At 41.0% G+C, this 64357-nt stretch overlaps 2 protein-coding genes across 5 annotated transcripts; both read left to right on the top strand.

The window, feature by feature from the left end:
- The first annotated feature begins 3728 nt into the window (after nucleotides 1–3728).
- LOC117967232 (leukotriene B4 receptor 1-like) lies at nucleotides 3729–12612 on the top strand. Its single transcript, XM_059017556.1, has 4 exons — nucleotides 3729–5015; nucleotides 6431–6540; nucleotides 9813–10343; nucleotides 11483–12612. Exons 2-4 carry the CDS (start codon nucleotides 6437–6439, stop codon nucleotides 11952–11954), a joined length of 1107 nt encoding a protein of 368 aa, XP_058873539.1. The 5' UTR covers nucleotides 3729–5015; nucleotides 6431–6436; the 3' UTR covers nucleotides 11955–12612.
- A 5419-nt stretch (nucleotides 12613–18031) lies between these two features.
- Nucleotides 18032–45823, top strand: LOC131724793 (leukotriene B4 receptor 1-like). Of its 4 annotated transcripts, none has more exons than XM_059017555.1 (4): nucleotides 18032–18185; nucleotides 25630–25742; nucleotides 32661–33191; nucleotides 41038–45823. In XM_059017555.1, the coding sequence occupies exons 3-4, from the start codon at nucleotides 32695–32697 to the stop codon at nucleotides 41507–41509; spliced, it is 969 nt and encodes a 322-aa protein (XP_058873538.1). In that variant the 5' UTR covers nucleotides 18032–18185; nucleotides 25630–25742; nucleotides 32661–32694; the 3' UTR covers nucleotides 41510–45823. The 4 variants fall into 4 exon arrangements, with proteins under 4 accessions (XP_058873538.1, XP_058873535.1, XP_058873536.1 ...); XM_059017552.1 differs by lacking the exon at nucleotides 18032–18185 and adding an exon at nucleotides 19788–20029 and having other exon boundaries at nucleotides 25634–25742; XM_059017553.1 differs by lacking the exon at nucleotides 18032–18185 and adding an exon at nucleotides 19788–20029.
- Nucleotides 45824–64357: the final 18534 nt, after the last annotated feature.

Below are 64357 nucleotides of genomic sequence, written 5' to 3'. Positions count from 1 at the left end.
ACTGTGATGCTTCCGTAGAGATCCATTTCTTTACTCAAACCTCTTGGTGTAAAAAGGTTGCTATATCCTTCTAATCATTATCTGTCTGTTAATGTCACTACTGTATGTCTAATTCACTTTTATAAAACTGTAAATAATATATTGTTAATACATTATATATATATATATATATATATATATATATATATATATATATATATATATATATATATATATATATATATATATATATATATGTGTGTGTGTGTGTGTGTGCAGGCATCACTTGGTCCATGGAATGGGAATCACAAGCATTCACAAACAAGTTCCTTGTGACAAACCCCACTAGTCGACCTGCCAGCTTTGAACTGCCACAGCGAGAGCCGTCCCTGCTAAACTAGCTCAAGACAGACCAAGACCCCTGTGCAGCCATCCAGCAGCACTGAGACCTCAGTGCAAACCCCTTGTGCACTTGTGGAGAGACACAAATGATGTTGCACATCATCGAGGAGTGCCCCCTTTACAAACTAAGAGGTGGATTCATAACTTTGAACTCAGCAAACCAGGAGGCAATTACTTGGCTTTGCGGATCTGCAGTCGCTAAATAAATAAAGTACATATTACAAAAATATAAAAGGATTAATATTGTTAAATGCTTATGTAACCCCCCTGCCAACTCTTTGTTCCTACTGGCCATGGGAACTGGGGGTTGACGGCGCAAATTATTTTCCCTGGATCCGTCGGACAGCTATGTTTATAAAAAAAATAAAAAATAAATTGCTAAATGAAGTTCTTCGAGTATTTATGGAACTATCGGGACCGAACTGCGTTTCCGGGGGAACCTTTTAGGCAGGAGGACGAAAACAAGTAGGAGAGCACATGAAGCGAAAGAGAGGGAGAGATAGCTGCGAGCAGAACAGTGAAGAAAATAAATGAACAGTAATACAAGTTAAAATAATAATTCTCGGTTTGAGAAATATTACTCGAAAGCATTCTGGTTTGGAAGGTGACACATATATCTGAGGAAACGAAGGATGTTCTAAAAGAAACAAGAAACAAGAAAATGTCCAAGACTAAAAAAAAGAAAATCCTCGTGTGAGTACTACACCTACCGCATATTTTAGTTGTTCAGGGAATTTCATTTTTTTTTATAAATACGACTCCAGTGGATTGCTTTGGACTGAGTTAAAAATACACTTCATCGCAACAGAGGACGAATATATATGTTTGTTTGTTTTTTATTTTATCACACGCATTGGATTAAATATAACGAACTGTGTATTGTTTTGCGACCATGAAGGATTGAACTGTTACTTTAGAAAACTACACAAAAGGGAGATTATTTTTTAAACAAAACCAACGGACATTTTCAATATAAAAAGAAATTAAACGAGACATTCTAAGATATTTTATTTTGGGGATCCCTAGTTGATATTGTAATAGATTAACACCGTGGTACCACATACATATATGTAAAAGAAAAAACGTATTTATGTTGTTGAATATTGTAATGTTATTTTTGAATAAGAAATGCATATGAGTGTTTACAACTTTTATTTTTGAACTGGGAGTCATTTTCATTTAAGTAAGCACCTGTGTAATAAAATACATTATTGTTTGCATTGCTATTTCTGTTTATAATTCAGAGTATAGTGTGTTGGGTACTGGACAATAGTACTAAAAGCTGTTTAAATTGTTTATATTTCCTAGTAAAGGATCCACTATACTTAGTGGTGCAGCTGGAGTTAGGTGGAGGCATCGCGCTGTATGTATTTTGGGTTATGCAAATCAGACACTCACTTAACCATTAAATTAACAGTAACACACAATCTTTGCAGGTGTCGTAGAACTTGCGTGTTTATTGCATACAGTCCTACACACCAAGGTCTCTAATATTATTTTAAAAAAAATAGTGAACCGAACCCAGGCCCCATATCTCTCCCTTAGTATTGTGAGGCGCCTTGAATCGTACTGAGCGGAGAAGTGGGGCCTCACTTAATAATGCAATACTACAAATTCCTTCCTCACCATACCCAAATGCAGGGGTGGCCAACCCTGGTCCTGGAGAGCCTCAGGGATTCATGTCCAAAGTTACCATTTGTTCCAGCTACTCAGCAGTTAGTGATTTAGAAATAGCTATAAAACCCATCCCTACCATATCACTGTTCACTGATATCTGTGCTTGCTGACATGTGTTTTTAGTGTGGGTTGCTCTTGTTGTTTTTATTATGACTGTTTTATGTTTGCTGTAATGATGCTGCCTCTTGACCAGGTCGCTATTGTAAATGAGAATTGGTTCTCAATTGACTAACCTGGTAAATAAAGGTCTAATGAATAAAATCATTTATATCAATACAACTTTATAATCTGTAGTATTTTGTTATTCACCTGCTTTATTCCAGTGCACTTGTATATTATCCTGATGTAGCTATCATTGACACTGTTATCTGCTCTAATGAACTGCCCTGATACTGAATCATGTGGGCTGTGTTTTGTATCTGCTCTTATTAGGACTGAAGTCATTGTATTCTGTATCTTGCTCTTGCATTGTAAAGAGATTCTTGAGTAAGGGGATTTTCTGCTAATAAATAAATAATAATATCAATTTGAACTGCCTTTGAACTCTATGAGCCCCCTCATCCCCCTCCCCCACCATCCCCCTCATTTTAAGGTGGTCTCTTGTTAAGTTCTGCACACAGCCATGCATAAATGAAGCTAGCAGGCTGCAAAACTGATTACATGGAAACTTTCTTGTGGTTTCAAATGTTCTTTTAGATGAAGACGTCTCATTATATTTTACGACACATGATATTATTATTTTTTGTCAGCAGATTTCTTTACCAGAGTGAATTACAGTTGTCATAATTACATATTAAAAAAAAAAAAAAGTTATCAATGAGACACAACATGATCTTTGCATGCAATTACCTTTCTCTCTTTTTTATTATTATTTCTTAGCAGATGGCCTGATCCAGGGTGACTTACAATTTACATCCATTATCATAACTGCTTAATCCTTTAGAGGGTCGCGATGAGCCGGAGCCTAACCCGGCAGACACAGGGCACAAGGCAGGACTACACCCTGGACAGGACGCCAGTCCATCGCAGGACACCACACACACACACAGAGGGCATTTTAGAGTGATCAAAAGCATGTCTTCGGACTGTGGGAGGAAACCGGAGTACCTGGAGAAAACCCACGCGTACATGAGGAGAAAATACAAACGGACCTCTAGGTCGGAATCAAACCTAGGATCCTGCCGCTGTGAGGCAGCAGCGCTAACCACCATGCCACCGTGCCGTCCTACAATATTATCTTTTCATGCAAGTACCTTTCCGTCTTATTTATTCTTTATTATTATTTCTTAGCAGATGCACTTATCCAGGGTGACTTACAATTAACATACAGTTACCCATTTATACAGCTGGGGTGTTTACTGCAGCAATCTAGGAGGTAAAGGTACCTGCCTGCTTGCTCAAGGATGTAACTAGCTAGCTATCTATCAGTCTAGGAGGTTAAGTACCTGCCTGCTTGCTCAAGGGTACAGCAGCAGTGTGTCCCTCTGTGGCGGAGTGGCCCGCCCCTATTATTATTATTTGTATTATTGTTTGCGGCGCGGATAACAGCGCCGCGTATTTCTTATTATTTAAGAAATTTATTATTTAAGAAATACGCGGCGCTGTTCTCCGTGCCGCAAGCAATAATACAAATAATAATAATACGGGCGGGACACTCCGCCACCCCCCCCCCCCCCACCTGGGATTGAACCACTACTCTATACTGCTTAAATTAGAAATAATTTGGAGCCTATTGCATTTTGTAAGATACATCTATACTGTAAAAGGGAAATCAAGTTGTTTTTTGTGTTAATGTTACGTGTGGAAAAATCAATACACACACACACACACCTTACTTAAACAGTTGTCACAGCATATGGGATCCTGATCTTAAACACAAAGGGCAGCAGTGTGGAGTACTGGTTACGGGGGCTCTGGACTCCTGACCGGAGGGTCTTGTGTGGGGGTTCAATCCCAGGTGGGGCGCACACTGCTGCTGTACCCTTGAGCAAGCAGGCAGGTGCTTTACCTCCTAGATTGATAGATGGATTTTTACTTGAGCAATCTAGGAGGTAAAGCATCTGCCTGCTTGCTAAAGGGTCTAACTGTCTAAATTGTAAATCACCCTGGAAAAGGGTGTCTGATAAGAAATCATCCATCCATTATCATAACCGCTTTAACACACAGTGCAATACATACATACACACATGTAGACTCTATATAGAGAGACAAGGAGTCAATACATCGATCCATTATCATAACTGCTTAATCCTTTAGAGGGGTAAACTGGAGCCTAACTCGGCAGACAGAGAGCGCAAGGCAGGACTACACCCTGGATGGGATGCCAGCCTATTGCAGGGCACCGAACACATACACACACACACACAGAGGACAATTTAGAGTGACCAATCAATCTGAACAGCAGGTCTTTGGACCGTGGGTGGAAACCAAAACCAGAGTACCCGGATAAAACCCACAATGCGAACACATTGGGGAGAACATGCAAACTCCACACAGACAGACCCCTGAGGCCTGAATTGAACCTAGGACCATGGAGCTGTGCCACCCTTAAGGAGAAATAATAATAAAAAAACATGAAAAGGTCAAATAAAAAGAAAATTTGAAGCCACAAACCACAAGAAAGTGTATTTGTATGACAACTATAATTCACTCTAGTACAGCTATCTGCTAAGAAATAATAATAATATCATGTGTTGCAAAATATAATGAGATGTCTTCATCAAAAAGAACATTTGAAACCACAAGAAAGTTTCCATGTAGTCCGAGTCCTGTGCAGAACTTAACAAGAGACCGCCTTCTTGACTAGCTAAGTGCAAAATGAACAGGTTCCATGTAGCCAGTTTTGCAGCCTGCTAGCTTTATTGACGCATGGCTGTGTGCACAACTTAACAAAAGATCACCTTCCTGTTGACTAGCTAAGTGCAAGATGAACAGACTCCAAACCACAAAACCAGAAGGTGAGTTTACCTCCTTCATTCTCACAGCATGTTCAAAACTATTCAGCTAACCACATGAAACAGAACGTCTGGCCATCTAAAAACAAAGGTAAAAGAAACTGCAGTGCTGCTCATCTTGAAGGTAGAATACGAGTGAGAGAATGAGAGGTGTTAGGACTAAAATAAAAAGAGCAAGCAAAAACACATCGAAATGAAACAATGGAAAAATAATATCCGTCAGTCAAACCTGATTATATGATCCCTTCTGTTATTGTCTCACTCTGGTTGAGAACATCAATTAAATTCAACAGCCATATCATTTATTTCACTAAAACTTTAGAATCTGTAGTATTTTGTACTGCACCTAGCTTATTCCACTGCCCTGGTATATTATCCTGATGTAACTGTTATTTGCTCTAATGAACTGCCTCAATATTAGCATTTAATTTCTTAGCAGACCTCCTTATCCACGGTGACTTACAATTGTTACAATTATATCACATTATTTTATTTATATACAATTACCCATTTATACTGTTGGAGCAATCAAGGTAAAGTACTTGCTTGCTCAAGTGTACAACAGCAGTGTGTCCCCCACCTGGGATTGAACCCACAACCCTCCAGTCAAGAGTCCAGAGCCCTAACCAGTACTCCACACTGCTATGGACTGTGTTTTGTATCCGTTTTTCTCTATGTATTTTTTCTTTACAAATATATGTCACTCTGGGTAAGGGGGGCATCTAAGAAATAATTAATAGCCTTCAAACTGTCAATCTATTACCAAACTGTATTTAAAGAAAATATAAATATATAAAAACAATACACACACCTTACTTCAACACTTGTTGCAACATATGGGATTCTGATCTTGAACACAAAGAGCAGCAGTGTGGAGCACTGGTTAGGGGGGCTCTGGACTCCTGACCTTGAGTGGGGGTTCAATCCCAGTTAGGATTGATACAGACAGAGCTAGCTACTGTAGATAGACCCTTGAGCAAGCAGGCAGGTACTTTACCTCTTATATTGCTCTAGTAAAAATCCAACTGTATAAAAGGGTAATTGTAGGTGCAGAGCACCACACACACACACACAGGTGGGCACATGCACACACAAGCAGGCACACACACACACACACACACACACACAGGTGGGCACACACACACACAGGCAGGTGGGCACATGTACACACAGGCAGGCACACACAAACAGGGAGGCACACACACACACAGGTGGGCACATGTACACACAGGCAGGCACACGCACACGGAGGAACAAAAACACAGACACTCACACACACACACACAAAATAAAGGTTTGTATGACCCTCTCATTGAGATTGGTGTATTGAAACTCCTTGATTTCGCCTTTAACACAGGTAGAAAGTAAAAACAAAAAAGTGGTTTCATTGCTTAACTCACCATTTCCTGTTGAGACAGATTGAAATGTCACAAAGCCAGTGTAAGCCACACCTACACCCGAGGAAACATTTAAAGGTGGCTGCTACTAGAGAAAGACACATCATTTTTGAAACCCAAAACTCAAAAAGGTAGGCTCATTTCTACTTTTATTCTGTTTACTGAAAGCCAAAGTTTTTTTTTTTTTATCTTGGCGTGAGACGTTAATATTCATATTAAGTTGCTGTATTTCTGCTGTACTATGTTCAGAAATGGTCTGATTGTTTTTCACTGGGCAGCAGTGTGGAGGAGTGGTTAGGGGGGCTTTGGACTCCTGACTCGAGGGTTTTTTGTGGGTTCAGTCGCAGGTGGGGGACACACTACTGCTGTACCCTGAGCAAGCAGGAAGGTATTTTAACCTCCTAGAAAACCCAACTGTATAAATGGGTAATGTAGGTAAAAAAAAAAAAAAAGTGATATAATTGTAACAATTGTAAGTTTGCTATGAAATAAAATAATAAAAATAATAATATTCTAGGGAATATGGATAATGGCATCTGTTAAGAAATCTAAACACATAATAAATGTATATACAGTGCCCTCTGGATTTATTCACACCATTCATAGACTATAATGGGATGTAGCAAAATAAATGCAAGTGTAGATTCAGTATTTGTTGCATAAATGAACGAAAACATGAATATTTTCAGACATTCAGCATTGGACTTCGCAAAAATATATTTGTCCAACATATTTGCATGTTTTTTCAAAAACTGAACGTTCAAAATTATTCACACCCTAAACATTAAAATGCAATTAACTTTGGACAGAAATGTTTTGATGATATCTAACACTGATAGTCTTACAGTGTTTCATGTTTGCATGGATTTATGCAAAGAAAACATAAAACACTTGTTTTATTTTGCTAAAAACAACTTTTTGTTACACTGAATCAAGGGTATGAATAAATCCAGAGGCAGCTGTATACACAGGCATTATTGGTTATGATTTGAACATAATGACTGTATTTATTATTGTTATGATTATATTACTTAGCAGACTTCCTTATCCAGGGCGACTTACAATTGTTACAAGATGATGATATCACATTATTTGTACACACAATTAACCATTGATATGTTTTTTTTTTAATACAATAATTATTATAGATATTGCCAAATAGAAAAGGCAGAGTTTGGTTATGGAAGCACCCTTTCTGCTTAACTACAGAAAGACTAAATAATCAGTTCACACTTGAGAACAAAAACACAGTTTTCTATATACCAAACTATACCAAAAAGACAACACTATTGATTATATTCTGTTGACATACCACTTCACTTCAAAATCATACTGAAATCTTTCATGAAATATGGAACCCCTTTCTTAGTGCACTTAATGGATAGATTAACTAATTTAAATACCAATAAATCTCTAATAATGCATGTCTTAGTTACTATAATCAAGCTCAAAACTAAATTAAATACACTTAATATTATATCTCTGGGGCAGCTTCAGAGTCCTGGGTTCGATTCTGGCCTCAGGGGTCTGTCTGTGTGGAGTTTACATGTTCTCCCCATGTTTTCATTGTGGATTTTCTCTGGGTACTCTGGTTTCCTCCCACAGTCCAAAGACATTGCCCTCTGAGCGTGTCTGTGTATGTGAGTGGTGCCCTGTGATGGACTGGCGTGCCATCCATGTGTCTGCCAGGTTTGGCTCCAGCTCACCGCAACCCTCTAAAGGATTAAGCGATTATGGTAATGGATGGATGGATGAGATCTGGTGGAACAACTGGATAATACATTTCTAATCTTATTGTGATTTCCCCCCATCTTATTTTTGATATTGTTGCCTTTCCTCCCCTCTCTGTATCAATGTATAATACAGTAGTGTTTCTTTGTTTCTTGTTTAATTGTAAGTCTGTAAGTTGTCTTTTTGTTTGTTTATGTATTTATTTTTATTATTATTTATTATTCCTCTCCCCCCACTTCATTTCTAAAAAAATAATAGTTTTTGTTTATAACCAAATATTTGTCATATTTCATTTGAATACAAACTTTTTTTTTTGGACTTCCTGAGAGATCAGTTTTGCACACACTCGCCCGCACCCAAAATGTACGAACATTTCCTGTGTACTAACCTCTATGGGCTTTCAAATGCGTGTGGTTTAAAATAGAATCTGTACACGTATCCTGTATTCACACATCCTGTATCTGAAACCAACACCGCATTTAACTGTGAATATATTTGAGCTCATACCTTAAACACATATAGGGTATAAATGCAAATGAAACTAAGACTTATATTATTATTGTTTTCTTAGCAGATGCCTCCCTTATCCAGGGTGACTGACAATTGTCACATTATTTCTCACATACAATTACCCATTCATACAGTGTTTTTAAATGTAGCAATCTAGGAGGTGAAGTACCTGCCTCCTTGCTCAAGGGTCAAACTAACATACAATGCTGTATTATGGTAATACTGCATTATCATACTTACATTATAATACAGCATTGTACATTAAGGGTATAGGATATATATTAAACAGTAATATAGTACAACATTATATATATATATATAGCAATGTAGTATTATTATTCATTTCTTAGCAGACACCCTTATCCAGGGCAACTTACATTTCTTACATTATCTTAATTTTTTCATTACATTATTAATATTTTTTATATACAATTACCCATTTATGCAGTTTTTACTTTTTACTGGAGCAATTTAGGTAAAGTACCTTGCTCAAGGGTACAGCAGCAGTGTGTTCCCCACCGGGGATTGAACCCACGACCCTCAAGTCAAGAGTCCAGAGCCCTAACCACTACTCCGCACTGCTGCCCTATAGTAACGTTATACAGCACTGTACATTGATGGTATAGAATATATAACTACATTATACAGTAACGGGCAGCACGGTGGTGTGGTGGTTAGCACTGCTGCCTCCTCACAGCTCCAGAGTCCTGGGTTCGATTCTGGCTTCAGGGGTCTGTCTGTGTGGAGTTTGCATGTTCTCCCCGTGTTCACATTGGGGGTTTTCTCTGGGTACTCCGATTTCCTCCCACAGTCCAAAGACATGCTGTTCAGGTTGATTGGTCAATCTAAATTGCCCTCTGTGTGAGTGTGTGTGTGAGTGTGTGTGTGTGTTTGTGGTGCCCTGCGATGGACTGGCATCTCATCCAGGGTGTAGTCCCGCCTTGTGCCCTGTGTCTGCCCGGTTAGGCTCCGGCTCACCGCAAACCTGTAAAGGATTAAGCAGTTATGACAATGAATGGATGGATTATACAATACCATTGTACTGATCACACTGATATATCATACCATACCTTGTTCCAAAATCCAATGTTACAAGTACCGTGGCACATTTTATAGAGGATTGTAACACTGAAGTAACATTCTCTTCTTTATCCCTTTGCAGGATTTCCAGCCTCATTCCAGATCGCCATCAAACCATGAACATCTCCTCTTCTCCCTTCCCCTCCCTCACCTCTCGCCCTCCCTCCTCCCCCTCCTCCCTGGGCTCCTCTGAGATAGTGGGCACTCTCTTCTTGGGCTTGGCGTTTGTTCTGGGTTTCCCAGGGAACCTGTTTGTAGTGTGGACGGTGCTGTGCCGTGTGGCTCGTCGCTCAGTCACCTGCCTGCTGGTGTTGAATCTGGCCGCAGCCGACGCCCTGGTTCTGCTCAGCGCTCCCTTCTTCATACGCTACTTGGTCGGGGGACGGGGATGGGAGTTTGGCTCGTCCTTCTGCAAGCTGGTTCATTACCTCTGCAGCGTCAACATGTACGCCTCCATCTTCCTCATCGCCGCCATGAGCCTCGACCGCTTCCTGGCTGTGTCCCGTCCCTTCCTGTCTCAGCAGCTTCGCACCAAGAGGGCCCTGCTGAAGATCCTGCTGCTCATCTGGAGCCTGGCCTTCCTCTTTGCCATCCCCATGCCCTTCTACCGCAGGTTAGTGTTTCGACCAAGGTTAAGGCTGTCTTGAGCTCTTTATAAAAAAATAATTCCCCTTAACTATCTTAGAGTGCTGCATCCAGCTAAGTCACTTCATCGAAATGCTATAGCCCTATAGCCTTAAAGGTGATCAGTGCTGGTTCCAATCCAGGGCCATTAACGACTATGGCCAGGAGTTCCCAGGGGGTTCTCAGGAGGTTCCCAGGGGGTTCCTGGGAACTCCCCAAGGTAATTGGTTTGGTACCATGCTATCAGTGTTTCTCAAAGTGGGTATCAGGGCCGTGAGTTCTCAGGGGGTCGTACACAATTGGCTGAGCTTGAGCCGCCCGTGTGGGGAGGGTTCTACTCAGCTGGTTAATCCTTGTCTCACCACTGCGCACCAGTGAATCCTGTGGTTGGTTAGGCACCTACCTGCAGGCCTGCTGCACTGTCATCTGATCTGTGCTGTCCGACATCACGATAGATCTGGTGACTTAGCTGTGGGTTTGCAGTGTGAAAAAATATTTTAAAAAATAGGTCATCTTGAAGCATGTTTCGGGGTAATGTCCTGCTCGTTTTTGTTCCAAATTAGCTCTCAGTTACATAACGGAACCCTTAACTAAAGTAATAATTTGCTTAATTTGACTTTTTAAATTGGAGAATTCAAGGTCCTTACACAATCCATCCATCCATTATCAGTAACCGTTTATTCATTTAGAGGGTCGTGGTGAGCCGGAGCCTAACCCAGCAGACACAGGGCGCAAGGCAGGACTACTCTGTGGATGGGACGCCAGTCCATTGCAGGGCACCACAGACACACACACACTCACACACACACATGCACACAGACACTCACACAGAGGGCAATTTAGAGTGACCAATCAACCTGAAAAGCATGTCTTTGGAATTGGTGGAAAACCCACGCAAACACAGATTAAGCAAATTAAGTAATTAAGAGCAGGTTGGTTGGAACAAAAAAACAACAGGATATGTGGTCCTCTAAGACCAGGGTTGAGAACCACTGTTTTAGAGCATAATAGACTAAATCTATGATAGAACTATCTAGCCTCGAACACAGTATAGAAGTCAGCACAGACAGTTTCTTAATGGATGGCTGTGTTACTGATACATTTCTTTTCCCTCTATTTTGCATACAGAGTTTCCCTGAAAGGTGGGCTGGAATACTGCATACCATTCCACAGTGATCCAAAGCACATGGTTTTCCAATACCTGATGGAGATCTTAAGTTTCCTGGTTCCGTTTTCCATTATCCTCTTCTCGTCTCTTTACATTTTCAGGAAATTAAGAAACACCGTGTTTGAGAATAAAAGCAAACAGATAATCCTTCCCGTTGTGGTCGCTTTCTCTGTCTTTTGGATGCCCTACCACATCGTGAACCTGATCCAGGTTTCAGGAGCCTTAGCTGGGGAAAAATCAATGAACAACTCCCTCCTTGGAGCTGCCGAAACTGCCAGGCCCTACGTGACGGCTTTTGCTTTCTTCAGCAGCAGCGTCAACCCAGTTCTCTACGCCTTCATTGGGAGGTCCTACATCCGCTCGGACGGCATCAATTTCATAGCTATCATGCTGGAACAAACTAATTCTGAATTGCAGGGCTCAAGGTTATAACCAACCAAGTGGAGAAAGACTGAAGGGCTCACACAGTCTTCAGAAATTCAGCAGAGACACAAACACTTAAAGGAACCTTATGTATAGATTGTATGGGTGGAGCATCTGATGGTTGAATGTGCTAAATGCGAGAAGCTTTGTGGAAGGATATTTGGGCTTTTAATATTTCAGATAGGCACGCACGGTGGCATGGTGGTTAGCACTGCTGCCTTACAGCTCCAGGGTCCTGGGTTCAATTCTGACCTTCAAGGGTCTGTCTGCGTGGAGTTTGCATGTTCGTCCTATGTTCATGTAGATTTTCTTCAGGTACTCCGGTTTCCTCTCACAGTCCATAGAGATGATGTTCATGTTGATCGGTCACTCTGAATTGCCCTCTGTTTGTGTGTGTGTGTGTTTGTGGTACCCTGCGATGGACTGGCGTCCCGTCCAGGGTGTAGTCCCACCTTGCGCTGTGTCTGCCGGGTAGGCTCTGGCTCACATCGACCCTCTAAGGGATTACATGGTTATGATAATGGATGTGTGGATATTTCAAATAATTTCTGCAAGGATAGCATAGGTCATGAAAATAAAATTGATAATAATTTTGTATTGTATGACATTGAAGCAACTGGTACAAATTTTCCACAGTTAAAAAAAAAGAAATAAAAAGTTTATTTTATGACTTGGTTGCATGTTTTTCCTGAATGGATGTATTGGGAAATATGAGAAACAGGAAGATTGTATAATATTAACATTTAGAGAGTGAAGAAATAAATGTTGTCTTGCACTGAATTAAACTACAAGACTTTAAACAGCTGTGAAGCTACATATTTTTAATTCTTTACAACAAATTGCTAGGGTACCAGTAGGTCTTATATTTTTGTATTGCTGTGTGCGCATGTGCGCAGTACATTTTCCACTGTGAAAGAAACATCATGTAAATGCAGTGGAATACATCTGGAATAGCTATTCCTACACTCATATCATTATAATATATGTGTATTGATTTAATTATTATCATCCACCACTTTTTTTACACTAAATTACAGTCTACACAGTGCTCTGTTTCCAACATGGCATCACATGTACCCTCCAAATGTATGACAATGGTGACATACAAGATTTAATCACATGGTGTGTTTGAATCAACTTTATTAGTTGTTGAGTTATTCTGAGACATTAACAGGACACAGAAATAGGTGAGACAGAATTCTATTCATGAAAACAAACAGTAGTACAATGTTTTTGTGCCTGCAGCTTCACCTAGTGGCCATAACTAAAACCTACAACTGGTCTAAAGTTCAACGTAGATGGGAGACGTTTTTTGTGTTTATTTCTTACTTCTCTACCTCCCTTTAAAATTATTGGAAGAAAACACCATAATGTCAACATCAAATTTTACCTTTCTTTAACTATCTCTAGAAATAAAGAATGTCTATCATAAGGACTGTAATTCCTATAAAAATCGTTACTATTTATTTTATTCAAAAACTAAATAGATAAAACTGTCTATTAAAACACTCCAAGACCGAGTGTTTAATTTTAAAACAGTTTCCCACTGTTTCCCACTTTCCAAACACGTCACTGCGTTTATAATTCTAAATGCGTTTAGAACCTTATGCTGTTTATTTTATAAACTCTTGGACACGTTTATGATTTGTAACACTTTTTAAACGAGAAAAACAGTATGACTACCAATCCTTTTATCTATTGGTCACACAAAGTGACCGAACTGAAATCACAAACTGCATTGAGTAAAGTGAGAACGTAATTAAGACACAACTCCTCGGTAAACTTTGAGCCAGGAGGGTGTAACTAACACATTTACCACATTTCCTGACACTGTGTTGCATTGCGGGATGGTTAAGTGACAGCTACGGAAGATCCCTAGGCCCATGTGAGAGAAAAGAAAAACTTAGAAATGTCGTCTTTTAAAGTCGACATTTCGCCTTTACATTAAAAGACGAAATTCTGACTTTTAAATGTCGGAATTTGTAGGTTTTTTTTTTTTTTTTTTTTTCTCTCACATGGCCATAGGGCTCTTCCGTAGACAGCAGATAAGTCAAAGTGGTTGAAAAAAACAGTAAAAGAAACCTGGTCACACTTTATTTTAAGAGGTGCTTATTGACTATTAACAAACTAGTAGTAAATATATTAACTCTACTGGACCCAGGACATTTTCCTTGTTGTTGCCTGTTGTTACATTTGTGCTCATAACTCTGTAGGTATACATCCATCCATTATCATAACCGCGTAATCCTTGTAAGGCAGGACTACACCCTGGACGGGACGCCAGCCCCACAGGGCACCACACACACAGCCAGGCGCGGACTGGCCATCGGGAAGTGCGGGAGAATCCCCGGCGGGCCGGTCTGTTTGGACCTGCGTGGGCTGCTGGTCTACGTTTGATTTATAATTATTATTATTTTTTCCCCCCATTACATGCTGAGAATGACGCTGTTATTAACTTGGCGGTCTCGCTCTCTCGCGCGCACACATCACCTCACCACTCATCTCTTGGGTAAATCCAATATCTAAGGGGGGGGGGGGGGGGGGGCGAGGAGTGGCCACTCGCTGATTGGACTTGCCCGGATTTTCTTAGAACGGGATTGGTCAGCGAGATTTCGTCTTTCGTTTGAACCTCTTGTATTGATAGTGGATGAGTGTCAGTGTAGAAAATGGAGAGAAAAACAAAAGGTGGGGCAGAAAAGATTAGAGACAAACGGCGACGGTCTCTCGAGGCAGATGTCGCAAAGTGCACAAAAATAACGGACATGTTCAGCTGGTAGTAGGGAGAGCGTGGGAGGTCAGGATGCCAGTGTTAATCAGCCAGCCTAGGGAGCCCACTGAAGAAGATGACGCTGTGGCAGGGTCGAGCACCGCAGGTACAAGCAGTAGAGTTTATGGCTGCATTAAAATATATTAAAGACTCGGCTGCGCCTTGTACTTAATAACGCCTTGGCTTTATTTAAATTGGTTGCTGTTGTTCTTTTATGCATTTTAAAACAGTTGCAGCTGAGCTTGAGGAGCGAGAGAGGGACAGAATGGATGCTGTTGCAGGGTCCAGTGCAGAGAGAACAACAGCTGAGGAAAGAGAAGGAGAGAGAGACAAGATGCAGATATATGAAGTGAATGCAGGGGTGGGGGTCAGCTGGTAGCTATGAATACTTCACACGCCCTCAGAGCTGGACATATTATGTAATTGGCTTGAGCTACAAATTCCTCCTGACTTTGTCAGTAACGCAAGTAGCATGTGAAAGGTGTTTCTCCACTCTGAAGTTTGTCAAAAATAGACTGAGAAGCACTATGTCCCAAGAGCACTTGGAAGGGTTCGTGCTAATGTCTACAGAGAAAGAGATACTGATGGCCCTAGACAGTGATGGAGTTATTGACAGGATTGCAGAGAAGAGTGCACTGCTGCGACCTCTGCTGGCGACATAAGGTAGGACAGTCTCGTTTACTTTGGATTTGGGTGAAGTAGTTGACTGTATTTTGAGATATAATTAGGGGTTCTGAAACCCTATTGTAATTTTTGGGATGGTATTGGCGCTGAGTGCTGCTAATGGTTTCTAGAATTGCTAAATATGAGCCGATGTGTTTAAAATTTACAGGGTTTTTTAGGCCTATTGAGAGACCGCAATCTGTGTGAGGTCGGTGATGGTTTCTAGAATTGATAAGTAAGATATGTGTTTATACTTTACAGTTTACTATTAGGACTACTGAGGTTGGTATTGGTGTGCGGAGAATGGCTTCTTTCTACATGATAAATGGGCTACCCATGTTTATTATTTGCTTACAGTAAATATCAGTACTAAATAATAGCCTACCAACTGAGGGCAATCTTGTGTTTAAAATAATCTGATATGCAATTAGATTTTAGACCACCGATTACTGTAAACAGAAAATTATAATTGCATAGAGCAGAGCCATCAGTGAAATAATCCGTGGTGCGTAAACTGGACACATTGGCGAAAGAATTTAGCTCTGATACAATGTTGCATTCACTGACCTCAAAGCGGTGGCAGACAGAGACGTGCGGAGACCAATAATAATAATAATAATAATAATAATAATAATTATTATTATTATTATTATTATTATTATTATTATTATTATTATTATTATTATTATTATTATTATTATTGTTATTATTGTTATTATTATTATTGTTATTGTTATTATTATTATTATTTATTTCTTAGCAGATGCCCTTATCCAGGGCGACTTACAATTGTTACAAGATATCACATTATTTTTTACATACAATTACCCATAATGAATAGAAAAATATTTCGTAGACGGAAAAATCTATGATATTTTCAATATGATATTATTTGTGACACCTCGATCATGAAGCCATGGTATGGCAGCTGTCATGGCCTATACTTTGCCATACCTAAATCGCCCCTATTATGTTTGAAAGCCTGGTAGAAGCGATAGCCTACAATGTATAAAGAAGTTTTACCCCAACAATTTAAAACTTTTTTTTTTATTTTTTTACCGATACTACATGACGGTGTGCTGACTTCATTATTATTTCGGTATGTTGATTTTGACATAAATGTGGGCCGGTGGACCCGAACTTCCCGGGCCGATTTTTGGTCCCAGTCCGCCCCTGCACACAGCAATTTAGAGTGACCAATTAAACTGAACAGCATGTCTTTGGACTGGGAGGAAGCAAGAGAAAACCCTCAATGCGAACACATTGGGGAGAACATGGGAACTTTTTTTTAACTAAATCGTTTAAAAAGTCAAATTAAGCAAATTATTATTTCAACTGAAGGCTCCACGAAGTAATTGAGAGCTCAATTGGAACAAAACCCAGCAGACACGGGGAGACCCCAGGATCAGGATTGAGGACCACTGTTTCAGTTCAGTTCCAACTAACACAGGCACCCCAAAACCCCGTCAGCGATAGACATAGAAACCTTATGACAACACCAACACTTCTGACAAAAACAGATTTCTGATGTTTTACGTACTTGCACACACCACCTTACAATTAAGCTGGGTTGTGCTGTGCAATATGTAACAGGGTCAAGAATGCCATGTTCAAATTTATTTTACACTTGTGTGTTATTATTTTTATAAAATGATTTTATGATTTGATTAGTGCACGCTTTGTGTTGTCTGACACTTTTTGATAATTGATTTCTATCACGTTATGTTGGCTTCTCCACCCACTTCCCTGTGTTTGCCCTGTTGAGCATCTAGTAATTGAATTATTGATCAATTTACACACCTGAATATAAATAGCACATGATTTCACAAATGGGATGGCCATCCTGGAGTGAGTGAGTGAGTGAGTGAGTGAGTGAGTGAGTGAGTGAGTGAGTGAGTGAGTGAGTGAGTGAGTGAGTGACCGAGTGACCGACCGGTAAATGGAGCATCCCGACAATAAGTATTGGGCTGATGGTATGCCGGTGTGGAATAATGAGTGTTCGAGTGTTCTTAGCCTATTTGGTAGTCGATTGGAGTTTAAGATGTGCACAGAATAGGCTATATTGCGTTTCTGGTTTCTCTCTCGCTCTCTCTGTGTGTGTTCCCTCCCCTGCACGGTCATTGTGTGTGTGTGTGTGTGTGTGTGTGGTGTGGGTATTTGCACTTTTGTACCGTGGTATTGTTTTTATTATGACAGTTTTACCGTGTTTTGGAATGTGTATCTCCAATGTATTGCTGGGTAGCAGCGTTGTTGTATTTGCAGCTTAATCCATGACCTCATTCATGTGAACCTTGTTTAACTGCTTGAAATCTTGCTACCTGTTAACAGGTGAATGGAATTGTTTTATAATCGGTACCGTTTGAAACTAGGTGTTGCTATTGTAAGTTTACAATAAACAAATGCTTGTTAAAATGTATCTGTGATTTTCTTGGTGAACTTGTTCCTACATTCTTAGATCTGTTATCTGAATAAAAAGAACCTAAAGGATCTTCTGTAATCTGTTCGGTGCCTTATCGCACTGAACTGGCGTAGTCAGGCTACATTAGTACTTTTAAATTCAACAATTGCTGCATCTTGTGATATTTTGTAATTAAAGGCAGGTTTGTGGTGCGTTTTTACGCTTCCGTAACCGGGGAGGTGTTACAAACAGAAAACAAAATTAGGCTCTTCTATATGGGCGTTTAGACTAAATTGCTACATTGAAATTAAACTGTTAACAAATTTTATCAAACCAGGATGGCCGAGTGGTTAAGGCTTTGCACTTAAGATCCAATAGACATATGTCCGCATGGTTTCGAGCCCCACTTCTGGTAAGCTGTTTCCCTTTGTTAATTACATTTTGATTAAGAAAGAAAGCCAATCGGCTCAAAATGTTTAGGATCACAGAGTAATCAAAAATAAAACCAAAAACAAAGGAGCTTGGTTATAGACAAGTTAAGTTATGTATTGGGGTGTGGAAGTCAGAATGGCCGAGCGGATAGCGCCGCGTTCAGGTCGCAGTGGCGTCCAGGGTGAAGTCCCGTCTAGCGCCCTGTGTCTGCCGGGTCCGGCTCACCACGACCCTGTAAAGGAATAAGCAGTTAATGGATGGATGGATAAATAAACCATTAAAATACATGTTTAAATAAAAACAATGAAGTTAAAAACTGAAATATTTAATTTATTTCATTTTTTTATTTATTTTGTTATTTATTCATTCATTTTTCAATTTTGGCGCGGACTATCCTCCATATTTTATACGTAATTCTAGGAGAAAAAGAAACGGAGTATTCCATTTCTCACTGAGCTGTTCAGTGTTTTTGATTGCCTGACCTGCACCGTCAGAGCAGCCAATTCGATATACAAAAACACAGCTAAACAGACTACAGATATTTGGCAGTGACAGTATTGGGTACAGAAGATGCTCGTGCCACTTTGCCAAATAGTGTAACTTTGTTATTTAGCTTAATGTTTTCAATACTTACGTTCCAAAGTGAACTTCTCGGAGTACCGCCTTATACTTCTTTGCAAGTTCTTAGTACTTGCAGTAGGGAATGTACCCTCAGAGAAAAAAAAGTGTTCCAGATCAACAAGTTCAAAGGCATTCATTTGTATTGACTGCAGACACTATTTGGCAATGAAAATAAACAAGGTTTACAGCAGGTATGCACAGAAGAATTCGCATGCGCACAAACGACAAAAAAATGACTCATTTTTTCTGCCGAGGACAGTTTTTGGCATAACACCTGTAGGACCTATTTATTTTTTCATATAGACTCGTCCACACGCAGTTTAATTCAGTTAAAAAAGAACAGTACGTTTTAGTTAAAAGTAGGTAGTGGAAAACACACCATTTTAAAATACAGCAAAAAGAGAGGTTATCGACTAGAAGTGGTGAAAAACAGATAAGCAGTCATGTTGAAAGTAAAAAAAGCTGAAGTTACTATGATTAAAAAGATCTGTAAAAAAAAGTGTGTGTTTTTACAGAATAACTGTTTCCTAACGCATTTCATTGTATTACAATATTCATTCATCACACCATACACTTCCTCTCTGTGTAGCCACATAACCAGTGTCAATGAACGTCTTTTCAATACAGAGATAGTTTACATGGCATTTCGACAAAATGAAGCCAATGACCTCTTGCTACGCAGCAAAAAAGTCTTGCAAAGCTACAGTATATTCTTACTTGCAGCGTATAGAAATTACTCTGAATACTTGAAAATGCACAAACTAGGCTTTCAAATAAAAACAAATTACCCGTGTGACTTTTAAAATAATTTAATATGGAATTGAATGGGGTGGGTAATTGTTTTATTGATGTGTCCGCGGGAGAGAGACGCTCTCCAATTGACTTGTTGAATTAGAACAGCGCTTGGCTATTGCGTACAGGTGCGTTATTACGTGTTAAGTATTGTCTGTATTTGATTTTTCTATGACCCCTGTGTTCTATGACTGATTGAGCGCTAATTATATAGAATGTGAATAGGTGTTACAGTGATTTTTCAGGGATTAATGGGGAGAATAAAAAGGACAGGTGACGGAGAACGAGAGAGAGGTAGAATGGAAATGAAGCTGGTGCGTAGGTGGAGAAGGGATCGGATGGAACAGAAAATAGAGATTGAAACAGCAAAAGAACAGCGGACAAGCAAAACAGAGAGCGGTCAGGATGCAGGTGCAGTGTCTGAGAGTTAACGCATGAGGGAGGAGTGCTGTTGCTTATATTTTGTGATTGTCTTTTGTTTATAAGCAACGCTGACAGTTTCGACCGTGTGTGTGGATAGAGAAAGAATAGGACGGGACAGATTGAGCAGTGGGGGTAAAAGACACCTGACTACAGGGAACAAGCTGGGTATTGCGAAAAGATGACCAGCATATAAAGAAGCAGGTTTGGGATATAAACACAATACAGTCTGATTGCGCTGCAGGTAGAATTGAGCTGGGAAGTGTTCATTAAGGCGGCGAGGCTGGGGCGCTGTTTTTATTGCAGCTGAACTGGTTTTCCTCTATTATCGAAATTGTTATACTCTCTATTTTGGAGTACCCTTTTCTTTGTTTTGTGTGATTTTGTTTGGACTGAGACTTGTTTTATTTGCTGAGACGCATTACCGCCAGGGAAGCACTGGAGATCGTTTGACTATCATTTTGTTGTCTGTGGCGTCCTCTGGTGTTCTCTGCGTCTCGGTGACATTTCACTTGGATATTTTTTTGGAGGGTTTGTTCTTGTACAGTGGGACTGGTTGTTTTTTTTAAGTTTTGCCTTGGATTACTTGTCTGACTGCCTGCTGCTCTGTGGTGATCTGCAACTGCACCGCACCCCATAGAATATAAAAGGAACAAGTTTACTGGGGACGGAGGTTCCAGATTCCACGGCGAGACGTGGCTTGGATGCGCCAACTCTCCAGTAGTAGGAAGTGCATTCCTATACTGCGACACTCGGCTTAGTGGTGTGAAAAGTGAAGCCTCTTGAACCACTGAACCCTCTGAACCATTTGCTTCATAAGATTCAATGAGCCGAATCACTTGAAGCGCTTCGTGCTCCATAGTGACATCTATTGGTAGAGCCGCGTCATTGAACATACTTGAAGAGTTACACACAGGCTGCTATTGCCTGGAACTTGGCATTTAGAAAGAATGATCTGTAGCCTAATGTACACGAGAGACACCGTAAAGCATGTGTTTTACAGGCTCTTTCAGTGTCATTTGTGACTTACAAAATGGAGTTACATTTTATAATTTCTCTGTTATCTGGTTATATATCAACCACACATGTGATTACCCAACAAAAAAGCCAGTCACGCATTCGCATTATCATACTTGAAATGTAAAATTGTTGTACAATCGAAAACACGATAATGTTGCTTTAGAAATAGGCATATCTGACCTCAGGAAATGTACTCGGCTGGGAAGTTAGTGTTGAAACAAGTAAGATTTCAGCTGTTAAACAGTTTCCCGGTGGCGCAACAAGTTAGTAAGTCGTGTAAATAGAAATGCTTGTTAAGCGCAGGATCGAATTCCTGCTCCTCCGAGGAAGTGTGCGTGTAGAGAGCTTGTTTTAGATTAATAATTACATTTTCCAAAATGCAAAGCCTAAATTAACCATTTTCTGATATTTTTTAAATAAACTAATTGAAAAAAGAGAAATAATAAATGCTTCCTTCCAGGAATAATCTAGGCTAAATTTCAACGAAGCCTTATTAAGCCGTATGAATTCTGGTTCAGTCAAATCACGTGATGTTTCGCGTGAAGCAACACACTGTTTGCTTCAGATGGTTCGAGGCGGGTTACGTCATTTGTTTGCTTCACATGAAGCAGTGTTCATTTGAATCACCTGAAGCAGTGAATCACTGAATCATGTGACTGATCCGAAGCCTCAATGAACCCCGTGTATGATTTGAAGCCTCAAAGAAGCAATGAACCTTGTGAATGATTTGAAGCTCCGAACTAATGTAGTTGAATCACTTGAAGCCTCTCTCCAAAACGCATGGGCATTCTAGTATTAGGCATAGCATTAATGGGTCATTAGTTCAGTGTCTCTCGGATGGCTAGATTATTACAGATTTATTTTTAAGCATACAACATACTTGAAGTGTAACCCCAAGTCAATTAAAGCTTATTGGACATTTTAAAAAGTGTTTTTAAAGTGCATAATATATAGAAACATAACATCATAATAATGTTTATTTTATTACATTTCAGTAAAAAATACTTGAATGCAAAGATTTCTACATAAACATCCATATATATATTTATTTTTTAAAAAAAAGCATATTAATATATGATTTGGCGGATACGAACCCTGATCTCTGGGTTGAGGTTGTGGTGGTTTAAGGTGTAATGGTGTGTTTTTCAATAGTATAGCAATTTGATATTTATAAATTATATTTATTTTGTTGATGTATCACAATGAAATAATATTGAATTCAAGACTTCTTTGACAAAGGTTTGAAAACACATTTTATTAACAATTATTTCTGGAAAACATTTCAAATAATCATTACATTTATTATGTAATGTGGGCTTTGTTACAACCCAAAGAGAAATGGTTATTTACATCCTGAAGCGACGCTAAACAGTAACCCAAAAGAATAAACTCTAATCCTGTTTATGTTTTGAAAAGACAGTGAAACAGTAACCTGGAAAAAAAATGAACTCTGAGACGAGAAGTATCAGACGCTCTTTATTGTAACACTGAACACAGGACACTCGTATTGAGGAGGAATACAGTGTGCTTGTGTGGACGACCGGGAGTTGGCTGCCGGAGGTCCATCTCCACAGCCTGGATATAACTGGTGCTATCTCTGTTTTCTCCTTGGTACGTCTGGGCTGTTGCAATTGTATTTCTGGTGCTCCTCTTGAAGGCGGATTCCATCCGTGCTTACCTGTATTTACTGGTCTACCCCAACCAAGGGAACCGGTCTTGTGTTTACTGCTGTTATTGATTTACTCCCACAAAGGGAGTCTGTCTTGGTTCTACCTGTGGTACCGAACAACTCCAACAAAGGGAGCTGGTTTTATACTTACCTGTGTTACAGGTCTACCCCAGCAGATGGAGCCTGTCTGGGACTTACCTGTGTTACCAATCGACTCCAACAGAGGGAGCTGGTTTGGACGTTACTGTGTTCCAGGTTTTCGATAGCGCACCTACAACACTGTCAGCAAGATTTTACTCCATGAGCGTGCGTGACTGAACACCCCGAGCATTGTGTGGGAGAAGCGAGGCAGAGAGAACACCAGGCGAGCAGCGGAGTACTGGATGAGCTGGAGCGGACGGGTGGCGGACGCAGGGAGGCCAGCCAGGAGGGAGTTGCAGTAGTCTAGGTGGGAGAGTACCAGGGCCTGGACCAGGAGCTAGGTGGCACAGTTGGTGAGGAAGGGTCGGGTTCTTTGTATGTTGCTCAGGAAGAATCGGCAAGTGCATGCCAGAGTGGCGATGTGCTGGGAATGAGAGGCAGGGGTCCAGGGTGACTCCGAGGTTATTAGCTGAGGAGGAGGGAGAGAGTGTGGTAGATTCCAGAGGAATGGAGATGGAGATCAAAGGAGGGAGAGGAGGAGGGAAAGAAAAGGAGGTCAAATTTAGAGAGGTTGAGTTTGAGGTGATGCGAGTGCATCCAGGAGGAGATAGCAGACAAACAGGTAGAGATACGGGAGGAGATGGTGGAGTCAGAAGTGGGGAAGGAGAGGAAAATCTGAGCATGATCAGCATAGAAATGGTATGAGAAACCATAGGATGCGATGAGGGGGCCCAGGGAGCGGGTGTAGAGAGAGAACAGGAGAGAACCCAAGACTGAGACTTGGGGGACTCTTGTTGAGAGGGCAAGATGTGGAGGTTTCTCCACACCAGGTTACTTGGTAAGTACGGTTGGAGAGGTAGGAGGAGAACCAGGCTAGAGCAGTGCCAGAGATTCCCAAGTCAGTGAGAGATGATAGTAGAATAGAGTGATCAACAGTGTCAAAGGCAGTAGAGAGGTCGAGGAGAGAGAGGCAGCTCGGGCAGTGTTTAGTGAGTTGGTGACAGACAGGAGGGCGGTTTCAGTGGAGTGAGCAGAGCGGAAGCCAGATTGGAAAGGATAGGAAAGAGGTGTTGAGAAGGGAGGAGATGAAGGGAAGTAGAGAAGGAGCAGCAGCTTGAAAGAGGTGAGTGGGGAGGGGGTCCAGGGCACACGTGGTGGGTTTGTGACCCTGGAGCAGGGAGGAGAGGTCAGAGTCTGAGAGGGGAGAGAAGGTGGAGAAGGAGGGTGAGTTAGTAGGGGATGCAGTGGGTGTAGGGGCTGTGTGAAAATATATTTTTAATGAACTGTGGCAATGTGCCCCGCCCCTGTGTGCATTTGTGTGTTATGTGTTGTATGTTGCGTGTGTTAATGTTGGTGTATAGTCATTGGTACACGGGATATAAACGGGTCTGTGTTTCACGTGTGATTTAAAAATGTAGATTTGTATTTAGGCACGAGGATGGCACAAATCACTTCACGTGCATTTAAAGTATGTAATATGTGAGCACGGGGTTGCACGTAATTCATTCACGTGCTGGGATTCAAGTGAATAATTAATTAGTAATTGAATCCCAGCACAACAGTATATATAGAGACACGTAGCACTCTCGGGGTTGGGTGTTCGAGAGTGGAGAAGGAGTAACTAAAAGTGAAAGAAAGTAAATATGTTCTTTGTACTCACCGTGTTTGTTTGTTTATCCACCGTTTGTTTAAATGTTAGACAAACAAAAACTGACTATTTATTTTGGCGTGAAGTGCCGTGTCCTGTGTTTTTGTATGTTTACAACCTTTTTATTTTCTGTTCTGTTTATTAAATGCTGAGCGAAACCATTCACTCAGCTCCACCAAACCACACCTCTCGTTTATTTCCTGGCTCTGGTCTGACGCCACCCACTCCGTCCGTCTTCGTGACATGAACAATCAAAACTAAATACATATGTTACTAAGTTATAAATTGTATATTCTCAAATACAACATATTTAAAAGTTAACATGAAAAATAAGTATATTATATTATGTTTCACAATAAACTACTAGGGCGGCACGGTGGCGTGGTGGTTAGCACTGCTGCCTCACAGCACCAGCGTCCTGTGTGCAATTCCAGCCTAGGGGTCTGTCTGTGTGGAGTTTGCATGTTCTTTTCTCTGGGTACTCCAGTTCCCTCCCACAGTCCAAAGACCTGCTGCTCAGGTTGATTGGTCACTCTAAATTGCCCTGTGTGTGTGTTTGGTGCTCTGGGATGGACTGGCATCCCGTCCAGGTGTAGTCCTGCCTTGCACTCTGTGTCTGCTGGGTCAGGCTTGGGCTCACCGCGACTCTAAAGGATTAAGCAGTTAATGATAATGGATGGATGGCATAAACTGTTACTTAAAGGGGAACTCAAATTGTTTGTGTGTGTGTTACACATTCCCATATGCTGCTACAACTATTTAAGTTAGATGTCTGTATTGTTTTTATTATTTTTTTGACATCCTGACCACAGTCTGTTTCCAAGATGGCTTCACATGGCCTCTTCAGATTCAGAACTACATTTCCCATCACCCTGCATCATACATACATGAGTAGGATGGTACATGTGAAGCCATTTTGGAAACTGAGCACAATAAACTGCAATTCAATAATGTAAAAAAGTGAAAACAAAAAAATGAATAAAAATACACAGAGCTTACTTAAATAGTTGTATCAACATATGGGAGCTTGTAACGCACACACACATATACACAAACAATAAAGGTTTAAACAAAAAAGTGGTTTGATTGCTTAACTTCCCATTTCCTGTTAAGACAGATTGAAATGTCACAAAGCCAGTGTAAGCCACACCTACACCCGAGGAAACATTTAAAGGGGGCTGTTACTAGAGAAAGACGCATCATTTTGAAACCCAAAACTAAAAAAGGTAGGCTCATTTCTACTTTTATTTTGTTTACTGAAGTTTTTTTTTTTTATCTTGGTGTGAGACGTTAATATTCATATTAAGTTGCTGTATTTCTGCTGTACTATGTTCAGAAATGGTATGATTGTTTTTCACTGGGCAGCAGTGTGGAGGAGTGGTTAGGGGGGGCTTTGGACTCCTGACTGGAGGGTTTTTTGTGGGTTCAGTCGCAGGTGGGGGACACACTACTGCTGTACCCTGAGCAAGCAGGAAGGTATTTTAACCTCCTAGAAAACTCAACTGTATAAATGGGTAATGTAGGTAAAAAAAAAATAAAGTAATATAATTGTAACAATTGTAAGTTTGCTATGAACTAAAATAATAAAAATAATAATATTCCAGGGAATATGGATAATGGCATCTGCTAAGAAATCTAAACACATAATAAATGTATATACAGTGCCCTCTGGATTTATTCACACCCTTCATAGACTATAATGGGATGTAGCAAAATAAATGCAAATGTAGATTCAGTATTTGTTGCATAAATGAATAATATTTTCAGACATTCAGCATTGGACTTCGCAAAAGTGTATTTGTCTAACATATTTGCATGTTTTTTCAAAAACCGAAGGTTCAAAATTAAACAAATGTTTTGGCGATATCTAACACTGATAGTCTTACATGTTTCATGTTTGCATGGATTTATGCAAAGAAAACATTATGCACACTTGTTTTATTTTGCTAAAAACAACTTTTTGTTACACTGAATCAAGGGTATGAATAGATCCGGAGGCAGCTGTATACGCAGGCATTATTGGTTATGATTTGAACATAATGACTGTATTTATTATTGTTGTGATTTATATTACTAAGCAGACTTCCTTATCCAGGATGAGACTGGGGGGGGGGGGGGGGGGGAGTCGCCACGCCTCACCAGCCCCAACCTAACAATATTGGCTAAATTTCACTAATGTAGTCTGACAATCTACGTGGTTTACAGGGCACTAGCACCCTAGATGAGATTAAAAATATTAACTATATCCCCTTCCGACCACAGGTTCAAATTCTGACTAGCTTACAGCAGTTGCATTGCCAAACCAAACAAGAGCGCAAGAGACAGCTTTTAAAAGTTATTACAACAATGGGTTTATTGCACAAAACAGTAGAACATACAAGATAGATACTCCACCACTTGGCTAGAAGCCAAAGTGACAATAGAAATGAGAAAAGGGGCTCCCTCTGTTAGCTGGGAGCCAAAGTAACAAATAAACAAAAATACACCGTAAAAGATATGTGCCCAACACAAAGAAAATCAAATATTCAACCACAAACACGGGGGTAAAGTGCAAATGTATATCTAGCGTCCGCCTGTAGCAGACAGCCAGGCACTGGATAACCATACGTCTCTCTGATTGGAATCACAACTAAAAGAAATAAACAACAAAACATGCAATGATCAAACACAAATCCAAACCGAATGTATATATAAATAATTCTCGCTACAGTCGCTCCCCCTCCCTCACCTTCAATCGTTTGTGAGCTTTCTATAAAAACAGTACAATAGCTATCTTTAATTTGCATAAGCAGCCAAGAACAGAATCTAACTGTGGTCAGACACAATGCTGAAAGCAGTAAAATACACATACAAACAACAAACAAGACAAAGGTAAAAATACAGTATCCTTCTTCCTCGTTTTAAAAACAAATGAAGCTAGATTAGAGTAGCACTTCTCAAGTATTTAGCAGCAGCTACAGCTGATATAGTTGAGAACTCCGTCTAGATTGTCGTCCCTCCTTGTCCCGGCTGTAGCCTCGCTATTTCAGGTTTCTTCTTCCTTTATCCGTTTCTTCTCTTTACTCAGCTCCGTATTCCTGTCTCTCGTCTCTCGTCTCTCGAGGTTCCTACCTCTTAAATAGGAAGAAATCCAAAACAGTACCAGGTGCACGTAATGCCACTAATTAAGTCAAAATACGCTAATAGCCAGCTCACAGGTTCCGCAATTCGATGTTAATTACATCAATTCAGGGTTATTAAATGAATCTAAAGCTGCAGCACACAAGAACAAATGTGCATGAAAACATAAAGAAATAAAACACATATTTAAGTACACACGTGAATACATAAAATCAGATCAGAATACAATAATCTAGGCAATCTCAGGAGACCAGAGCCCTAACCACTACTCCACACTGATGCCCTATAAACCTAATGTATCACTGCCAAACACACAATAGCACATGGGCAGTAGTTTTGCCACAGTGGTAATATAGATATTGCCAAATAGAAAAGGCAGTTTAAATAATCAGTTCACACTTGGGAATAAAGACACAGTTTCTATATACCAAACTATACCAAAAACACAACACTATTGATTATATTCTATTGACATACCACTTCACTTCAAAATCATACCGAAATCTTTCATGAAATATGGAACCCCTTTCTTAGTGCACTTAATGGATAGATGAACTAATTTTAAATACCAATAAATCTCTAATAATTGCATGTCTTAGTTACTATAGTGAAGCTCAAAACGAACTTAAATACACTTAATATTATATTAATATTATATTAATATATCTCTGGGGCAGCACGGTGGTGTGGTGGTTAGCGCTGCTGCCTCCTCACAGCTCCAGGGTCCTGGGTTCAATTCTGGCTTCAGGGGTCTGTCTGTGTGGAGTTTGCATGTTCTCCCCGTGTTTGCATTGTGGATTTTCTCCAGATACTCCGGTTTCCTCCCACAGTCCAAAGACATGCTGCTCAGGTCGGTTGGTCACCCCAAATGCCCTCTGTGTGTGTGTGTGAGTGGTGTCCTGCGATGGACTGGCGTCCCATCCAGAGTGTAGTCCTGTCTTGCGCCCTGTGTCTGCCGGGTTAGGCTCCGGCTGACTGCAACCCTCTAAAGGATTAAAAGGTTATGTTAATGGATGGGTGGATTTCTAATCTTATTGTGATCTCCCCCCCCATCTTATTTTTGATGTTGTTGCCTTTCCTTCCCTCTCTGTATCAGTGTGTCATACAGTAGTGTTTCTTTGTTTCTTGTTTAATTGAAGTCTGTGAGTTGTCTTCTTGTTTCTTTGTTTATGTATTTATTTTTCTATTATTATTACTATTTCTTCCTCTCCCCCCACCCTGTTTCATTTCTAAAAAAAAAAAAAATAGTTTTTGTTTATAGCCAAATATTTGTCATATCATTTCATTTGAATACAAACTTTTTTTTTTGAGTTCTTTAGAGATCAGTTTTGCACACACTCGCCCACACTCAAAATGTACAAGCATTTCCTGTTCCTGTTTCTGTAGAATATGTACACATATCCTGTATTCACACATCCTGTATTTGAAACCAACACAGCATTTAACTGAATATATTTGAGCTCATACCTTAAACACATATGTACTGTAGTAGTATAAATGCAAATGAAAATAAGACTTATATTATTATTGTTTTCTTAGCAGATGCCTCCCTTATCCAGGGTGACTGACAATTGTCACATTATTTCTCACATACAATTACCCATTCATACAGTTTTTTTAAATGTAGTAATCTAGGAGGTAAAGTACCTGCCTCCTTGCTCAAGGGTCAAACTAACGAGCTAACAGTATCTATCTATCAACCTAGGAGGTAAAGTACCTGTGTGTCTCAGTGTGTATGTGTGTCCCACAACTGGGATTGAACCCACACAAGACCCTGCGGCCAGTAGTCCAGAGCCCCTCCTAACCATTACTCCACTACACTGTTGCCCAGTAAAAAACAAAGAGCTTCATACCAAAATGAGTTAAATGCTAATTCTAAATTGGAGTTGTGCTAAATATTATGCTACTGCTGAATTGCAATAGCAGCATTAAATATACTAGTCCTTACCAGTTTTGTCCACATGGGCTTGCTGTACATTGTCAGGACCGTGTTGCTATCCACGCTCTACGGCTGTCATGCAAATTCCTCGTATTCAAGCAATAGAGCAAACTTCAAGCGGCGCGCCAGGAATGCCAGTTTATATAATTGCAACACGATGCTACGGTCCATCTATCCATCTATTACCATAACTGCTAAATCCTTTAGAAGGTCGCGGTAAACCGGAGCCTAACCAGGCCGGCACCCTGGACGGGACGCCAGCCCATCGCAAGGCACCACACACACACACAGAGGGCAATTTAGAGTGTCCAATCAACCTGAACAGCATGTCTTTGGACTGTGGGAGGAAACCGGAGTACCCGGAGAAAACCCACAATGCGAACACGGGGAGAACATGCAAACTCCACACAGACAGACCTCTAGGACGGAATCGAACCCAGGACCCTGGAGCTGTGAGGCAGCAGCGCTAACCACCACGCCACTGTGCCACCCTTATACTATGGTACTTCTCATGAATATAAAAGTAAAATACTGTATTATGGTGATACTGCATTATCATACTTGCATTATAATACACCATTGTACATTAAGGATATAGGATATATATTTAAAAAAGTAATCTAGTACAATATATATATATATATATATATATATATATATATATATATATATATATATATATATATATATATATATACACACACAGAGACGTGCTCAAATTTGTTGGTACCCCTCCACAAAAAACAAAGAATGCACAATTCTCTCTGAAATAACTTGAAACTGACAAAAGTAATTGGCATCCACCATTGTTTATTCCATATTTAATAGAAATCAGACTTTGCTTTTGATTTTTCATTCAACATAATATTGTAAATAAGAAAACAAATGAAAATGGCATGGACAAAAATGATGGGACCGCTAACCTAATATTTTGTTGCACAACCTTTAGAGGCAATCACTGCAATCAAAGGTTTTCTGTAACTCTCAATGAGACTTCTGCACCTGTTAACAGGTAGTTTGGCCCACTCTTCCTGAGCAAACTGCTCCAGCTGTCTCAGGTTTGATGGGTGCCTTCTCCAGACTGCAAGTTTCAGCTCTTTCCATAGATGTTCGATAGGGTTCAGATCAGGACTCATAGAAGGCCACTTCAGAATAGTCCAATGTTTTGTTCTTATCCATTCTTGGGTGCTTTTAGCTGTGTGTTTTGGGTCATTATCCTGTTGGAGGACCCATGACCTGTGACTGAGACAGAGCTTTCTGACACTGGGCAGTACGTTTAGCTCCAGAATGCCTTGATAGTCTTGAGATTTCATTGTGCCCTGCACAGATTCAAGGCACCCTGTGCCAGGCGGAGCAAAGCAGCCCCAAAACATAACTGAACCTCCTCCATGTTTCCCTGTAGGTATGGTGTTCTTTTCTTTGAAAGCTTCATTTTTTCATCTGTGAACATAGAGCTGATGTGACTTACCAAAAAGGTCCAGTTTTGACTCGTCTGTAAAAAAGACATTCTCCCAGAAGGATTGTGGCTTGTCAATATGCATTTTAGCAAATTTCAGTCTGGCTTTTTTATGTTTTTCTTTCGAAAGTGGAGTCCTCCTGGGTCTTCTTCCATGGAGCCTACTTTCGCTCAAAAAGCGACGGATGGTGCGATCAGAAACTGACGTACCTTCACCTTGGAGTTCAGCTTGTATCTCTTTGGCAGTTATCCTTGGTTGTTTTTCTACCATTCGCACTATCCTTCTGTTCAATCTGGGGTCGATTTTCCTCTTGCGGCCGCGCCCAGGGAGGTTGGCTACAGTTCCATGGACCTTAAACTTCTTAATATTTGCAACTGTTGTCACAGGAACATCAAGCTGCTTGGAGGTGGTCTTGTAGCCTTGACCTTTACCATGCTTGTCTATTTTCTTTCTGATCTCCTCAGACAACTCTCTCCTTTGCTTTCTCTGGTCCATGTTGTTCAGTGTGGTGCACACAATGATACCAAACAGCACAGTGACTACTTTTCTCCATTTATATAGGCTGAATGACTGATTACAAGATTGGAGACATGTGTGATACTAATTAAAGAAACTAATTAATTTGAAATATCACTATAATCCAATTATTTATTATCTTTCCTAAGGGGTACCAACAAATGTGTCCAGGCCATTTTAGAATATCTTTGTAGAATAAGCAATAATTCATCTCTTTTCACAGCTTCTTTGCTTTATTCTATGACATACCAAAGGCATGCAAGTATACATGATAAAATAGCTTTTAATTTAATCACTTTTCAGGAGGAATGAAGTATTATTTCAATGAACTGTAAGGGTACCAACAAATTTGAGCACGTCTGTGTGTATATATATATAGCAATGTAGTATTATTCATTTCTTAGCAGACACCCTTATCCAGGGCAATTATTTTTTTATTACATTATTATTTTTTTATATAGAATTACCCATTTATACAGTTTTTACTGGAGCAATTTAGGTAAAGTACCTTGCTCAAGGGTACAGCAGCAATGTGTCCCCCACCTGGGATTGAACCCACGACCCTATAGTAACATTATACAGTAGTGTACATTGATGGTACAGAATATATACATACATTATACAGTACCGGGCAGCACGGTGGTGTGGTGGTTAGCACTGCTGCCTCCTCACAGCTCCAGAGTCCTGGCTTCGATTCAGGCTTCAGGGGTCTGTCTGTGTGGAGTTTGCATGTTCTCCCCGTGTTCGCATTGTGGGTTTTTTTCCGGGTACTCCGATTTCCTCCCACAGTCCAAAGACATGCTGTTCAGGTTGATTGGTCTCTCTAAATTGCCCTCTGTATGTGTGTGTGGTGCCCTGCGATGGACTGGCGTCTCGTCCAGGGTGTAGTCCCGCCTTGCGCCCTGTGTCTGCCCGGTTAGGCTCCGGCTCACCGCAAACTTCTAAAGGATTAAGCAGTTATGACAATGAATGGATGGATTATACAATACCATTGTACTGATCACACTGATATATCATACCTTGTTCCAAAATCCAATGTTACAAGTACCATGGCACATTTTTATAGAGGATTGTAACACTGAGGTAACATTCTCTTCTTTATCCCTTTGCAGGATTCCCAGCCTCATTCCAGATCGCCATCAAACCATGAACATCTCCTCTTCTCCCTTCCCCTCCCTCACCTCTCGCCCTCCCTCCTCCTCCTCCTCCCTTGGCTCCTCTGAGATAGTGGGCACTCTCTTCCTGGGCTTGGCGTTTGTTCTGGGTTTCCCAGGGAACCTGTTTGTGGTGTGGACGGTGCTGTGCCGTGTGGCTTGTCACTCAGTCACCTGCCTGCTGGTGTTGAATCTGGCCGTGGCCGACACCCTGGTCCTGCTCAGCGCTCCCTTCTTCATACGCTACTTGGTCGGGGGACGGGGATGGGAGTTTGGCTCGTCCTTCTGCAAGCTGGTTCATTACCTCTGCAGTGTCAACATGTACGCCTCCATCTTCCAGATAACCGCCATGAGCCTCGACCGCTTCCTGGCTGTGTCCCGCCCCTTCCTGTCTCAGCAGCTTCGCACCAAGAGGGCCCTGCTGAAGATCCTGCTGCTCATCTGGAGCCTGGCCTTGCTCTTTGCCATCCCCATGCCCTTCTACCGCAGGTTAGTGTTTCACAGAGAGGAAATCAGGGCATACCAGGGACGAACCCCCTATCAACATAAAAGACTAATATAAGAGTTAACCTTGTAGCAATTCCCATGCTACATAATGTGGGTGTAAGTCTCACCCACCTGTCCCTTTAATTAGGGTCAGTAGCCTGGCCAGGTCAAAACTTCATTTCCCATAGTTCCTTGCAACCACCCTCTGTTCATCCTCTCTCCCCATTGGCTCATTCCGATTTCCTCCCCTCCAATCTCAGAGCTCCTTAGTAGCCAGCACCTGTATTAAAGCTGGCTAATCAGGCCTGAGGGAGACTCCCTTTCTCAGAGGAATTCATTTAACTACAGCATTTTCTCTACTTAAATTTCAGTGAATCCATTACCATCCTTAGATAATTCCAGTGCATCCGTTCATTTTCTTTTGTCGCTGCGCTTTGTCTAAACTGCTCTTTTTGTTTTCACTGTTACTTGTTTAAGTTTAGCTGTTTTTCTAGGTCTGTTTAGTGTTTGTTGTTTTATGTGTGACAGTCTCCATTTTTTCCTGATCCTCCTGATTTTTTCCAAACAACTGTTCACCATTCAACTCAACACTACTGGACAGTCTCAACAATTTCAACGTACTCAATGTTTTCAACCTTCTACAATCACCATCATTTCGGAACACTTTGCTGGACTGCCTTATTTGTGGGTGAGATCATTTCTTTTTTGTTTGGATTTTTTCTACTTTAATTTGATACTTTGTTTCCTGTATTTTTTCTGTTACTTTGTTATTTTGTTACTTTGTATGGATTTCAATTGCCCTGCTATTACTGGACTTGTTGGGCCTACTGTCATTCTCCCACCATTGCCACCGAGACTGTTAAATGTAATTGTTTCCCCACCTGTATCTATTTATTTATCCTTGGTCTTTATCTGTGTGTGTTGTGTTTGTGAGTGTGGGTTTATTGGAGACCCTCCGGACACCATTCATTTCTACTTTGTGAATCTGTTTAGCCTTCTGTTTGTCCCTACATATTTATCTGTACCATCTTATTTCTTACCTGTTACCTGCAATTATTTGAATTACTTTCTTATCATTATTCATTTCATTCATTTATTCATTTTTTCATTTGTTGACATTATTGTTCACAATAATAAACCGATTGTTCGTGAAATTGACACCTCTGACGTCCCTGCTTTTGCTGTCTGTCACTCTTGCTGACTTATTTAGCTATAGGAATAGGGCCAGTAGTTTCTCCTTAGGGAGGACAGTGCAACTGCTTCTCAGTTGTGCAGAGTGATCGTTACAGAATTGGTGGCCCGTACGGGGACCCTTTGTGTCATTAAATTCAAATCTAAATTCATCAGTTTAAATTGTTGGGAACTTAATGTCAGAAATGGAAGATCAGACCTGGACTTCGCTAAACTTCTCTGAGATTGGCGATAGACCCCATGTGACTATCAGAGAGCCTATAACAGAGAGAACCACCCGCATTAGTGACCTGTACATTACACAGGAAGGGGCAGATCTTTCTGGAGGCGATGATGATGAAGGGAACCTTACTGACAGCGTTGCGATAGGGCAATTGACTGAGCACTGTTCCCATCTCACTGACCGTGTTGAGCAACTGGAAACACAGCTGTCTGAGTTACAGGAGAGCAGCATTAATCGTGAACAGGTCCTGCGAGGTTACATCGAAGGACGCTTTGCAGATATGGAGAATCGAAGGCAAGAGGCCCTTGACGAAATGGATAAGGAAGTGGTGAAGTGCCTGAAACGCCGCGATGTGCTGTGGGGAGAAGAGCTGAAGAAACTCTTCAAAAAGACCAGCACCCCTCGTCTACCACTTTCTTTGCCGTCTCTCTCCTCTAGAAAGCAATCTGCACCACAACAGTTCTCCTTTGACGGTGGGTCTGCTGATTACCATGGCTCCAGAAATGAAGGAAGTCTTTCCCAAGCAAAGCTGCCCATTAAAATCAACTTCCCAGAGTTTGGCGGGGAGGCCAGCAGCGATGCCATTGACTTCCTGGACAAATGTGATGAATTCCTAGCGCTACGACCCATGACACCCAATGAGATCATGGCAACCATGTCCAGTGTGCTGAAAGGCTCAGCAAAGAGCTGGTGGGTCGCGGAGCGCAAGGGAATCCACTCCTGGGAACAGTTCAAGACTGTCTTCCGTCAAGCTTTTCTGCCGTCTGACTTCCAGACCGAAGTGGAAGACCGACTTCGCTCCAGATTCCAACTTCCTGACGAGCGAATCCTTGACTTCGCCTATGACTACCGTGCCCTATGTCTGCGCTGGAAGCCAGACTTGGAGGAGACTGAGTTGGTTTGTCGCATTCTCAACAGCTGTAATCCCAAACTGGCAAGCTCCCTTAGGGGAACAGTGAAGACAGTGGCAGAACTGGTGCGCATCGGGACCCAGGTGGAGAGAGACAACGCTGCCCAGCGGGAATACTGGGTCAAGGCAAACTCCAGCAAAGCCGTTCAGGACAATAGGAGCCATAAAGGAGCTATGAAGAAGCCGGCAGAGGTCAGCATGGTGAGAAGCCAGAAGAAGAAAAATATAGTTCCTGCTGCAAGCCTGACTCTACTGATCGTGGATGTGGGCGTTCGAGGGCTCCAAGGGCCTGCAGTCCTGGACACTGGGAGCACCTTCACTCTAATGAGAGAGAGTCTCTGGAGGATGATTGCTCATCCAGGGGAAGAGCTGGAGTCTGCACAGGACCAGTATTTCATGCTGGCGGATGGACAGTCACACCAGGCCAAAGGTCAAGTTCGCCTCACTTACCTTCTCCACGGAGAGATCTGGTTTCTAGGCACATATGTCCTACAGGATCATCACCTGACGTTTCCCCTTGTTCTAGGCTTGGATTTCTTGGAGAAAACTCATACCCAGATTGACATTGTCAATAGGCAGTATGGTGTCAAACATCAGAAGGATTTCTCCTACCATCCTTTTTTGCCACGGTATGAGGGGGAAGCTTCCTGGGACAGGTCCTTATCGAGTGTCAGCCTCTACTTCCATACATCTTGCCAGCCACCTACCACCTCTGATCCAAAGCCATGCCAACCGGCGAAGGTGACCATGACCATCACTTCAGCTGAACCATCTCCTGTCGAGCAACAACTCCAGAACCTCCAGCAAAAGTGGTCTTCAGTCTATACTGATAAGTTGGGAATGACCACCGTCACCCGTCACTCCATCTCCACTGAGGACGAAGTCCCTGTTCGGGGTCGACTGTATAGAGCGTCTCCACTGAAGAAGGCTTTAATCAAGGAACACGTCCAAGACATGCTTCTGGACGGAGTTATAGAACCATCTAACTCCCCATGGTCCTCTCCAGTGGTGCTCACAGAGAAGAAAGATGGTGGTTACAGGTTCTGTGTGGACTACAGAAAGCTGAATGCAAAGACTGTCTTTGATGCATATCCCATGCCCCTCATTCATGACATCCTGGAGTCCCTGAGTGGTGCTGCGGTATTCAGTTCCCTTGATCTACGCTCGGGTTACTGGCAAGTGGCGATGGACTCAGCAAGTAGAGCGAAGACTGCGTTTACCACACCCTTTGGTTTTTATCAATTTAATGTAATGCCATTTGGGTTAAAAAATGCTGCAGCCACTTTTCAACGGCTGATGGAGAGAGTGTTAGGAGACCTCCGAGGGAAGATCTGTTTCGTCTACATAGATGACATCATTGTCTATTCACCAAACTCCGCACAGCATCTTCAAGACCTCGAAGCTGTCTTCCACAAACTTCATCTGGCCCGTCTTACTCTCAATCTCAAAAAATGCCACTTCTTCAAACACACTCTCCATTTCCTTGGTCATGTGGTTTCAGGTGAGGGTGTAGCTGCTGATCCCCACAAGCTCCAAGCCATCCAGGAATATCCCATTCCTACCAACTTGAAGGAGGTTCAACGGTTCCTAGGTTTGGCAGGATGGTACCGCAAGTACATCCCCAGGTTTGCGGATATTGCTGCCCCACTTAACAACTTGAAAAAGTAAGATGTCCCCTGGAAATGGACAGGAGAGTGCCAGAAGAGTTTCAAACTCCTCCAAGAAGCTTTGATCAGTCCTCCAGTCCTCGCTCACCCGGACATCAACAAGACGTTCCGAGTCTTTACTGATGCCAGCGATGTAGGACTTGGAGCGGTTCTGACTCAGCTAGAAGGAGATGATGAGAAGGTAATAGCCTACGCCTCCAAATTACTGAACTCTGCCGAAAAAAACTACTCCACATCTGAAAAGGAGTGTCTCGCTGTCGTGTGGGCAGTAGAAAAATGGCGGCATTATCTGGAGGGGATGGAGTTTGAGGTTGTCACTGACCACGCTGCACTCTCCTGGGCATTCAATAACCCAAAAACCTCTTCCAGACTGACCCGCTGGACTCTTCGCCTACAACAATTCACTTTTACCGTTATTTACAGGAAAGGTAGTCTGAATCTTGTACCTGATGCACTCTCCAGAGCTCCACTTGTACCACCTTCAACTCCTTCTGCGTCAGTGTGTGCTAGCAATGCCCCTGCGAGTAGCATGGATCTTCCCACGACTAATGAACCAGATTGCGGCCGCTCAGTCCAAAGACCCAGCTATCGCTAATATCATCAATGACATTGCTTCCAATACTGCCAATGATAACCGCATCTCCTTCATCCAACAGCAGGGACTTGTGTATCGCCGGGTGCCCATTCCTAAACAAGTATTCCGATACCAGCTGGTAATTCCGGAACAGCTGACGGATTCCTTCCTCCACCACTACCATGACAACCCTTTGGGAGGTCACCTGGGCAGGATGAAGACCCTGTTGCGCATGCTGGAGGTTGCATGGTGGCCCTCCATCCGTAAAGATACATGGCACCACATAAAGAAGTGTCAAACCTGCCAGAAGTACAAACCGTCCAACACCAAACCTGCAGGTCAACTCCAGTCCACTACTGTGAAGGAGCCCGGAGAGATGCTGGGTCTGGACCTAATGGGACCTTTCCCCAGAAGTAAAGGTAACACTTACATCCTGGTCATTGTTGATTACTTCACAAAGTGGGTTGAGCTGTTTCCATTGCGGGACAGTAAGACCACCAAAATTGTGAACATTTTGACGCAGGAAATATTCACTCGATGGGGAACACGCAACACATTCTTTCAGACCGTGGACCTCAGTTCACGAGCCAGCTACTCGCAGAGGTGTGCAAGACCTGGGGAGTAGTACAAAAACTCACCACCAGCTACCACCCACAGACCAACCTGACAGAACGCGTGAACCGCACCTTAAAGACCATGGTTGCATCTTTTGTCGGGAAAAACCATCAACTGTGGGATCAGTGGCTACCCGAGTTTCGTTTCGCCCTCAACACCGCCAAACATGAAACCACTGGCTTCTCTCCTGCAGTATTAGCGCTCGGAAGGACCATCAGAGGCCCATTGGACCGATTAATCGCTGTTGCTCCTGCTCCATCCACCGATCCCTACCAACTGCTAGATCGCCAGCAGCAGATTGCCGAAGAGGTGAGGGATCACGTTGCCAAAGCTCAGAAACGGCAAGCTCGGAATTACAATGCCCGGAGAGCACACTGTCAGTATGAAGAAGGTGAGTTAGTCTGGATAAGATCTCACCCCTTATCTGATGCCTCCGGAAAGTTTTCCGCAAAACGTGCCCCTAAATGGTTTGGGCCAGCTCTTGTAACCAAGAGACTTGGACCCAACAACTACAAAGTCAAGTGGGGGGAGCCAGATTATTTCAAAGAGGATACTGTCAATATTGTTAATTTAAAACGCTACTATGGCGTTCATCCCTTGCACCTCCAGTGTGGGGGGGGGGGGGGAATATGTAGCAATTCCCATGCTACATAATGTGGGTGTAAGTCTCACCCACCTGTCCCTTTAATTAGGGTCAGTAGCCTGGCCAGGTCAAAACTTCATTTCCCATAGTTCCTTGCAACCACCCTCTGTTCATCCTCTCTCCCCATTGGCTCATTCCGATTTCCTCCCCTCCAATCTCAGAGCTCCTTAGTAGCCAGCACCTGTATTAAAGCTGGCTAATCAGGCCTGAGGGAGACTCCCTTTCTCAGAGGAATCCATTTAACTACAGCATTTTCTCTACTTAAATTTCAATGAATCCATTACCATCCTTAGATAATTCCAGTGCATCCGTTCATTTTCTTTTGTCGCTGCGCTTTGTCTAAACTGCTCTTTTTGTTTTCACTGTTACTTGTTTAAGTTTAGCTGTTTTTCTAGGTCTGTTTAGTGTTTGTTGTTTTATGTGTGACAGTCTCCATTTTTTCCTGATCCTCCTGATTTTTTCCAAACAACTGTTCACCATTCAACTCAACACTACTGGACAGTCTCAACAATTTCAACGTACTCAATGTTTTCAACCTTCTACAATCACCATCATTTCGGAACACTTTGCTGGACTGCCTTATTTGTGGGTGAGATCATTTCTTTTTTGTTTGGATTTTTTCTACTTTAATTTGATACTTTGTTTCCTGTATTTTTTCTGTTACTTTGTTATTTTGTTACTTTGTATGGATTTCAATTGCCCTGCTATTACTGGACTTGTTGGGCCTACCGGCACCACATAGATAACACGGACATAAACAAACAAGTTAGCTGTTTCTGCATCCAGCACTTAAAGAATGTCACAGACATTTGCAGAGCTTTTTTTCAGACGTTATAATAATAAAATAATGACTTGGATCGCATTATTGAGGAGTTTGGTGATAAAACCATACAGCAAACAAGGGGTGGGACGGGGCTGGAGATGCAGTAATGAGTGTCCTGTTGATATGCAGTGCCTTTTACTGTGAAAAAATCCTTTTAAACAGCGCGTCTTAAATAAACTGCGCGTGCGAAAATAAATTGGACCTGACACGCCTGAGATGCGCTGAATAAATGGACCTCTAAGGGTTAAAGGTGATCAGTGCTGGTTCCAATCCAGGGCCATTGATGACTATGGCCAGGAGTTCCCAGTGGGTTCCCAGGGGGTTCTCAGGAGGTTCCTGGGAACTCCCGAAGGTAATTTGGTTTGGTACCATGCTATTGGTGTTTCTCAAAGTGGGTATCAGGGCCGTGAGTTCTCAGGGGCTCGTGCACAATTGGCTGAGCTTGAGCCGCCCGTGTGGGGAGGGTTCTAGTCAGCTGGTTAATCCTTGTCTCTCCACTGCGCACCAGTGACTCCTGTGGTTGGTTAGGCACCTACCTGCAGGCCTGCTGCACTGTCATCTGATCTGTGCTGTCCGACATCACGATAGATCTGGTGACTTAGCTGTGGGTTTGCAGTGTGAAAAAATATTTTAAAAAATAGGTCAGCTTGAAGCATGTTTCGGGGGAATGTCTTTTTTGTTCCAAATGAGCTTTCAATTACTTAACAAAACCCTTAACTGAAGAAATAATTTGCTTAATTTGACTTTTTAAATTGGATAATTCAAGTTCCTTACACAATCCATCCATCCATTATCCATAACCGCTTATTCCTGTGGCAGGCACAGGGCACAAGGCAGGACTACACCCTTGACGGGACGCCAGTCCATTGCAGGGCACCACACACACATGCACACAGACACTCGCACAGAGGGCAATTTAGAGTGATCAATCAACCTGAAAAGAATGTATTTGGACGTGGGGGGGGGTAGAAACCACACACAGATTAGGCAAATTAAGTAATTCAGAGCAGGTTGGTTGGAACAAAAAAACAGGTTATGTGGTCCTCCAAGACCAGGGTTGAGAACCACTGTTTTAGAGCATAATAGACTAAATCTATGATAGAACTATCTAGCCTCGAACACAGTATAGAAGTCAGCACAGATAGTTTCTTAATGGATAGCTGTGTTACTGATACATTTCTTTTCCCTCTATTTTGCATGCAGAGTTTCCCTGAAAGGTGGGCTGGAATACTGCATACCATTCCACAGTGATCCAAAGCACATGGTTTTCCAATACCTGATGGAGATCTTAAGTTTCGTGGTTCCGTTTTCCATTATCCTCTTCTCATCTCTCTACATTTTCAGGAAATTGAGAAACACCGTGTTTGAGAATAAAAGCAAACAGATAATCCTTCCCGTTGTGATCGCTTTCTCTGTCTTCTGGATGCCCTACCACATCGTGAACCTGATCCAGGTTTCAGGAGCCTTAGCTGGGGAAAAATCAATGAACAACTCTCTCCTTGGAGCTGCCGAAACTGCCAGGCCCTACGTGACGGCTTTTGCTTTCTTCAGCAGCAGCGTCAACCCAGTTCTCTACGCCTTCATTGGGAGGTCCTACATCCGCTCGGACGGCATCAATTTCATAGCTATCATGCTGGAACAAACTAATTCTGAATTGCAGGGCTCAAGGTTATAACCAACCAAGTGGAGAAAGACTGAAGGGCTCACACAGTCTTCAGAAATTCAGCAGAGACACAAACACTTAAAGGAACCTTATGTATAGATTGTATGGGTGGAGCATGTGATGGTTGAATGTGCTAAATGCGAGAAGCTTTGTGGAAGGATATTTGGGCTCAGATAGAGTCGCACAGTGGCGTGGTGGTTAACACTGCTGCCTTACAGCTCCAGAGTCCTGGGTTCAAGTCCGACCTTCAGGGGTCTATCTGTGTGGAATTTGCATGTTCCCCCTATGTTCACGTGGGTTTTCTCCAGGTACTCCAGTTTCCTCTCAAAGTCCAAAATGATGCTGTTCAGGTTGATTGGTCTCTCTAAATTGCCCTCTGTATGTGTGTGTGGTGCCCTGCAATGGACTGGAGTCCCGTCCAGGGTGTAGTCCCGCCTTGCACCCTGTGTCTGCCGGATTAGGCTCTGGCTCACCGTGACCTTCTAAGTGATTTAAGCGGTTATTGATAATGGATATATGGTCTGTGCTTTTGTTTTAAATGTACTTCAATGCTTTAAATTTGTTTTTCACTTCAGTTCATTTATTTTATTTTTCACTTTAGAGAATACAGCATACCTTGCATAAAGATGGTTCTGTGGAAATACAACCACAAAGTACAGAATAAAATGACACTGGAGATTACGGTGAATAAGAAAGGGGGTGGAGTTTGCTTGGGCTGACATTAAGAAATGGAGAGCAGTTGTAAAAATATGCAAGTTGAAGTTGAATACGCATCTAAAAACTAATTTCTCAAAACCTCCAAAAGTTAAGAAAATAAAAATAATATTGGGAAGGATAAGAATATTGTCACTGTTTAGTTTGAAGTCTGTTTAAATTAAGGGTTACCTTTACTGAGCCCATTTAAAACATTATTATTCAATTATAAATCAATTTAGCCACATCATAAAATTATTAGTATTGAAACACATCTTTCCAACACCAACTGAATCAATGGAAACTGTGAAGATAAAACTCTATCCATCCATTATCAATAACCACTCATTCCTTTTAGAGGAGTCAATCATCCATCCATCCATTATCAATTGTAGGTAATTTCTGTACCTCATAATACAAGTATAATCTTAAGAGTTTAGAAACAAATGTTTCTTTGCATGGCAATGTAGTGGGTGTTTAGGTAGGGCTATGTTTTTTTGCATGCATTAAAATCGCTGTTTTCATATGTATAATTAAGAGGCCAATGGCATGGCAGGCTTGTGTGTTTTTTTCTTTGCTTCTCTTACAGTCATTCAGGTGCTGATGTTATGGATTTCTGCAGTGTTGTCCTGTCTCTAACCCAGCCTTGCAATCTGCTTTCATGCTGCCTGACTGTGCTTGATTACCTGTCACCTCGGCAACCGCTGATGCTGTTCTGCTATTGGCAGAATTTCAGGAAGCCTGTACTCACCCGTGGCATTTAAAAATGGGGAAGGAAACTAGCAGAGAGGAGGGGAACACATTGTGAAAGCATTGAGCAGAGAGGTGAGAGCAGAGAGCAGAGAGCAGGGAGGTGAGAGCTGAGAGCGAGCATCTTATTTGTTTTTGTTTTTCCTTTTTATCTTTTTCGTGCTGAAAGAAAGCTATTTTAAGTAAGCCAGCACCCAGCTGAGTAGCGTCCTGTGAGCTGCAGCACCACATTTGAATCGCATTTAAATCAAGGGAAGTAATGTTAAAACTTTACAATTCATTGGTAAGACCTCACCTAGAATATTGTGTTCAGTTCTGGTCACCTCATTACAAAAAGGATATTGCTGCTCTAGAAAGAGTGCAAAGAAGAGCAACTAGAATTATCCCGGGTTTAAAAGGCATGTCGTATGCAGACAGGCTAAAAGAATTGAATCCATTCAGTCTTGAACAAAGAAGACTACGCGGCGATCTGATTCAAACATTCAGAATCCTAAAAGGTATAGACAATGTCGACCCAGGGGACCTGAAAAAAGAAACAAGGACCAGGGGTCACAAATGGAGATTAGATAAAGGGGCATTCAGAACAGGAAATAGGAGGCACTTTTTTACACAGAGAATTGTGAGGGTCTGGAACCTGCTCCCCAGTAATGTTGTTGAAGCTGACACCCTGGGATCCTTCAAGAAGCTGCCTGATGAGATTCTGGGATCAATAAGCTACTAACAACCAAACGAGCAAGATGGGCTGAATGGCCTGTTCTCGTTTGTAAACTTTCTTATGAGTTTTTGCTGCTTGGTTCCCGGTAGTGGTAAGTCTTGTCTTGCGAGGCGAGGGTTGAATGTTTTGTTTATTTGTTATATAGTACCGCTCGCTCTCCGCTCTGCGCAGCGCTTACGGTTTGCTTTTGAATTGTTTTAGTCTGTATGGTAGATGGTTTATAAGGTACCATCCCCCTTGGTATATTAATATGTATCTATGCTACTGCCTTTTTGTATTTTAAACTCATAGATTTAGATATTGTGAAGCTGTATTGATATTGTGGATATTGTGCAATAGATTTATAACGGGTATTAAACTTCCAAAAAGATAATTGCTGTTTCTAAATTAGTGGGTTTTTCTTAATCTATTTAAGAATAAAGGTTACCTGCAAAACTGATATACACCACTGATATTGATATTCTATACTCTATACTAGCTACTTGTAAAGGATTGGGAAAACATGAGTGGTAGTTTGCACTTTTGGATTTTATCTTTTTGATTGGAATACTACTTGGGATTTGTGTAATATTGTTGTATTTGATTTCACTTGGGATTTGTGTAATATTGTTGTATTTGATTTCACTTGGGATTTGTATAATATTATTGTATTGAGTTTCACCTTTTGTTTTGTTGTGGATTCGGTTTTGTAGTTGCTGCTTGAAGATTTCTCCTCTCCTCTACAAAGTAATGAAGGTTGTACTGAATACTGCTAATGTAATATTGTCTTGACACGCAGATTGAGTTAAGACTGAATATTTGTAAATCCATTAAGAGCTCTGTTAAGTGGTTGAATCTTGAGTGTTTGATAGCATTGCTGTGTCTGCAAATAGTAAATTTATTCTAACTCTAGTAACCCATTTTTTATAAATTTATTGCGCAATTTTGCACAATAATATTCCTGTGTTTTTACCAGTTGCGATTTTAAAAATAAAACTATTATTTAACTTCAGTTGTGTCTCTGCCTCCTTGCATGGTGCACCATACTGTTGCTTACCCAATTAAAGAACCTCAGTATTTTGAATTCTAAAGTGAACTTTAAGGTTTACAAGAGGACCTTGCCCTCTTTAAACACAAGGTGGCGTAGTCGGTTTTTGGTCATAGGACCGTTCGAACAATTTAACCCCTTTAAGCCGTGTAGTAACCCGCTACAGGCAATGTCCTTCTTTATTTCACAGCATTAAGTGTTGGTTACATGGCTTCATCTAGATAGACAAAGGTTCTCCCTCGGAGCAAAACGATGGTAATTTCAATAGAGAGACAAAGAACTGAATACATGTCCAATATATACCAAGTATCACCCCACTTCATTACACATCTCTTTCTTCCCACATCCAGTCCATATAAGGACATATATTCAGCTTAATCCCAAAGGTCTATGCCTTAACACCTTCCACCTGCAGAATATTACAGGATGTTGTGTAGACCTTTGTGAAAGGTCCATACTACTAAGATAACATACCAAAATGAAGGACATTCATTTTATATTCACTGTTACATTTCCATTCCTGGTCTTCCAGGGTAACAAGATCTGACTGGAATACATTTATTTGATAATCAATGTTTCATTGCCTATATTTATATTTATTTATTGCTTACATCATTATCTGCTCAGTTCTTTTAAAGGGTCGCGGTGAGCCGGAGCCTAACCCGGCAGAAACAGGGCAATGCAAGGCAGGACTACACCCTGGACGGGACGCCAGTCCATCACAGGGTACCACACACACACTCACATTCACACACACACTCACACAGAGGGCAATTTAGAATGACCAATCAACCTGAACAGTATGAAGATAAAACAGCACCATTAAACTTTAGATTTAGATTTCAAAGAAAAGTTGAAAAGTCCATCTTTCAGTTTCTGGTAAGGGTGTTATAGATCTATGGAGGTTTAAAACGTTTTTAAAAATATATATGAAAAATCAGTTTTATTGTCATTCATTAGTATTTTATGTATTTTAGTATGTGATTTCAAGTTTGAAATATTTGTGTTGCTTTTGTATGGATTTTTTTTTTTTGCATTTAAGGTGGTTATTTAAAAATGCTGTATTTTTTTGGTGTTATGTTTAAGAATTATAATTATTATTTTATTTCTTAGCAGACGCCTTTATCCAGGGCAACTTACAATTGAGATATATATATATATATATATATATATATATATATATATAATTTACATACAATTACCCATTTATACAGCTGGGTTTTTACTGAAGCAATCTAGGTAAAGTACCTTGCTCAAGAGTACAACAGCAGTGTGGCCCCCACCTGGGATTGAACCCACCGGTCAAGAGTCCAGAGCCCTGACCACTACTCCACACTGCTGCCCTTATGACCATAAGGAAATAATAATTCTGTTTTATTTTGTATGGATTTTTTAAATACGGTATCTGAAACTGGTGTGTTTTGGTTGTTTAATAAATAGGAACTTCAATTTAATGCAAAGGATCCACCATTTTTGGTTGAGTTTTTTTTTTCTTTTATCCTTCTTACAGTTCTTGTTCAATTGCTAAAGCACAATTTTCGATCCGAGCAACAGTTAAACCAAGTGAGTGTACCCCCAATAACCTATATATATAGATAGGAAATAACCTATATATATATATATACCAACTATGCTACCCAGCTCCTGGTCCAGGTCCTGGTACTCTCCCGCCTAGACTACTGCAATTCCCTCCTGGCTGGCCTCCCTGCGTCCGCCACCCGTCCGCTCCAGCTCATCCAGAAATCTGCTGCCCGCCTGGTGTTCTCTCTGCCTCGCTTCGCCCACGCTACTCCACTACTCCGCTCGCTCCACTGGCTCCCAATCACCGCTCGCATCCAGTTCAAGACTCTTGTACTAGCCTACAGATGCCTTGACCAGACTGCACCCAGCTACCTCCAGACCCTCATCTCTCCCTACACCCCCACTCGACCTCTCCGCTCCGCCTGCACTAGAAGACTGGCTTTACCTCCGCTACGCTCCCCTGCCTCCTGAGCCCGCTCCTTCTCCACCCTTGCTCCGCAGTGGTGGAACGACCTTCCTACAGATGTCAGGACTGCCCAGTCCCTGACCACATTCCGGCGCCTCCTTAAGACTCACCTCTTCAAACAGCACCTGTCGAACTCCTCTGTTGTATCCTGGGACACTATCACCCTTCATTTAAATATGCTTTATTTTGCTCTTATCTGCCCCCTATTTTACTACATTTAATCCTGTACTTCAGAATATTGTAATCTGCCAAGTGTTTAACCTGTAGTATTTTGTACTTAATAATATCCTGATGTAACTATCACTATTTAATCATATCCTGATGTAACTTTCACTATTATCTGCTGTATTATTGAATTGTTTTTTGTCACACTTGAAAAAAAATTATTGTATTTCTTGCTCTTATTGTATGACCTGTATTGTAACACTTGAATGTATTTGTATTTGCTTGCGATTGTAAGTCGCCCTGGATAAGGGCGTCTGCTAAGAAATAAATAATAATAATAATAATAATAATAATATACCATGCACTGTGTGATGGAGGTGCTATCGCCCTCTAGCGTCCGGAAACTGTCATTACCTGAGTTTGTATCATTCCAATGAAAAGCACACAAGTATACTCATTTTGTTTCCATTGTACTTTTCCTATTATTTTGCCTGTGTTTGGTTTTGTCAGATACTCGTTTCAGCTGAAAAACATCTTCCCTAATCTCACTAATGTTGTCCTAACAATATTATAAAAGCAATTTATAAACTATATCTGAAGGGTTCTTATAGTTTTTTTTTTAATTGCTAAAGCACAATTTTCAATCCTTGTGATGCAACAACCAAAACATTTAACTTAAATACTAAAAAACTTTTTACAATTATAAAACTTGTCAAACATTTGCATGATCAAGTATGTTTGTCAAAACTCTTCATACACCTTGCAACTTAAAAATAAAATACAAATCGACCTATATTTATAAATACATTTTGAAATTTATTGTTTCCATAGAGTTTCTCATCTCTCTGCCCACAGTATTTATTTCATACACTAGATCTCTCTTATTTCATACACTAGATCTCTCTCTCTCTCTCTCTCTCTCTCTCTCTCTCTCTCTCTCTCTCTCTCTCTCTCTCTCTCTCTCTCTCTCTCTCTCTCTCTCTCTCTCTCTCTCTCTCTCTCTCTCTCTCTCTCTCTCTCTCTCTCTCTCTCTCTCTCTCTCTCTCTCTCTCTCTCTCTCTCTCTCTCTCTCTCTCTCTCTCTCTCTCTCTCTCTGGAAATGGTATGGCCACGCTACCCTTGACAAGCTTCTGTCCCAATATTACCACAAGCTTGATCCATGGCTTGTATAATTGTGACCTGGTCATAGGGACAGTGATCATACATGCTTACTCCAATGAGAAACACTCTTGAGGAAGGAAAGAGAATATAGAAAATCAAGCCATTGCTATACCTACAGATATGGCATGATGAACACTGACCTTCCTTCCACTATTTCTCTCAAAAAAATGTACAGTAAAATAGAGTTGGGTAGATTTGCACAATTACATTATTTGGCTTTACTTATTTTCCTCACAAAATATTCTCATAATAGATTTAGCTGTTGAGTGTGGTACAATTGACATGAACAGTCCAAGTTTCTTTCATTGTTACAGTTCTTCTCGATTGTTTACACACATTCCTTGAAACAGTATCTCATGTTCTCAAAACTACAAACACAATGCTCAAAACAGTTTGTTGACTCTGCAAAACTTCACACATCCTGTGCAAAATTAAACATTGCCTTCAAAACCATGTTAACAACCCTCAGAATCAAATATTTGCATTACAATAATACACACATATCCTTATATCAATAGCTCTTACTGAACACCAAGTTCACACTGCTGTGATCAACAGTAAACACTACCAACAGAAGTCATGTGTGTGTTTGTCCTTTTTACATTCTCACATACAAAATGAATACACAAATACAACTGTGACATATCAAGAAAATATTTTGTTCAAAACATATTTTCCAGACACAGGAAATGAAGCCATATACGTACAGTATCTGTACAGCTATACAGGATACATTATCTGTAAGCAAAAAGGAAATGTGTCAAGGTATAAAGACCCCAACCCCACCCAAAAAAAACAAACAATAAACTGGTGTAACAGGGTTAAGAATGCTCTGTTCAAATTTATTTTACACTTGTATGTTATTATTTTTATAAAATGATTTTAGGATTTGATTAGTGCACGCTTTGTGTTGTCTGACACTTTTTGATAATTGATTTGTATCACGTTATGTTGGCTTCTCCACCCGCTTCCCTGTGTTTGCCCTGTTGAGCATCTAGTAATTGAATTATTGATCAATTTACACACCTGAATATAAATAGCACATGATTTCACAAACGGGATGGCCATCCTGGGGTTTCTATGTCTGTGCAGGAGTGGGAACGCAGTGTTTGGAGCGGGGAACGACGAGTGAGAGAGACGGGAAAAGACCAGTTAAATGAGGCATCCCGACAATAAGTATTGGGCTGATGGTATGCCGGTGTGGAATAATGAGTGCGAACCCTGAGTGTTTTAGCCTATTTGGTAGTCGATTGGAGTTTAAGAAGTGGACATAATAGGTTATATTTCAATGCGGATTTCTCTCTCCCTCTCTCTGTGTGTTCCCTCCTCTGCACGGACATTGTGTGTGTGTGTGATCTGGCGCAGTCAGGCTACATTAGTACTTTTACAATCAATACTTGCTACATCTTGTGATATTTTGGAATTAAAGGCAGGTTTGTGGTGCGTTTGTACACTTCCATGACCTTGCAGGTGTTACACTACCATGATCAAATAAAAAACATTCAGGCAGCATCTTGCTTCTCATTTCTGTCTGGCCACATGTTTTCATCTACATCACAAGCTACATTTTCCCTGACCAAGCAACAGGGGAAAAAGAGCTTGGCATGGCGGCTCAACACTACCCTATCTCCCCACAGGCCTCCTCCACTGCCTGTAGTAGGGTCACTCGCTGGTGGGGATTGCGGTCATAAACCTTCCAGCGCCAAGCTAAAAAAAATTCTTCTATTGGATTGAGAAAGGGACATTATGGTGGAAGATAAATGACTGAAAAACCTGGATGATTGCAGAACCAATTGTGGATGAGTGCAGCACGGTGGAAACTCACATTGTCCCAAATCACAACAGACATGGTCTGCTTTGGCCCCTCTTGCTCGCTCTCTTGGGGTGGGATGAGATGATTGTAAAGTGTGTCCAGAAAAACAAGTAGATGGGCTGTGTTGTATGGGCCGAGTGTTGCATGGTGATGGAGGACCCCATGATGGCTCATGGCTGCACACATTGTAACATTTCCCCGCGCCGGCCAGGACACTGTTGCACGGAGGCTGATGATGTTCCTTCCCCATCACCTCCTCTTGGTCAAACTGAACCCTGCCTCGTCGATACAGATGTACTCCTGTGGAGTAACACTTGCATTAAGCTCAAATATTCTCTGCAAAAGAAAAACATGACCATATCAGAACAGCAAAGTGAATACTGTAAAGTGATTCATAGTCAACAGCACTGTTTCTGTACAGTGCAGAACAAAATGCTGTCAACTGCTGTACAATACTCACATGCACATACTGAAATCATATCTCCTTCACTCGGTCAGTGTTCCTCTCAAATGGAACACCTGTTTCATCCTCATTCGGTTCCTCTTCAGGATGCGATTAATAGTTGATATGGCAACACTGTGTATGTTGGGGAACCTTTAATTATCCTCTATGATTCGTGCTTGAATTTCTCACAATCTAATGGCACTGTTAGCCAACACCATGTCCACAATTGCAATCTCTTGTTGTATCGTGAAAAGACGTCATCTGCCACCAGCAGAAGGTCTTCTTTCGACTCTGTAAACATACAGTATAGCAACACATGGAAAAGCTGAAGGATTTCAGTGATTACGCAAGGAGCAGGTGTCCCTGTGACCGGCTTATTCCTCAGTGCAGTGGCTGCATTGGCCGACGTGCCTATCAGGACAGTCCTGGGAGTTCATGGAATGGTGACATATTTGCAGAAAGCCATCTGCGGGAAGCTATAACTGCAGCATACAGACGTGTGTCATGCACTTATGGCAAGCAAAATTATTATTTAGCAATATCTCAAATTGCATTTTAAGATAGCTTGAAATAATTAGAGCTATCTAAATCATTTTCAAATATCTGTAAATGAATGAGATATGTAAGCAATGAAGCACGACAAGGTGTGTGATATACTCAAATATCACCATGCCCCGGGTTCAACCACCTGGGCATGGTGGTATTAGAGTATATCACACATCCTGAAGTGCCTGTTACTCTTATGGAATGGGTTAACTAAATAAAACAAAAGTAAAAACTTCCAGATGAGAAGAACGGACAGAACGGGGGCAACAGCAACAAAACATTCATTTAACCACCAAAGGCTTGTTTAAGAGCAACCCAAATCTTTATAAAAAGCTGATTTTTTAAAAAACTATTTCTACCAGTGCAACTAGTAGTCTATTAAAAAAATAGACGACAGTTAACAATACACTAACAAACACAAGACAAAACTCACGGTTCACGATACAGCACACAGACTTTCACAGTATGGCTGTGTGTTTGTCTTCCACCAGCAGGATTGACAGCTTCTGGGTATCTTGCATTTTGGGGAATTCTGGGACTAAATCGTTGAATGTGGGGAAGAAAAAGTCCCTTATGTTTTTATATTTCTCAGTGTGTTAGGAAGTGAATCTCTGCCTCAACCTCTCTTGTCTCACAGTGACCACAAAGCCTGTTCTCCCTGGCTAGCCAGGTTTGCCTGTGTCTGCCTTTTTCAATGGCCAGGTTGGGTCACTGAGCCTGTACTTGGTCAGGATCTGCCTCAGATTCGTATCTTTCACCCTGACCAGGTATTCTGCTAAGGTGTAATTTCTATTTAGGGTCCAATAGCACTTTAGTTTGTTTTGTGTTTTAGTGTTTGTATCCCAATGGTCCAGATAGGAGTGTTTCAGGTGTTTTATAATTTGGTTTACACTAACTGGAATTGTTTTTGCAGTGCTGTCCTGAAGCTGACTGATGTCAGCGTTGCTCAGCGCAGTGAGCATCAGGACCAGCTGGCTGAGGGGACTCTTTTTTGGGCTGAGCTCTTGGTATTGCAGGACTTTAAGATGGAGTCAGTTTGGGTCACTATTTTTTAAATGAATCCAGTATTTGAATGCTCTTTTTTGGACATTAATAAATCAATGGATAAAAGCCTAATTCGGCCCTGCATGCATTTTTTGGTGTTTTTTATTTGTAATGACATTATGTTTTTGCAGAACTCTGCATGCAGGGTTTCTGTGGGGTGTTTGTCCCCTTTTATGTAATTCTGGTTGGTGACTGGACCCCACAGTGGGATTTCTGTTCATTTTCTGAACCAACAGGAATGCGATTCTGAACACGGACAAACAGGAACTGAGCGAGACTGGTTAAAGCCGTAAGGACCTGGACATCGAGACTTTGTTTTTTATAAATACTTTTTATTATTTAATATCGTTCTTACTGTTTTAGACATCACATATTATTGATTGGCTTGTGGCGTTATAGTGTAATGGTCTGAACCAAACTTAAAGGACCAGCCGATAGTGAACTAAACAAGAAAACATGGGTTCTCAAATTAACACATTTATTAGACATTGGCAGCAAAGTAGCACCAGGCTGCCAAAGAAATCCTTGCTCCAGGGAAACTACATTAGTTTCCAGTGGTAATCTCCAACTAGATTCCAAAAGCAACATCCGGAACCCATGCTCTACCTGCACACACACACACACACACACACACAATGGAGGGACACTGACCTGCCTTCCCTTCCCCCTCTACCTATTTAAAAAACAAAGGATCATGGAAGTCACCCTATTTAATATTCAAGAGGACTTGCATGCTACCTGGCCAGGCATATTAATCAATCACTCAATCAATCAATCTTTATTTTATATAGCACCTTTCATAGTGGACCACCATCACAAAGCGCTTTACAAGATGCAATAACAAGAAAATCCATAATACTATAAATACAGAGAAATGCATAACACATGATATACAGTAAAAAAAAACTGCATAAAACAATACAGTGAAATGCATAATACATTAAGTACAGTGGAAAGTGCATAATACATGATAGTAACATAATACATGAAATAGTAGCAGCAACTAATAGCAGATATCAGGCTTAAAGAGCATGGAAAGCAAGCATATTAAGTACTTTATGTAAGATGTGTTTGTTATTATTTAAACACTTGGTGGCTAGTGTCACAATAGTTTTTATAAATAGTATTTGCACAATTTAAACCTTGAAGGAAATGTTAAATTTTAGCTGTACAGAATATGTGTATTATTGCACTTACCTGGTCTGCTTGCCTTTGTTCCTTTGAGAAGAGACAAAAGTTCAGAAATTATAGCATTATAAGGCAAGGCCTCTGTCCTTGCCTCCACTGCTCTCTCTCACCTCCCTCCTATCGACTCCTTTTCACAACTCTCCGTAGACTCTGCTACCTCCACCCTCTTCTCCTCCCTCACCTCCTCCCTCGACTCCCTCTGTCCCCTCACCTCCCGACCTGCTCGCCCCTCCCCTCCCCATCCCTGGCTCTCCTCTGCTCTCCGCTCGGCAAGAATCACACTGCGATCTGCTGAAAAGAAATGGAAGAGAACCAAACTCCCTGCTGCCCTAGACCTTTACCGCACTCTCCTCTCCTCCTTCTCCTCTACTCTCTCCTCTGCTAAATGTGCTTATTTCCAATCTGTAATCCAAGCCTCCACTAACAACCCACGTAAACTATTCTCTACCTTCTCCTCCCTCCTAAACCCTCCCACCCTCCTCCTCCCTCCTCTATCTCCCCTGATGACTTTGCCTCCTTCTTCTCTTCTAAAATCTCAGATATCCGCAAACTCTTTAACACATCTCCCTCCCCCGCACCCCCTCCTGCTCCAACCCCTACACCCACTGCATCCCCTACTAACTCACCCTCCTTCTCCACCTTCTCGTCCCTCTCAGACTCTGACCTCTCCTCCCTGCTCCAGGGTCACAAACCCACCACGTGTGCCCTGGACCCCCTCCCCACTCACCTCTTTCAAGCTGCTGCTGCTGCTCTACTTCCCTTCATCTCCCTTCTCAACACCTCTCTACTTTCTGGTCTCTTTCCCTCTGCCTTCAAAAAAGCCTCTATCACTCCCCTCCTCAAAAAACCTACCCTCGACCCCACCTCCCTCCAGATCTCCCGTCCTGTCTCCCTCCTACCCTTCCTCTCCAAAACCCTCGAGCGGACTGTACACCGTCAGCTCTCTGCTTTCCTGTCCAACCACTCTCTGCTTGACCCTCTCCAATCTGGCTTCCGCTCTGCTCACTCTACTGAAACCGCCCTCCTGTCTGTCACCAACTCACTTAAGTCTGCCCGAGCTGCCTCTCTCTCCTCTGTCCTAATTCTCCTCGACCTCTCTGCTGCCTTTGACACTGTTGATCACTCTATTCTACTATCATCTCTTGCTGACCTGGGGATCTCTGGCACTGCTCTGGCCTGGTTCTCCTCCTACCTCTCCAACCGCACTTACCAGGTAACCTGGCGTGGAGCAACCTCCACACCTCACCCTCTCTTAACTGGAGTCCCCCAAGGGTCAGTCTTGGGTCCTCTCCTGTTCTCTCTCTACACCCGCTCCCTGGGCACCCTCATCGCATCCTATGGTTTCTCATACCATTTCTATGCTGATGATGCTCAGATTTTCCTCTCCTTCCCCACCTCTGACTCCACCATCTCCTCCCGTATCTCTACCTGTCTGTCTGCTATTTCCTCCTGGATGCACTCGCATCACCTCAAACTCAACCTCTCTAAATCTGACCTCATTTTCTTTCTCTCCTCCTCCCCCTCCTCTGATCTCTCTATCTCTGTTCCTCTGGAATCTACCACACTCTCTCCCTCTTCCTCCGCTAAGAACCTTGGAGTCACCCTGGACCCCTGCCTCTCTTATTCCCAGCACATCTCCACTCTGGCACGCACTTGCCGATTCTTCCTGAGCAACATCCGAAGAATCCGACCCTTCCTCACCAACTATGCTACCCAGCTCCTGGTCCAGGCCCTGGTACTCTCCCGCCTAGACTACTGCAACTCCCTCCTGGCTGGCCTCCCTGCGTCCGCCACCCGTCCGCTCCAGCTCATCCAGAACTCTGCTGCCCGCCTGGTGTTCTCTCTGCCTCGCTTCGCCCACGCTACTCCACTACTCCGCTCGCTCCACTAGCTCCCAATCACCGCTCGCATCCAGTTCAAGACTCTTGTACTAGCCTACAGATGCCTTGACCAGACTGCACCCAGCTACCTCCAGACCCTCATCTCTCCCTACACCCCCACTCGACCTCTCCGCTCCGCCTGAACTAGAAGACTAGCTCTACCTCCGCTACGCTCCCCTACCTCCAGAGCCCGCTCCTTCTCCACCCTTGCTCCGCAGTGGTGGAATGACCTTCCTACAGATGTCAGGACTGCCCAGTCCCTGACCACATTCCGGCGCCTCCTTAAGACTCACCTCTTCAAACAGCACCTGTAGAACTCCTCTGTTTGTATCCTGGGACACTATCACCCTTCATTTAAATGTGCTTTATTTTGCTCTTATCTGCCCCCTATTTTACTGCATTTAATCCTGTACTTCAGAATACTGTAATCTGCCAAGTGTTTAACCTGTAGTACTTTGTATTTAATCATATCCTGATGTAACTATCAGTATTTAATCATATCCTGATGTCACTATCACCATTATCTGCTGTATTATTGAATTGTGGTTTGTCACACTTGTACTTTGCTTGAACAAAAGTTATTGTATTTCTTGCTCTTATTGTATTACTTGTATTGTAACACTTGAAATGTATTTGCTTACGACTGTAAGTCGCCCTTGATAAGGGCGTCTGCTAAGAAATAAATAATAATAATTATACTTACCGTTTCAAAGGTTGACAGAAATTCATTATTAAACTTATTATTAAATGTTTTGTCCTTTGGGACTATGCAACACGGTGGATCTACACATGGGTCTATTGGGGTTTTTTATATTAAAAGAAAAAATATATAAAAGAAAGTGGTAATGTAGATACACAAATGTGAATAATTGAAAAAAAAAAGTTTTATTCAGGACGTTTTGGGCTACAAGTCCTTCTTCAGCTGTGGTTATAAAGAAGTTGTCTTTCAAAAGAACATGATGACTTCATAATAGAATGTTAATTCTAAGAGGTTCCAAAGTGCCTCATTTGAACAATAATTTGCTTTCTTTTTGTTTCAGTGCTGCCGTGTTGTATCCCACACATTGTGATGTCTTTGCAGTGTCTGCTGTTCTAAAGAAAATATTTAAAAAGAAATAAAGTCTTCATTATTTTTTAAGATATGAAATCAGTGCTGTCTTCTTCTTACTACAGACGATATCTTCTTTGACCACGGCATCCAAAGTGAATGCTGTGAACTGAGACTGCAAGTGGAGTTGAGCAGGCTCTTTTGATCATTATATTATTGCACACCATACTCCTTTGGTGTTAACAGTCTTTAATAATTTTGAACACCCTGAATGTTCACAGCATTACAGACTATCAACACATTGGTGAACTAATAAATCTCCTCATAGACTCTTTTTTCAGTGGTAGAGTTATTTACACAGTAGCCTAAACATAATCCCTGTGCAATGTCAATGCCAGGTACTCTAATAACCAGGAGTGTGCGGAGAACTCATTCCTCATACTCGTAATACTACCTGTGCTCGTCATGTGAATGGGGGCGGGTGCTTGTATACAGTACACAGTAATGTATGATGAGATCGAGTATTACCGGAGTCCCAGAGAGGAACACCGTTGCAGAGGAGCAATGGTGAAATAAAGACACACTTTCTTTTTGCACCCTATTTTGGATTGACATACATCCGGCAAATGTGTAAACTCTCAACATACCTTTATACAAGCAGTCATTGATCAAATAATACAGGATGTGAAGCCTTTGTATACAGTATTGGTTATAACCTACAGTAGTGAGTTTCAACCCTTACTAGTACAAATGGCCTTTTACTTCATATATGTGTCCATTATCAACAGCAGAGTGAGACCTGCTTCCCAGAAGAAAAGGGCAAATATATCAATAGTATCAACCCTTACCAAAAGAGCATGAGAGAACCGGATCAGAGGACATAGCTGTAAATTCTGTGTAAACAGACTTACTACAAGGTAAGACTTTATGGAAGTTTACCATGGTCATTTTGCAGTTTTCCCATGCTTTTGTCATAGTTATACTGAGTATTTACCTTAATTTACCTGGGTCGCCATGTTTCTTAATATGATCAGCATACCTCTCTGGGCTTGCTTACCTATTATTTACCATGCTTTCTGTGCTTTATTACCTTTTGCTATGATTTTACTATTGGAAACTGTTGTAAGGGTAGGGACAGGAATGTAGGACAGATTATTCAAATGCTTGGAACTAGACAAGCATTGATGAGCCAGATGGCCTCCTTTTGGTTGTAACTTATGTGAGATTGTTTCATTCTGTAATAGTTTGACTGGCAGTGTTGAAATCATTTTTATTTATGCTTGTCCTGGGCAGACCATGTGATACAAATATTTTAAGATTTTGTCACACATCCAATTGTAGATCTGTGTCAAGTGAACACTTCATGCCAATATTTGCTACTCTGGGCAATATGCCCGTCTCACAGCCATGTATGGCAGTGGAAAGTCAAGCTCTTGAAATGTACTTTTACTGCCAACTATACTCAGATCACATTAACCATGAAATACACTGCTGATATTTCAATTAACTGCGGACGCAGCACAGGTATAATTATAGCTTACTGTATGAATAGAATATTTTTTTGGCTGAGCATTTAATGGAACATACGTATTAAAAGTAGTTTAACGTCACTGCATTTTGAACAAAAAACTGATGAAACTATTCAGTTCTGTTTCAATTAAATACATTTAATCTTAGCTAACCATATGGTACTAAAAATGTTGAATTAAATGGACAGTAGACAGTAAGGTGTTGTGTAAATTTTAAATGGGAATATATGAATTAAAGTTTATAGATTATTATTATTATTATTATTGTTATTATTATTATTATTATTATTATTATTATTATTATTATTATTATTATTATTAATAATAATAATAATAATAATAATAATAATAATAATAATAATAATAATATTGTAATCAGTAGTGGCAGTTTACACTTGTATTACACTCCAGCAGTGTGGAGTAGTGGTCAGGGCTCTGGACTCTTGACCAGAAGGTTGTGGGTTCAATCCCAGGTGGGGGGACACTGCTGCTGTACCCTTGAGCAAGGTACTTTACCTAGATTGCTCCAGTAAAAACCCAACTGCATAAATGGGTAATTGTATGTAAAAATAATGTGTAAAAAATAATGTAACTGTATGTAAAAATAATTGATATCTTGTAACAATTGTATGTCGCCCTGGATCAGGGCGTCTGCTAAGAAATAAATAATAATAAAATAATAATAATATACAGCTGTAAAACTATAAGGTTTATTTTGTACAGGTCACATGGGCATCTTAACTGACTTCACCACAGAGGGCACAAACTGACACTTTAATAAAACTGATAACTTGATTTCAAAATATTGCTGATGAAGACAGAGACGTGTTCATTGAAGATCAGGACGATGCTACCACAAGAAAAGAAGAGTGATTTAAGAGTGATATAAATTTATAAAAGCATACCAGGAAGAAAATGGTGAAAACAGGAACATTAATCAAATACCATTACAGCAACTCAACAAGATACTGGCAAAATGCATCCTGTCATTGAGGTGTCAAAATGGAGAAGAAGTTTAGCCACACACCCTCTGCAGTATACTGGGAAGCATAGACATGTATTTAAAGCGACACAGATATGAAAGTTCAGTTTACTATGGTAACCAAACAGACTTCACAAAAACAAAAGAAAGTTTAGTGGCAAAACAAAGGCATTAAAAACAAGGGAAGGGAGATGGACACATGTACTACTTTTCAAGCTACTGTAAACAGATACAACAAAAATATTAACAAATAAAGAAGACCAAAGTGTTCATAATAAGCCTGTAATCTTATCTCTGGCTTCTGGTGCATAGATAAATGACTTGACTTTTCGTCTTGTCATATCTTGCCACCAGAATCCTGAGATACGATTACGATGCACACTTTGGTGTAGTTTATTCCTTATATTATTATTATTATACATGGTGAAAGCATAATGTTCCTATAAACATCTGTGTTTAACTATTATTATACACAGTGGTGGCACAAACCCATGTATAATACAAGGTGATAGTGCTCATGTGATTTCAATGTCACCAGAAACCCATAATAGAATTACAGCCTTATTAGGCACAGTTAAGTGTGCATTATTATTATTATTATTATTATTATTATTATTATTATTATTATTATTATTATTATTATTATTAAAGCTCTCTCTAAGTATAATATTCCTATAAACAGCCTTCACTTTGACCTCTGACCTAAGATGGCCACTATATTGGGGCCATGTGACCATATGAACATTACAGGCCACATGTTTTGACAGAGAGTCTTTGTAGTTGGTACACAGCTGTGTTCTATGATTTTCTCAATAAAGATCCATAACAGGCGGTGATCCATCACAGGCATTCGAAATTGAGAAATGTATCGACAATGTCAGCTCAGGGGACTTTTTCAACCTGAAAAAAGAATTTTGAATGCTTGAATCAGATCACTGCGTAGTCTTCTTTGTTCAAGACTGAATAGATTCAATTCTTTTAGCCTGTCTGCATACAACATGCCTTTTAAACCTGGGATAATTCTGGTCGCTCTTCTTTGCACTCTTTCTAGAGCAGCAATATCTTTTTTGTAACGAGGTGTCCAGAACTGAACACACTATTCTAAATGAGGTCTTACTAATGCATTGTAAAGTTTTAATATTACTTCCATTGATTTAAATTCAACACTTCTCACAAATATCCGAGCATCTTGTTGGCCTTTTTTATAGCTTCCCCACATTGTCCAGATGAAGACATTTCAGAGTCAACATAAACTCCTAGGTCTTTTTCATAGATTCCTTCTTCAATTTCACTATCTCCCATATGATATTTTTAATGCACATTTTTATTGCCTGCGTGCAGTACCTTACACTTTTCTCTATTAAATTTCATTTGCCATGTGTCTGCCCAATTCTGAAAGCTGTCTAGATCATTTTGAATGACCTTTACTGCTGCAACAGTGTTTGCCACTCCTCCTATTTTTGTGTCGCCTGCAAATTTAACAAGTTTGCTCACTATACCAGAACCTAAATCATTAATGTAGATTAGGAATAGCAGAGGACGTAATACTGATCCCTTGGTACACCACTGGTTACCTCTCTCCATTTTGAGGTTTCTCCTCTAATCAGTACTTTCTGTTTTCTACATGTTAACCACTCCCTAATCCGAATACAGTTTGAGGATTAATCTTTTATGCAGGACTTTGTCAAAAGCTTTCTGGAAATCTAAATAAACCATGTTGTATGCTTTGCAATTATCCATTGTCGATGTTGCATCCTCAAAAAAAAACAAGCAGGTTAGTTAGACATGATCTCCCTTTCCTAAAACCATGCAGACTGTCTCCCAGGATATTGTTACCATATAGGTAATTTTCCATTTTGGATCTTATTATACTTTCATATAATAGAAGTCAGGCTTATTGGTCTGTAGTTACCTGGTTTGGTTTTGTCTCCCTTTTTGTGGATCAGTATTACGTTTGCAATTTTCCAGTCTGTCGGTACAACCCCCTGATCTTGGTTAGCGGTTTGTAAATAACTTTTTTAATTTCTTTGAGTACTATTGGGAGGATCTTATCCCGCCCAGGGGATTTGTTTAAGAGCTCCTAGTCCCTTTAACACTTCTGCCTCTGTTATACTAAAGTTATTTAAAACTGGAGAGAAACAGGTCAACATCAGGGGCATGTTGTCCGTGTCCTCCTTTGTAAAAACTTGTTAAAAGTAATCATTTAATATATTTGCTATTTTTTCTTTTTGGCATTTTCGATTTTGCCATTTAACCTCCTCTTTGAATGTTCTCTTACTGTTATATTGGAAAAACATTTTGGAATTGGTTTTAACTTCCTTTTTGACGTGTGTTTGCAGTTTCATGCACACAGCTGAGAGTGAAAAGGATGCCTGTGTATCTACAGAGAATAAAACGAGGAGATTTCTTTATTTGTTGGTGTTACAGGTTGTAAGGAAGCTTTGTCAGGTTTGGTACTGGTCAAAACGACCTATTTATTTATTGTACCTACACAGATCATTCATATAACAGCACTATACACCCGTGCCTGAAACTGGGGAAGATACTGTATATGACGTGTTTGAAAGAAATGTTTTCTGATGTATATGTTCTAGTGGTTTGAAGTGCGTCTGCTTTGAAATCTATCACACAAAAAATAATTTCTAAAAAGTGATGTGCCTGCACAAGTAGTATAATGCTGCCATTTATACTTATTAAATGTTGCCATTGGAAAAAAAAAAATGATGTTATGTTGTGATCTATATGATAATGATACAATTGTTAACACATTGTTATTTTGTTATTTATGTTCTATTGAAATATTGTAATTCCGTTTATCATAATCGCCATAAAAAAGTGTGTATTTAAAAAAAATATATAGCAAACTTTGTTTTGAAAACTGTTCAAACTGCTTATTTGGGGGCTAAGAATGAAAAATCTGCAAAACAAAAAAAGAGCATTTTTAACATGGAGATTGCCCAAATCAATGGGCAGCTGGGTGGTTAATGCCAAACCAGTGCGGTGCGGTATTGTTGTAAATAAAGTAAACGGTGCAAGAGCATCATTAAAGCGAACGTTCTTTTGTTTACAGTGCATACAATAGTTGCCGTGCAAACAGCCTTAACTGCATGGACTTTTTAATAGTACCTGGCTGTATGTGAATGGACTGTTTAAAATAAGTACACAGTTGCACTGAAATGCACTGAGTAAATACAACAGCCTGCACTTGAAGGGACTGGCTCCCAGTAAGCAGTGTGGAGTAGTGGTTAGGGCTCTGGACACTTGACTGGAGGGTTGTTGGGTCAATCCCAGGTGGGGGACACTGCTGCTGTACCCTTGAGCAAGGTACTTTACCTAGATTGCTCCAGTAAAAACCCAACTGTATAAATGGGTAATTGTATGTAAAAAATAATGTGATATCTTGTAACAATTGTAATTCGCCCTGGATAAGGGTGCCAGCTAAGAAATAAATAATAATATATAGAATTGATTTTAAAATCCTTTTGCTCACCTTTAAAGCACTGAATGGTTTGGCACCTGATTCCCTGTTTGAGCTGTTTCCCCCCCTATCAGCCTCAGCGTGTGCTGAGGTCAACTGATAGTGGCCTTCTCTCTGTTCCAAGGGTTAGGCTCAGAAGGAAAGGAGAGGCTTCTTTCTGTGTTCGGGCTCCACATGTTTAATTCTTTGCCTAATCATTTTACAGGTTCGCCCACAGTGGCTATTTTTAAATCAAGGCTTAAGACCTATATTTATAATTTAGCCTACTGAATTGAATACTGTGTGTGTGTGTGTGTGTGTGTGTGTGTGTGTGTGTGTGTGTGTATATATATATATATATATATATATGTATGTGTGTGTGTGTGTGTGTGTGTGTGTGTATATATATATATATATATATATATATATATATATATATATATATATATATATATGTATGTGTGTGTGTGTGTGTGTGTGTGTGTGTGTGTGTGTGTAGTTTACCTATCTTATCTCTATCTTGTTTTATCTTGCCTGTTGAAAAATGAACTGTTAGAACAAAGGAGGCCCTTGCTGTGAAGGACTGTGTATTTAAGCAAGACGGCCTAGTCTGATTAGAACACATAGTTGGTGGCGAACAGGGTGACCACCTTAGGAAGAATAAATTTAAGACATGACCAGTTAAAGTACTGAAATTGGTACAGCCTGGAAGCAGCAGCCCAGGCCCATTGCACTTTGGAGCATTCACCAGCAGAGGTCCCAGCTGAGCCTAAAAAGAGACAGTGCTTGAAAAGAGAGACTGTGTGTGTAGCAGTGTGGAACAAAGGGGAGGAAGAGAGCAAAGACCCGGAGCTCTTTGCCTGGTAACTTGGAATGACAGTACAGTGTTTACACTGAACATGGGGGATTACAATTATAAATTAATTGGAATACTTACCTGGTGGAAATCATCCAAAGAAGGTTGCAAGCAGGATCGGGAAACCTGGAGCAGAGCTTCCAAGACTGTGCGGGACTGTGCGGTAAAAATACTACAGTTTACTGTGGACATCAGTATGAGCTGTTTTTGTTCTTTTTTTACTTTCTATGAGCTTATCTCGGGCAAGACTGAGTCAGGGCAACTGAAGAAAAGTTTAGTTAGCGCCCAGAGTGGCAGGTTTTGTTTTGTTTTGTTTTGGTTTTGATTAAGTAAGACAAAGTGCTGAAAAATTAAACTGCCCAATTTAATTCACCTTCTGTTGTCCTGAATTCTTTCTCGCACCGCCAGTTGGCTACCACAAACAATAAAACAAACATATTGATCACAATATATTAACTGAACTCAAATCTTACCGCTGACACCTCCTAGCATGTCAAAGTCTCTAGATGGCGCTGTGCATCTGACTGATGCCTTTTAAGCCTGCATATTATTGGACGAAGTCTGTTGCCAGCTGGTGAGGTACATTGTAAACTATTATAGTTAAGTTTGCTCTTATTACGATGATCGGTGGCTCCGAACTCTAATCAGCCAGTCAGGGAGCTTGATTTTTGTGAGTGATAATATGCAATACATTTCTCACAGACAACTGTAAAGTATGCAAGCATAATTAATTGGCTTTGGTTTATAAGCATGTTCTGGCAGCAGACATCAGCTGAAACAAAATCACAAACAAGGAATCCTGTCGGCCTCTACAAACAGAATTGTTTTCATATTTTGTTTTATAATACTCTGTGGCATTAGTGTTTGGCTCTTATTTGTTCCAACTCAGAACTAAGTCATAAAATAGTCAAGCTGGAGACTGGTTTACTGGTCTGTTTGAATTAAGTTATGTTTCCATCACTACACAAGATGTCTGCATTAAAAAAAAATGTAGACAACCAAAATGTTAACTGAGTTGCCTTTGTTTCAGTGCAATCAAGAAAAAAGGGGTGACACCACCATTTATATTTGTCCAATTACGTTCCCTTACCGCAGAAATTCCCCACACAGCTCAGGAGAACTGAAAATATTGTAAAATGGTGTCCTCTGATCCTACAACCAAGCCAATTTTCTCTTTTATACCCAGCAACTTGAGAGCAGATGTTGGTGAGTTGGTGGAGAAAGGGCAGACTTGCAGGTGTCAGTTTGAGTTTACCGTGATGAGAACCTGCGCTCCTCTGACTGTATGACTCTCCCTACACACCATGCGGTCATTCCTTTACCAGGGGAGACCCTTGAGGACCCTGCCGCACCCCTGACTGTACGACTCCCCCTGCACACCATGTGGTCGTGCCTTTACCAGGTGAGAGCTCGGGGAATCTAGAACAGACTTTTCGGAAGATTATCAGCTTCCTAAACTCTGTTACGAAATGGTCACATATCCAACCAAAATAAACAAGACAGCTTGCAGACTGGCTGCCAATGGTGGCTCTCTACTCAACTGATGTTTCTTTCCCTTTCTTTATTAATGACCA

The sequence above is a fragment of the Acipenser ruthenus genome, chromosome 57 (assembly GCF_902713425.1).
Source record: "Acipenser ruthenus chromosome 57, fAciRut3.2 maternal haplotype, whole genome shotgun sequence".
Taxonomy (NCBI): domain Eukaryota; kingdom Metazoa; phylum Chordata; class Actinopteri; order Acipenseriformes; family Acipenseridae; genus Acipenser; species Acipenser ruthenus.
The sequence above is the reverse complement of the archived record's forward strand: the minus strand, read 5'-3'. Positions and strand labels throughout refer to the sequence as shown.

What these genes read in the sequence shown, in the direction of transcription:
- LOC131724793 (XM_059017555.1), top strand. Translation starts at nt 32,695, where the DNA reads ATGAACATCTCCTCTTCTCCCTTCCCCTCCCTCACCTCTCGCCCTCCC. An exon ending in CCCATGCCCTTCTACCGCAG is followed by an intron (nt 33,192 to 41,037) that starts GTTAGTGTTTCA and finishes TTTTGCATGCAG; the next exon opens with AGTTTCCCTGAAAGGTGGGC.
- LOC117967232 (XM_059017556.1), top strand. Translation starts at nt 6,437, where the DNA reads ATGTCACAAAGCCAGTGTAAGCCACACCTACACCCGAGGAAACATTTA. An exon ending in GAAACCCAAAACTCAAAAAG is followed by an intron (nt 6,541 to 9,812) that starts GTAGGCTCATTT and finishes ATCCCTTTGCAG; the next exon opens with GATTTCCAGCCTCATTCCAG. An exon ending in CCCATGCCCTTCTACCGCAG is followed by an intron (nt 10,344 to 11,482) that starts GTTAGTGTTTCG and finishes TTTTGCATACAG; the next exon opens with AGTTTCCCTGAAAGGTGGGC.